The sequence below is a fragment of the Nuphar pumila genome, chromosome 1, assembly GCF_984573655.1.
Source record: "Nuphar pumila chromosome 1, dmNupPumi1.hap1.1, whole genome shotgun sequence".
In the NCBI taxonomy this organism is placed as follows: domain Eukaryota; kingdom Viridiplantae; phylum Streptophyta; class Magnoliopsida; order Nymphaeales; family Nymphaeaceae; genus Nuphar; species Nuphar pumila.
The window spans coordinates 34,812,228-34,884,316 of NC_143249.1; the positions used below are offsets into that span (position 1 = coordinate 34,812,228).

At 36.9% G+C, this 72,089-nt stretch overlaps 1 protein-coding gene across 1 annotated transcript; it reads left to right on the top strand.

Annotated features, from left to right (window-relative positions):
* The first annotated feature begins 28,072 nt into the window (after positions 1 to 28,072).
* Positions 28,073 to 44,099, top strand: LOC149848657 (serine/threonine-protein kinase Nek5-like). Its single transcript, XM_089996734.1, has 14 exons — positions 28,073 to 29,362; positions 29,460 to 29,526; positions 29,623 to 29,688; positions 31,252 to 31,298; positions 31,407 to 31,452; positions 31,591 to 31,671; positions 32,906 to 32,948; positions 33,050 to 33,099; positions 38,908 to 38,989; positions 39,097 to 39,146; positions 40,938 to 41,011; positions 41,464 to 41,515; positions 41,639 to 42,313; positions 42,446 to 44,099. Exons 1-14 carry the CDS (start codon positions 29,265 to 29,267, stop codon positions 43,958 to 43,960), a joined length of 2,946 nt encoding a protein of 981 aa, XP_089852860.1. The 5' UTR covers positions 28,073 to 29,264; the 3' UTR covers positions 43,961 to 44,099.
* Positions 44,100 to 72,089: the final 27,990 nt, after the last annotated feature.

Below are 72,089 nucleotides of genomic sequence, written 5' to 3' on the forward strand. Positions count from 1 at the left end.
AATATAGGAATATGCACAAATATCATGTTGTATGGGATGGCAAAAAGTATCCAAAAAGGCAAGAAACACATGTTACGTACAATGTTGACAACAGAACAGTTGAATGTACGTGCAAAATATTTGAATTCAAAGGTATTTTATGTCGTCATGCATTAAAGGCACTTAATCAAGAGAAGATACAAGAAATACCTGAGTCATATATAATGTGAAGATGGACGAGACAAGCAAAGATTGAATTGCTAGAGACAAATAAAATCAGTCCATCTAGTGTTGATGAGAAGTGTCAGATAGCCTCCCGTTACCAACAACTATGTAGGTCACTTATGCATGTTGTAGATTTAGCATCGAAAAGCGAAAAAGCCTATGTATGTATGAGAAACGTGTCAAGGGAATTACTTAAAAAAGTGCAGTTAATTTACCATAAGTCTGTTGCGGCCCATGAAGACCAATCTAAGAAAACATGATCGAACAATGTAGGTGAAAATCACGCTTTCCTTGACCCTTGTGAGAAGTTTTGCCGAAGCGTAAACATCATCTTCGACAAGTTAGGAGTAAACGTTATAGATTATGGTGGAAATATTCACCTAGTGAAGGGTATCAAAAGAAAACTTGTCTCTGATCGCAGCCATCAGAGGATAAAAGGTGCACTAGAATTGATTGGCAAGAAAATATCTAAGAAACAATCAAGCTCTTCGCATGAACAGGTATGTAATACAATATATTGCTTCCCATATAACTTGTATTACGTGCAACCTATCAATATCTTACTTGTGTAATTTCCAACATGCAACAATACCATACAGACATGCACTACAATGTTGGAACCTGCAATCCACCCGACCTGTTTGAGTGGAACAATGGCATGAGTACGACAAGTCTTTTGGTATGTAACAATTTTGGGAGGATGTTAGCATTTCTTGTTGAACTTAATGTAGTGTCTGATATTATTTTGTTTCATGACAGTCTCTGTTCAATTCAAAAGCGAGCAACACAACACAGAAATCGCGTGTGGATTTTTCAGCTTCAAAATAGTTGTAGCATTTAACTTTCTTATCTTACAAATCGTTGTAATGTTTAGCATTCTCTAATTCTTTGTTGTAGTTCTATAATTCTTTATTGTAAATCGATAATTCTTTGTTATAATTCTATAATGATTTGTTGTAAATAGATAATTTTGTGTTGTAATGTTATAATTTTTTTGTGTAATTCTATAATAGAAAACATACTACAAATATCATAAAAATTGACACTAGAAAACACAGAATATCTTACACATCGATATACAGCAATTGAGCATAATATATTACAAATCGATATGTGAAAATTCAATATAATAGCTTACAAATCAATATTAACAAATAAAACCATATCTCACAAATTGATACTCGAAAACACATAATATCTTACAAATCCCAAAAGGGATTAGCAATGTATGAGGTGTACAAAGGCTTGTAATGTTCACCCTTCATCAATAAAAATCCAATAAGCGATTAGAGACGTGTATTGTTCATAAATCGTTGTGATGCTCACCCTACGTGAATGAAAATTGCAAAAGGGATTAGTGATGTATGAAGTGAACAAAGGCTTGTAATGTTCGCCCTTCGTTGGCATAGACATAGCCCGTAAAAGCGATTAGAAAATATCATTGACATAGACATAGCCCGTAAAAGCAAATTGTGATAGCACGTAGCCTTCATACATCATTGTGTAAATCGTGATGGTACGTGTCATTCAATTAGACAAAGCTCATTGTCTAAAAGACAAACGTCATTGTGTAAATCACAATGGTATAACGATTTACACAATGACGTCTATGCCTGCCGCATCTGAATAAAAATCATACTGTGCATGAGTACAAATTATGGTAAAATTGCACAGTCAATGTTTGTGTAAATCATTTTAGACTTTTATCAATCATTATGTAAATCACGATAGGAACACAGCTCGTAAAAGCAAATCAGTGACATTTTCACGCTATAAAATGCTAAACGCTTGTTTGATTTTTATTTTCAAACGCGTATCATTATAACGATTTGTTTAGTGGTATTTGTGTGCTATACTTATACATAAATTGATGTTAACAAAAGCATCATATCTCACAAATCGACACTAGAAAACACATGTAATCTTACAAATCGATATACGACAATTCAACATAATATATTATAAATCGGTATACGACATTTCAGCATAATTTTTTATAAATCGATATACGACAATTCAACATAATATATTATAAATCGATATTAACAACCAAAACAATATCTCAGTAATCGACACTAGAAAACATATAATATCTTACAAATCTATATACGGCAATTCAGCATAATATATTACAAATCGATATTAACAAAACAATATCTCACAAAAACTAACATAATACCTTAAATTGTTGTAGAATTTACATTTTTGTGATTTGGGCACTTGAGGTGGCGATTTGCGTATTCAACACACATTTTCCAAGTTCATAATTTTGGTTTATGGATCAATGTGAATTTTGTACACATTCTTACAAAATTTGTTATAAATGTTTGTACACAAAAAATTTGGAAATTGAAAGTTGAACCAAAAATTGCTATCTCTCTCACTCAACAGTAGAACGTAACCCTCTTCACGTTATCCTTGAGAATAGGTAGACGTTTAAAATGACTTTCTCTTACTCTTAGGGTCTCGCGTCCTTCGTAGCTTTCTAGGTAATCTTGCAGTCTGGGTTTTTGTATCTTTCTCAACTAGAAAATCCTTCAATTCTTCGTATAGTTCTTTGTGGAATCCAGGTATATCATCCTGAAAAAAAAAAACTAGAAATGAGAACAATATAAAAATATAGTCATCAATAATATAGGTTAATAAAACATGTTTAATTGTACAACATACAATGGTGAATTCTGATGCTCGTCCATAGTATATTGTTTTAATATACTTCATTACAAAGACGCCACAATCGACACCATTATTTTGTAAAGGAGTATCATCTGCGACGTGAAGCCTCCACGGGCCAATGTCGACACCCAACATGTCTTTGAAAAATCCAACCTGTGGTTTATGCAAAAGCAAGTAAATTTTGTGCCACGGTACAAGATACGGTAATCTTAAAGATAGAAACTTACCAAATGCACAATGTCATGGTCTACACCAATGTCATAGTCTAAGAAGTTATATAGTCATATTTTTTGTTCTCGTACATCCAACACGTATAAGACCCAATGTTTTTCCGATTGCCACAATGTAGGAATCAATATCTGTAAATCGATTATAAAATATTTTAAAAAATGGATATGGAAATGCATATTGATACAATAAAAAATGATGTTAAGAATCAGCATATAAATTGATATTAAGAATCAAACCAATATCTTAAATCGATATTAGAAATCAACATAGAATCAAAACATCTTAAATCGCTATGAAAATTCCTATTGATTGCTTAAAAATAGATATTAAGAATCAACATAGAAATCAATATTAAGAATCAAAATAATATCTTAAATCGATATTAAGAATCAGCATAGAAATCAATATCAAGATTCAGAGCAATATCTTAAATCGATTTAGAAATTTGTATTGATATCTTAAAAATCGATATTGAGAATTAAAACAATATCCTAAATAAATATTAAGAATAAGCATAGAAATCGATATTAAGAATGAGAACAATATCTTAAATCGATATTTAGAATCAACATAGAAATCAATATTAAGAATCAAAATAATATCTTAAATCGATATTAATAATTTAAATATTATCTTAAAAATTGATGAGGAATAATCAACATAGAAATCGATATTAAGAATCAAAATAAGATCTTAAATATATTTAACATCTTACAAATCGATATGGTCACAAACCTTTTCACTTGAAAAAAAATCTGCCATTTGGTCATTGTCACCCCAGTATTGTATTTTGTCTAGAAATCTAGTCGCGTATGGCATTCGACGGACAACACTCTGTTGAAGAGAACAATAAAAACAGTAAGTTTAAAACATGAAGGTACATTAGTAAATAAAATGACAAAATAAACATATAAGATAACCGATATACCATAAAATAAGGGGTGACAACACAGATCAACATGGTTCTTCCCTTGCTTTGAATATACATGACGAAATTGTGTATAGTCTGTTTAGAACAAATGTGCATTTGTTAATATGCATACCCATGGCATACGTTAATATATAACTGATAGTGGTTTCATACGTACAAAATTATTGATAGTGTGTCCTACTGCAAATTCATCTTGCATCCGGTCGATATTCTCTTTGAGCACTTTGTTGAGTTTTCTGGCACCTTGTTTTGTAGATACTGCACTGAAATTAGCTGAATATTCAGTAAAATAGTTGCAGCATTATATTCAGTAAACAAACTGTAAACGACGTAAAAAATATGAAGCAGGTTGAGGTTGTAGAAATCGAAAGTACCCTTTTTTACGGACGTTCGACTGAATCATAGCATCCTTTTTCGACATCGATACAACTTGCACTTAGAAGGAGGTTAGAGGAAACGTCGGTTTTTCTGTTCGTTGCTCACGAAGCAAGTTATAGGAAAGGTTCTTTTTCTTCTTTAAATGAAATGTCGCATGTTCCATGCTATTAAAGGAAACATCTTGTGTGCCTTTCAGAACACGACGATTCATTTATTTATTATTCACATTGTTTCACATCCCGCCAATTTTCAAAAATCATGTAAAAATAATATTAACAAATAAATAAATTACATTGTATATTAATAAAACACATTTCATTTGTTAGTATCATCTACACAATGTTAGTGCGTGTAAATGAATGACACATAGCATAACATCAGTAGCGTGTCAAATCCTAAACCCTATACTAATGTTATGTGACGTTTCTTGCAACTAAAGGAATCACTATACATAATAAACTCAAAACTAGTAATCGCTATATGATTTAGCAAACGTAAGTATAAATCATGGTAATTGCATAATCGCTATATCTATTAATCGCTAAACTAAGTAATTACTATCACATGAAACACTATAAATAATAAACCTTAAACCAGTAATCGTTATACGATTTAGCAAACGTAAGTACAAATAATGGTATCTTCATAATCGTTATACTGAGTAATCAACACATTAAGTAATCGCTATCATAAAAAACGTTAAAAGTAATAAACCATAAGCTAGTAATCGCTATATGATTTAGCAAACGTAAGTACAAATCATGGTAACTTCCTAAACACTATACATATTAAGCGCTATACAAAGTAATTGCTATTACAGGAATCACGATACATAATAAATCCTAAGCCAGTAATCGTTATACGTAAGTACAAATCATGAAAGAGTTATATAATTACAAACCTAAGTTTATGTAGTCTTGTCAATTTTTCAGTGGCACTTCTGTGTTACACTTATTAAGGAAAGAATTATATAATTACAACAAAGAATGTTAGAATTACAACATAGAATTACTCGGATACACAAATCACATATGTTTATTCACTTGCGCTTGACGACTAGGATGGACATAGAACTTGTCTCTTTCTTGGACTTGGTGGAGTCTCTTTATTTGGTGGCCTCTTCATTCCCTTGATCTTATAAAACCCACTGGTACTCATCTCAACCAGCAACCCAATTTGTTTACTCAAATTCTGCACGTGCTTTTATAACTCCTTATTCTCACTCTCCAGCATCGCTAACCTTTGGTCAGACAATACCTTCTCCTTTAGAAGTTGTATTTGCTCCTTATCATGTACTGCAACAAATGAAATTCAGGTTGCTTCTCCTCAATCTGTCGATTTCCATGCATGGGTTGCCAATATTGTTTGAAATAGTTGAGGTCATATTGTCGTTCTTTATAATCATATGGTATGACACGAACACCTCCTTTGTTCCAACTATCCAATTGTTTCCTAAAGCGTTCATGCCAATTCACGTTTGTGGCCTCACCACTATTCATCTTCTTTTTCAATGCCACAGGCAATTTTGGTATCGACTATCACAGGCCAGCTTGTAGGAGTACTCGACTATCATGTTGCATCTCGGCTTCACATTTGCTAAAGAGCCAAATATCGCATACAAACAGTCTCACAGCCTCGACAACAACCTCATCGTCCTCGTCCTCGACCTCATCCTCCTCATCTCTATAAGATCTTCACATAACCTGTACAATCAAGTTTGTAGTTTAGATATAGACATAATTATTCATGAAAAATGTTGAATGCGATAATGATTTATACAAAAGAAGACAAAATGTTGAATGTGATTATTAGTTAAGAATGCCAAACATTACAACGAATTACTATAATGAAAGTTAGATGCAAATGCGATAACGATTTGTACTAAAAAATGAAATGCTGAATGCGATGATTACTTGAGAATGCTAAACATTACAATGATTTACGGTAATTAAAGTTAGATACAAATGTGATAATGATTTGTACTAAGGAAAACAAAATACTGAATGTGATGATTACTTGAGGATGTTAAACATTACAACGATTTAAGGTAATGAAAGTGTGATCATCGCAAAAATTTTCCTCTCGTAATATTCTCTCTCTTCCTTTTCCTCTTCCTCTTCCTTTCCTACCTCTATGTCCTCCTTTTTGAAGGGAGAAAATAGAAGACGGAAAGAGAAAAGAGAAGAAAAAAGAAAAGAAGAGAGAAGAGGAATTATTTTGCGGGTCTCACTTGACCTTAATTTTGAAAATATTTGAAATAACTCGGCTCCGTTTTTTAAATATTTGCGGAAAAACTGGGAGACGGGATCCGCTCGTCGATACGAGGTTCGACCGTTCCTGGCGCCTTTACTAGGGGTAATCGAACCAAGGGTCGAATTTTATGCCTTTTGTTTTTGCTAAGAATTTATCTAAGAAATTATTCTAAGTCTAAATGCACAAAGAATCTTGCTTGTGCGAAATGCAAAGATGTATGCTCTTTTTGAAAATGTTTTGAAGAATTCCCAAGTGTTTCTGAGATGAATTTGATAAAGTGAAGAAATGATTTTTAACTTAGAACTTAAGATTAAAGTTCTAAGCTTTTAGAATAATCAAGAGCTTGGGAAAATAAATTTGGATTTTGGAAAATGATTTTGAAGTTTTGAGATAAAAGAAGAAGAAAGGAATTTTCAAAGTCATAAATGGACTTTGAATCAGAATAGAAATGAAAATGGAATTGAATCAGAAGGAAAGATAGAATTGGGAAATCTGAATAAAATTGAGAAATGGAACTGATTTAAAAGTTGGAATTTCAAGATGAAATCCGAATCCAAGATCTGGATTCTGAATAGAGTTCAAAGTTGAATTTTGAATTTAGGATCTGAAATGGGAATTTGATTTTAAATCTGGAATGAAATGGAATTGGTTTTAAGAATTGGAATTAAAGTGGAATTTGGATTTGGAATTTTGAATGGAATTGGATTCAAGATTTGGAATCCAAGATGGTATTTAGATATGAAATCTGAGATCCAAGATAGGGTTGGACTCTGGATCCTAAAATGGAATTGGATCTGAAGTCTGAGAACCGAAGTAGAATTGGATCCTAAATGAAATTTGAATCTGTAATCTGAGATCCAAAGTAGAATTGGTTTTGGATCCTAAGGTGGATTTTGGAGCTGAAATCTGAGATCCAAGATGAGATTGGATTCTAGATCCTAGAATAGATTTTGGATCTGAAGTCTAAGATCCAATGTAGAATGGAGATCTAGATCCTAAGTGAAATTTGGATCTGAAGTCTGAGACCCAAAGTAGAGTTGGGTTCTGGAAGGGATTGGATTCAAGATTTGGAATCCAAGATGAAATGTGGATCTGGAGTCTAAGATCCAAAGTGGAATTGAATTCATACTTGGAAATCTGGATCCAAGTTGAGATTTTAACTTTGATTTTTAGAATTTCAAAATTGATTTGAGGATGAACTTCAAAGTCAAATGGGACTTTGAACTTGATTTTGGAATTTATAAAATGAATCAAGTTGGATTTAAACTTTGAAATTGATTTCAAAGTTTGGATTTGAAAAGTGAGGTAGAATTGAAATGGGAATTTGAAGAAGAGATGCTCACAATCACTTGGATTTTTAAAAGGAATTTTTGAAAAGTATGATGCAATTCTACCCTACATGATGAATGAATTTAGAGAATTTAAAATTGGTTTTTGAAAAGCTATTTCATTCTTTAAATGAATTAAGAATGAGATTGAAGATATAATATATCCCTGACTATGGTCATTGGATATATTATATAATAATCACATTTAAATTCAAGTGAAGAATAAAATACATTTTTGGTGCTTTTATAGAATTTAAAATGAAATTAACTCTCAATATACCCTGACTATGGCCATTGGTATATATTTTGAGTTAATTTTAAGTTAAATTCTGATAAAAGAAGAAAATATTTAAGGAAAATATTATGAATTTTGAAAATGGATCCAGTGTGGATCCAGTGTTATTTTGTAGAAGATAAAAATGTTAAGTTTTGTCCACACCCTGACTATGGCCATTGATGTGGATCATCAACTTAGTATCAATTATCTCTTACGAAATGGTGCACGTGCCATTCGTGTTTCACCATTGTGAGAATTTGAGAAATAAAGGAAGAAAAAAAAATGCATGAGAACAAGCAATTTATGATGTTTACAATGCTCATTCATTTTACCTAAAGCAGGAAATGTAAAGGATTCTCATTAATATCTAGCTTTTTACAATAAAAAAAAAATTAGACTGGGAAAGACAAGAGCCACCTCTTCCATATATCCCTGCAAAATGGACTTAGTGAAATGTACTGTATGAAAGAATGCTATCTTAGAAGTGAGATAGATAAGTTCATGGTTATATACGTGTGGTGAAAGAAATACATATATATATATATATATATATATATATATATATATATATATATATATATATATATATATTCTTATCTAGACATGAATGCTTATACCAGGAGATATATCAATGCTTAGAAAGGCTAAGGCTGGGATAAAATGGAATGCCCACACAGGACTAGACTGAAAATATACATGTTGAAATACCCATGTCGATGAATAATCCTAGAACCCAAATGTATCATAAGACAGGATATATGACAGGGTGGACTGGGCAACTATGATGGTGACAGCATAGGTACATGTGCATTGTGAAGGGAAGATATGGGAAAATGCAGGTGAGATATTAATGGTGGCATTCAGCAGGAAGGGGAATAGGTGTTAGGTGTAAACACAGGTTTAGGTGCAGCTAAAAAAAAACTGTATTAGACATTATTATGATAAGTAGTGGAATGAGGTAGTGTGTGTAGGTAATATGCTGTGAAAGAGGGGCTGGATGGAGGTAGATGTGGCAATGACAGGAGGCTATGCTGTGGGGTATGAAGTAATAGGAAACATGCAAAAGGCTGTAGGAAGTGCTGATGATGTGCAGGGTGTGTCGAACATACAAAGGATACGGGAAGTGCTGATGGTGATGCCAAATATCGTTGTAGATGTCACAGCAATAGAAGACATGGTCATGAATGCTAACAGCGATTTAAGGCATTTGCTATAATTGCTTACAGCAAGGCCAAACACTTGCTGTCAGAAGCTTCCTACAATAAGACCTTTGATGTAAATATTTAGATGGCTGAAGGGTATTGGGAAAGGTGAGATGGAAAGTGATATGGTTTTGCAGGAAAACACAGGTGGATGTTATTCTAACAACCATCATGATATGTTGGGATGGGTAAACAGTGAAATGCCACTGATGAAGATAGTACTGAATAAGGAGGTCTGGGCTCTAACGTGATGTTAAAATCACACCTGTAGATGGGGCATCAAAAGATCTCTTGGTGGGTTTTACAAAGTGATAGGTAATATACAAATAGTGTAGTAAAAAGTGATGATGAATGCTATGCATTAACAGGGACTTAACAGAGGTTGGTGATGATATATATACATGCTAAAAAAAATTGAAAGATAGCCTCAGTCTGGCTCTGAACCATGTTTTTGATAATCATGTCACCCTAACATTTGGCCAATCATTCCAGAACTGCTGTAATAATTATGATTTCCTGCGAAAGCAACAGTTATGTAAACAACAATAGGCATCAAAATATGGTGCATTGCTCAGCCTGAGCCGTATGCATGTACATAGTTGGATGGAGGTCAAAATGAATCCCTGCAATGGTGTAATTTATGTTGATTGTCAAAACTGGATGCCTAGCAGGGGATAAATCATACTTAATTGACATGAAAGATGCACAATAGTTGGTAAATGTAATTCATGCAAACATTACTCCATACATACAAGCCCTGAACTGCAAAGCTCTTCAGAAATGTGCATTGCCATGAGATGGATGCTATGAAATCCATCATTGATATCCAGCAGTTTTTAGAAAGACACCACTATTCACCACATATGTGCAAGGTGACTGTATTACATGAGATCAGAAATTAAGGATGAGCTAGCGATTAGAAATTGATGAGATTAACAAGAGATTATATATGATAAATGCTTAAGCCAAAAACAAGGGATCAAAATAATGTAACTAGGCAATTTAAGATCACACAGAAGAAAGAGGATAAAAGGGAACCATCAAAATAGATGAGGGTTTGATTGATAAGCCCAAAAAAAATGAAATCAAAATAAAATAATAAGTGGTTGAATGAATGAACTGTTGGATCAATGGTTTTAACACCATTGTTGTTCTAACTCATGAAGAACAGACACCTGCTGAAGTTCTGTTTTATTTGCAATGACAGCATTAACACAAGATATCCCTTTATCACCATCTGGTAAAAAAAAAAACGTTACATCGTAGTATGTCGGATCCAGCGAATTATTTGGGGGCTATCACAACTACTTAACGGTACCAGGTTCTGATGCTTCCAGCAGGAAATTTTTTTTTTTAAGCAGACTAAGGTGAAAAGGCCGGCAAAAAGAAAAGGGGACAGAGCTTTTCTGAGCAGGCTCTATACCACTTCTCGCTTGACAAAATCATTAAACACAGCTACCCAAAAAAAAATTCATCAAATTCTCTTGATCCAACATCATTCAATGGCTCTTCATTCATTGCAGCAACTGCGATTATCAGTCTCCAAGTATCCTTGTGTGATAAAAGAAAAGGAATCACCTCATCCCCCTTTTTTTTTTAAGGCAACTCTGCAAAGGCTGAAGATGTCGAATGCAGCTGGGGTAGAGAGGGTGGTATGATGAAGTAAAGAGGATCAAAAGATGTTACAAAATGGCGCATAAAGGAGAAGTTAACAAAGTCCATAGCAATCAACCAGATGTCATAATCTTTTATCATCACGAAATAGCAAATCGAGAGATTCAAGACCAGAAAAGGTGATTAGTGTGAAAATCAATTGCTGAAATATAATAAAAAAAAATTAAACATACTCTCGAAGTTTGGATAAAAGAAAAATGATGTTGGAGGTGATTCCTCCGTTGCTATTGCACATTGGTGGATCAACGTTGCCATAAGCAATTTTGACATCACCAAGAGGCTTTGAAATAGAGTCATAACGTCAAAAAAAAAGAGTAAACAAAAGGTGAAGATAAAACTAAAGTTTGAAATTCAGATGAACCAACGATGCCATTGCGAGGCATCATCGGATATCAGTATGAAAGAGAAGACATCAAAGTGAAAGAAAATCGAAAAATCTCCATAGATGCAGAACAGAGACAAACATCGAACACTAAAACATAGAATTATAGATAAAACAGAAGGGATCGAATTCTAAGCCAGCACTAATATTTCATGAAAATCAAGACAGATTCAGGGATGATAAAAGAGGACGATTCTTACCTGGTTTGCAGGGGTTTTGAGAAAAAAAAAAGGAATCCGGCTGAGAGATGTATTTTGATCTTGGATGGATGGATGCTCCAGCAGAAGGCCGATGGAGGTGGGCGATGGGTATCTTCTTCAGAAGAGATGTCGATCAGAAGACACGTTGAGCAGAAACCGAGTGAAGTTCATGGGTTATAATGGGTGCCCAGAAGAAACTTGGAGGAGTTGCTCAAAAGGATACCAGATCATCGACAATGGTGGTAGGTCTTGCTTCTCTCGCCCCCCTTGAGAGTTGTTGGAACCCCTTTCTTAAAGGGCCAATGGATGTTTCTAGCGGAGGTTCGTTGCGGATGTGGGGTGAAGAACAGGGGAGTCGGTTTTGAGATCGACGATGGAGAGAGGAGAAGAGGGAAGCGCGGGAGGATTCCGTTGTAACTTTTCCCTATTTCAAAAAAAAGGGTCCGCTTTTAGAAAGATTTTTGAAAAGTGGTTTAAAATGAGGTTTTTGGTAAAATAACTTCAAAAGCTTGAAAATCATTTGTTTTTCTTGTATCTTTTCTCAATTTTTTTTTGTTTTTTATGTTATTTTTCCATTTTTTGTAGTTTTAGAATAAAATCCTAAAATTTTATGAGAAATCAAAGGTTAAAACTAATTTTTTTGGTGTTTTTGTAAAATATTTACAAAAGGGAATTTTTCTGAGAATTTAAAAGCTATTTTGAGGAAATTTCTTCAGAAATGGGTTAGGATCCATATTTCGAGGAAATATGGATTTAAAGTGCTGGATTCGGATCCGGAATTAATTTCAAATATAGCTTTATGGAATTTAATTCAGAGAATCTGAAGAAATGACTTGATTTTCTCAAAAAACGGGGTTAGGGGCAAAAAGGGTCATTTTTACAAAACTTTGAAAAATTTGGGGTGTTCACAGAAAGTTAGATGCAAATGCGATAACGATTTATACTAAAGAAAACAAAATCATGATGATTACTTGAGAATGTTAAACATTACAACGATTTACGATAATAAAAATTAGATGCAAAGGCGATGATGATTTGTATTAAGGAAGATAAAACCCTAAAGCGATGATTACTTAAGAATGCTAAACATTACAACGATTTACGGTAATGAAAGTTAGATGCAAATACGATAAAGATTTATACTAAAGAAAATGAAATGTTGAATGCGATGATTACTTGATAATGCTAAATATTACAATGATTTACGGTAATGAAAGTTAGATGCAAATGCGATAACGATTTGTACTAAGAAAAACAAAATACTGAATGTGATGATTACTTGAGAATGTTAAACATTACAATGATTTACGGTAATGAAAGTTAGATGCAAATGCGATAACGATTTGTACTAAAGAAAATGAAATCATGATGATTACTTGAGAATGCTAAACATTACAATGATTTATGGTAATAAAAATTAGATGTAAAGGCAATGACGATTTGTATTAAGGACGACAAAATCCTAAAGCGATGATTACTTAAGAATGCTAAACATTACAACGATTTACGGTAATGAAAGTTAGATGCAAATGCGATAACGATTTGTACTAAAGAAAATGAAATGCCGAATGCGATGATTACTTGAGAAAGCTAAACATTACAATGATTTATGGTAATGAAGGTTAGATGCAAATACGATAACGATTTGTACTAAGAAAAATAAAATATTGAATGAGATGATTACTTGAGAATGCTAAACATTACAATGATTTACGGTAATGAAATATAGATGCAAAGGCGATGATGATTTGTACTAAGAAAGACAAAATCCTAAAGTGATGATTACTTAAGAATGCTAAACATTACAATGATTTACGCTAATGAAAGTTAGATGCAAATGTGATAACGATTTTTAATAAGGAAGACAAAATCCTAAAGTGGTGGTTACTTAAGAATGTTAAACCATATAACGTTTTACGCTAATGAAAGTTAGATGCAAAAGAGATAACGATTTGTACTAAGGAAGACAAAATCATAAATTGATTATTACTTAAGAATGCTAAACATTACAACGATTTTAAATCATTTACCTCATTTAATTACAGTCCATTTAAAATAAATTAAACATTTTTGCACTTGATATTTATTGAAGCCCACTCGCCGATCATGAGAAAACCATAAACCGTAGGGCCACATTGAGGACGCAAGGCGGCAATATGCTCCCAAGTTCAGACCTACAAAAACAATATATTAGTAAGACTACAACCTTCAACGAGCTTAGTCCACAAACACTAAATATGTAATAAACAAATACCTGAACAAATGGCCAAAACCCCTCGATGATTTTCGTACCCCTACTCGCACAGTAAAGTTGACTGTACAAGTGTGCGAGCATAGCAGCACCCCATGCCCAGTTGTCGACTTCATCTAAGTCTTTCAGGAACTGTAGCCACGAGTAACTTATTCTCGAACTAGAACAATAAAAAAATAAAGTAAGTCCAAAAAAATAAAGAAAGAAGTCGCGCAACTCTTGGTCAGCTGCTTCAGATGCACATGCAGCGGACCGACCTTCTCATTTATTACAGAAAAAATAAACTTTCATCGATGATAAATTGCCTCCACCAGAAATGCACTCACGTCATTCCTCCATCGACATTCCTAGAAGGGTCGTGCAATTGTCCCTTGGGTTATAGTTTGAATCCTGTGTTAGGACAACACTTCCATGTCACTTAAGACCCATAATTTGTGCCATATCTTCTAGGGTCATGATCATCTCAAAACCCTCAAATTAAAACGTGTTCGTCTTATTGTTCCACTTATTGACCATGTGGGTTCCAACAATTTTCAAAATAATGTTGGTCCAGAAGGCTGCCAAAGTGCATCTTTCGTAATCAGTACTTTTGATATTCACTCAGCTTTTTAAACCACGACAGAACTACAGGCTACTGACACCGCTCTCTCAACTTTTCACCTGTTGCTCTGCTTCTCTTCTAACTTGCCTATAACACAAAATATCAAATCACAGTTAATTGTTATATATAGTAATCGCTATCGCAGTAATCACTATACAAAGTAATTGCTATCGCAGTAATCGCTATACATAATAATCGCTATACAGAGTAATCACTATACATAATAATCACTATACATAGTAATCGCTATACATAATAATACCTACAACAGTACACCGCGACATACAGTAGTGATTAACGTACCTTGGTCATACTTTTCTCCTCTTCATCCTCTTTCTTTCTCTGTTTTTGTAATTCTTCCTTCCTTCCGTCCTTCGTGACCATCGTATGCTTTTTCTTTCTTTTTCCTTCTCTTCCTCATCCTCATTCTCCTTTCTTTGTCTTTCCTTCTCTTCCTCGTCGTCATTCTTTTTTCTTTGTCTTTCCTTCTCTTCCTCGTCCTCCTTCTCCTTCCTTTGTCTTTCCTTCTCTTTCTCGTTCACCTTATTCTTCCTTTGCCTTTCCTTTTCTTCCTCATCTTGATGCTTCTTCCTTTGCCTTTTATCTTCCATCTTCATCATTTGGCTTTCCTTCTCTTTCTCTTCCTTCTTCTTCAATTGTCATTCTCTCTCCTTATTTTTTTTTTTGCCTTTCCCTCTCCTCCTTATTCTTTTTTTGCCTTTCTCACTCCTCCGCCTCCTTCTTCATTTGCCTTATCCTCCTTTGTTTTTCAAAAAATTCCTACTTCATCAGTTCCATTTCTTCCTCCTTCTTCTTCAACTGTCTTTCCCTCTCCTCCTCCTCCTTCTGCTTTTTCATTTGTCTTTCATTCTCTTTCTCGTCCTCCTTCTCCTTCCTTTGCTTTTCCCTCTCCTCCTCCTCCTTCTCCTTCCTTTGCTTTTCCCTCTCCTCTTCCTTCTCCTTCTTTTGTCTTTGTTTCTCCTCCTTCTCCTTATTCTTCCTTTGCTTTTCCCTCTCCTCCTCCTTTTGCCTTCACTTCTCCTCCTCTTTATTCTTCCTTTGTTTTTTCCTCTCCTCTTTCTCCTCCTTTTGCCTTTACTTCTCTTCTTCCTTATCCTTATTATTCCTTTGCTTTTCCCTATCCTCCACCTCGTCCTTCCTTTGCCTTGGTTTCCTTTGCTTTTTTTATTATCCACCTCCTTCCTTTCATTTTGCTTGTCTTCATCATCCTTCTTCTTCTTTTTCATCATTGGATTATCATCTTCAATATCTGACGGATTAGGCTCTGATCTATACTTTACCAGCAATCGCTTCCTTTCTTTATCATTCTCAATCTTCATTATTTTGTAGTATGCTTCTACTTGCTCATACAAAGCATACTCTTGGATGATTACATCAAGAGTTTTTTCTGTTGACGATGAAGTGTTTCTTTTCTTAGAAATGTAAGCCATTGGAAACCTGCACAACACAAAAACTTACCGAGACGGCAAAGGGTGCTATGACGAAAGAAGACGAAGTGTTAGAATTTTTGTGCAACGTTTAGGAGAAAATATTACGAAGAACTCCTTTTATAGCCGAGGAGTTTAATGCTTATGGGACCCACCAAAGATTTTTTGTCGGTTCACATTTTTGGTGGTTCACGCCTTATAATAAAAGATTTTATAATGATGTCATTGTCAGCCACGAAGATCTGCCTTAATTTGTTGCAAAAATATTGTCATAGTATAATGCAATCGGATATTCAAATATCATACAAATCGATATGGAAATTACTGTTGATAGCTTTTTAATGCTTATGGAACCCGCCAAAGATTTTTTGTCAGTTCACGTTTTTGGCGATTCACGTCTTATAATAAAAGATTTTATAATGACATTGTTGTCGGCCACAAATATCTGCCTTTGTTACGAAAATATTGTCATAATATAATGCAATCAGATATTCAAATATCATACAAATCGATATGGAAATTACTCTTGATGACTTATAAATCGATATTAAGAATAAAACAATATCTTAAATCCATATTAAGAATCAGCATAGAAATCGATATTAAGATTCAGAACAATATCTTAAATCGATTTGAAAATTTGTATTCATATCTTAAACATCGATATTTAGAATCAAAACAATATCTTAAATCGATATTAATAATCAAAAAATATCTTAAATCGATATACAAAATCATGATAGAAATCAATATTACGAATCAAAACAATATCTTAAATCGATATTAAGAAAATTATGCTGAATTACCGTATTGATGATTAATATATTATGCGATATGTATATCGATGTGTAAAATATTAGGTATTTTCTAGTATCGATTTTTAAGATGTTATACCATGTATTGTCATATCGCGACCTACACAATGACGTCTATGTCTGCCACAACTGGATAAAAATCGCTATCGACATAAGTACAAATCGCGATACAATTGCATGAACAAATCGTTGTCTCATCTAGTCTTCAAATTTACACCTCGTTTAGGGTTTAGGGCTTAGGTATAATGTTTAGGATTTAGGTTTAGGGCTTAGTGTTAGTGTTTAGTAAGATATGACACAATTTGTAAATCCTTTTCTTTATCATTCTCAATCCTCATTATATAAATCATAAATCATTGTTGCTTTAAATGTATAAATTATAAATCATTAAATATATAAATCATTGTTGCTTTAAATGTATAAACGATTTGTATGTATAAAGACTATAAACTATCGTGATTTGCCTTTAAGAGCTTTGTCTAAGCGAATGATACGTTCCATCGCGATTTACAAAATGACTGATTCATAAATGGAGGAAAGAAAACTAAACAAAATGTGATTTGCTTTTACGAGCAATGTCTATGTGAACGGTATGTCCTACCACAATTTACACAATGACTGGCTCATAAAAGAAGGAAAAGAAAAACAATAAACAAATCGATATGATGTTTATACTTAGTAAACTACAATTCCTGACTTAGTAGCAAATCAATATCACTATACGATAATTGATATAACGATTTGCTTGATACTGATTGTCCTTTTGCGAATTAATTTTATGAGCTTTGTATATATGAACAACATGTCCTACCGCGATTTATACAATGACTAATTTATAAAAGACGGAAAGGAAAATACAATAAGCAAATCGACATGATATTTAGGCATAGTAAACTATAAATCGAGTTAACTTCAATGATACATTACAATCACATTCATTACAAAATATATAAGTGTTGCACATTCTTTGTTTCTCAAGCAAATATCCTCAGCTAAACATTCTTTGCTTTCAAAGTGTTGCACATTCTTTGTTTTTAGAGAACCTTCAATGTTATCACTCCTGGCACAGAGTTCATATTCCAGCTAGCAAGAGCTCTAGAGAGATATATATTCGATCGGCACATAGAATCGCTTTGCAATAAAAAATGCGCGCACTCTTGAGAATATGCTTCACAAACTTCAGCTCATGCACTCACCGCTAGAAGAAACCGATTATATGTGCACATTTGTCATGAAGTATATCAAATGTAGGCAGATATTTTTTCAACTACGAATTATGGTTTGTGAACAATGAAGGGTCTGACAGTAGGAATAGATCAAATAGATGAACATCATCACCCCCTGTCTATCATGCAGAATATTTGTGTTTGCTCCAGTATGGCGGCAATGATTGAAGATGATTATGTTCATTATATTCTGCGTAAGCTTCGATATACTTCACGACAAATACGTCATAGTCGTATGTGTCATGAATATATCGATCTATACACAGAAGATAACAACCATAATCATCATTAAAGATTATACAGATCTTTCTTCATGGTGTGAAACAACTACGTTATCAGCATCAAAACCCATCTATCAAGCACAGGTAAAAGGAACACAGAAGAACAAAGAAGAAAGAAAAATACAAGAGAGAAGAAGAAGAAGGCAAAAGAGAAAAAATAAGAAGAAGAAGTTGCGATGTCGCAGAAAAGAGGATAAATAGATTAGGGTTTTAGACATGGACAATGGGCCGGGTAGGGTTTTACATAGATTAAGGTTTTACACAGATCTATATTAGGGTTTTACATAGAATAGGGTTTTACACACGTGTGCATAAATTGACACAACATTTAGACTTAGTAAAGTACAAATCGATTTACAACTTGATAACTATTAAAAAGTTGCAAATTGTTATCACTGTTATATAGAAAAAGTGTTTTATCACGATCTGTACAACAACCGACATTAAGTTAAAGTTGCAAATCGTTATCACTATTTTATAGAAGAAGTGTTCTATCAAGATCTATACAGCAACAGACCTAAATCATAAATGATTTGTCCTATCACGATCTGTGTTTATGAGCTTTGTCTATGTGAATGATATCCTATAGCGATTTGATTTTATGAACATTATATATGTGAACGATATGTCGTATCACGATGTACCTAATGACTGATTCATAAAAGGCAGAAAGAAAATAGCTGTAAACAAATCGACACAATGTTTAGACTTACTAAAGAACAAATCGACACGTTGTTTAGGGTTTCGGGGTTCAAAGTTATGGTCTAGGTTTCAGGGTTTAAGGTTAAGGGTTTAGGGTTTAGCATTAGGATTTAGTAAGATATTAAGGGTTTAGGGTTTAGGGTTTAGGTTAAGGTATAGTAACAAATTGACACAACATTTAGACTTAGTAAAGTACAAATCGATTTACAACTTTATAACTATCACGATTTGCTTTTACGAACATTTTCTACGTGAATGATATGTCGTATAACAATTTACTTGATACTGATTAATAAAAGGCGAAAAGGAAAAATAATAAACAAATCAACACGATATTTAGACTTACTAAAGAACAAATCGACACGATGTTTAGGGTTTGGGGTTTAGGATCTAGGATTTTGGGTTTTGGGTTTTGGGTTTAGTGTTCAGGGTTTAGGGTTTAGGGTTTAGGGTTCAGGGTTTCGGGTTTCGGGTTTCGGGTTTCGGGTTTCGGGTTTAGGGTTTAAGATTTATGTTGTAGGGATTGGGGTTTAGGGTTTAGGGTTTAGGGGTTATGGTTCAAGGTTAGTGTTTAGGGTTTAGGGTTTAGGGTTTAGTAATATATTAAGGGTTTAGTGTTTGTCGTTAGGGTTTAGTAAGATATTTAGGGTTTAGTGTTAGGGTTTAGGTTTAGTGTTTAGATTTAGGGTTTACGATGAGGGTATAGGGTTTAGGTTTAGGGTTAGATATTTGTAGTACGTAATTGAAACCTGTGTGTGAGGAATAACAATTGTAGCAACATGAGATGGCCATTTGCGTGTTCAAACTGTTGCTCATTTAGGATTAATATAAATCGCTATTGCATCAAACGTATAAATAGTTCCTACTTTAAACGTACAAATCGTTGCTTCAAACTTACAAATCGATGTAGAAATCACACCCTTTATAAGTACATATTGTTGTAACGTTTGGGCTTCAACAGTAAACCTTGTTGTACGATTTAGCAAACTTACAAATCTTGGTAACTTTATATATCATAAATCGTTATTGCATTAAATGTATAAATCGTTGTTGCTTTAAATGTATACATCATAAATCATAAATCGTGTTGATTTGACTTTGTTACCAAAATGTGTCATTCATTTATAAAAGAAACATCATTTCACATCCCGCTCGCTGTTAAAAATCGATATGCCTTGTGAGACCTGTGTTTCGGTTTACGATTTATGAGATTTATGCAGTGACGTCTATATTGGCCACAACGATTTGCCTTTGTATAGAAAATATTGGAATAGTATAACGTAAATCGCGGTTGTAGTAATATACTATTGATTTGAGAGATATTGTTTTGTTTATTAATATCGATTTGTAAGTTATTATGCTTACGTTTATCGTATCGATTTGTAATATGAATAAACGATTATGTTGAATTGGTGTATCGATTTGTAGTATATTATGCGATATATACATCGATTTGTGTGTTCAAATCGTTGCTCATTTAGCGATTTCTATTAAAATTGTTGCACATTATTTGAAGTATGAATCGTTGTAAATAGGTATTGTATTTGCTAGTGTCAATTATTATGATATTTGTTGTATGAATCACGTCAAAACATGCTAATACTATAAATCGTTAGTTTTATTGGCATGGTAAATAATAACTCGAAGATCATTACAAATAACTGAATGGCATTGAATGATGAACAAAGTTTACAAAGTTTGTATACTAAGTTAATAAACTCCAATTTATTAAACTCCTCACAAGTGATACTTTATCATGCTTCCAACCACCTTATCATGCTTTGTCATGCTTCCAACCACCTTTCCTTTGGCAAAGTCAACCCATTCTTTGTAAAGATCTTCAATTATTTTTCTTCGATGAGTATGTACAACCATTACGAATGAGCTCATTTGCTTGCAAAGGATATGTGGGATCTGACCCTTGATACAGAGTTGTCAAAACTTCTGCATAAGAACATAGAGCTACCAGCTGCAGAGTATACTTTTGAATCTGCTCTTGTTGATCTAATATCTGATAGATCCTCAGTTGCACGACAAAAGGTGGTCCAACAACAGACGACGGTAAAAGGTGCTCCAGCAATAGACGACAACAAAGGGTGCTCCCGCTGCAACAGACAACAGAAAAGGGTGCTTCTCTGGAGGTGTAAGGGTGATCTGGAACAGAGAGGGCGACATATTTTGAGGTTGAGACTCTTCAAGCAGAGGTGTTTACTGCTTAGGGCGAAAACAAAAGGTTATCCTCCATTTTCTGGCTAGAGGACATTTTGGTACATTACTCAAACATCGTTTCATGGCGCCAATGGTGGGAAAGGATACTTAAGTCTTTACAAACGCACCAGACTTCGATGCTAAGTGGTGCAGACACACAAGGGGAAACGAGCCCCACGTGCTTACATACGTGGCGCTCATTCAGACCCGAGAACACGCACATGCATGTTTTGAGGGAGAACATATAACCTGCTTCTATGAAAATTGTATTCCCCTAAAAAAAGGATGAAATTTGTATTGGATACAAGTGAAGATCAAGGAATTCCTAGATCTTAGAACTTTCTAATAGTAGCAACAACCAAAATATGCCTATATATCAACCTGATACATATGTTGAATTTCTTTCTCCTTATAGTAACAAGAGAGTTCTATTATTGGATCTTGACTCGATATGCATAATCTGGCAGTCACCTTCCATGTAAGATTTTGCAAGATAACTTGGCCAGTTTCATCAAACTTCAACATTCATTGTTTTGGAGATGGGATGAAAACATGACCAAGTTCATGATTCTCAAGTCTTTTGTGTTGAAACATGTCCAAGTTCATGAACTCCAAATTTTTTTTTTTTTGCTTGAAATATGACTGTTTATGGTCTTCGTCATCAGATTTACGTGGTGCCCAAACGCACCCTCATAGTGCTATGAAGTCGTTGTCGTGATGAAGACTTGTCTCTTAACATGCCCTGATAGCAACACACTAATGAGTCCCCTTCACGATCTGTTTGGTAGATCAAGCGTCACCATCTCTTTGAAATGAAATTTCAATGATCTACATTCACTAATGTACGTTTAAAGTGTGAGGGTGGAGCTGAATCCTACTTGAGTTAGTAACAAGGACCATGGTCTCACAAGTAGGGCTGGTAAATGAGCCAAACAAGGCGAGCTTGAAGTGTTTAAACTTGACTCATTCTTGTAGCATAGCCAAGCTGAGTTCGAGCCATAATGAGCCCAAGCTAAATAAGTCGAACTTGGGCTGGCTTTTTTTAAAGGAGAAAATGCATTGTTTTAGATCTGAAAGTAATAAGACTTCAAAAAAGTGCATTGATTTGGAGCTGGAAACAATAATATTTTATCTCAAAACCTATTGCTTGCAAACCAAATGCTTCAATCATTTGGTCTATACTATACTATAGAACATAAAATACATCTGCACTATACTTATTATTACTTAATAAGCTGATACAAGCGGGACCAAACATTTTATTTCTAAAGCTATTGCCTGAAAACCAAATACTTCAATCATTTGTTCTATACTATATATTATATATACCACAAAATATATCTAACATATATTTATTATTGCTTAATGAGTCTACACAAGTTTATCCAAACACTTATTATTCATGTTCAGCTTGTTGAGCCTATTTTATGAGTTCGAACGAACCATTTATGATCGAGCTAGCGACGAGAAGTTCGGCATGGTACCCCCAGCTACTTCAAGTGTCAAACAGTACATGGTGTTATGTCTTGTACTGGCATTTTACATGAACGTCCACCGTTTTACCTGATCCGCCCTCGTGTAAAAGGCATGCAAAGGATGTAGCTGAGGGAAAAACACGAAACACTTCGTCAGATAACTCGTATTATCACCCACGCAACAAAAAGACAACTCATGAAGTCAGTGGACCAACTTGGTGGGTCCAGGTCAATTGACCCGAACTATTAGAACAGTAAACTTTGGGTATGACTAACGGTACAATTAGATGCAGATGATCCAATTAGAAATGCTTGCCAAAATCCAGGGTGTGTATGCCAATGATTATCATAGTAGATACCATCAATAATATTAAAATACTGTAGATTGGACACATATGGTACAAATATCGGGGCCCACTTGCTAACATAATGGATATTATTAGGTCGGTTGTATTGGCCTACAAGTCCAATCTCATTTTGTCATCTTTCCAAAAGGCTATCTTGGCATTCATATCATTTGAACATGAAGCTTTATGTTCTTGCTAAGAAGAATTAATTGGTAAGACAAATGTGAGAACCAGTTTTAAATGCAATACTAATGGCATTTACTGCTTGAGCTGGAGCACATGCTTAGAACATATACCATGGCAGTTGAACGGGGTGGGGGGAACGGGTCCTCGCTCCGTCTTGTCTCATCTGGACCGAGGATGGAGGACATGAAACGGAGATGAAAGCGGGGATGGAGGTTAAAATCAAAACCTGTGCAGGGATGGACTTCTTACGCTTTCCCCCGCCCTGCCCCATCCCCGATCCTTCTTTGGAGATGGCAGTGGACCGAGAGGAAACGGGGTTTCGCCCCGCCTCGCCCTGTTTGGACTTAAGATGGAGGACATGAAACGGGAATGGATGCAGGGATGAAGATTAAAATCAAAACCCGTGTGGAGATGGAGGGTAGGATTTTGAGACAGGGTGGGGGGTGGAGACTCGGTCCCCTGACCCCCACCCCGGTCCACTGTCATCCCTACATATCATAGACCAACTTGACTTGGACCAATCAGACACCTTTAAGCATGGACTTAGCGTGCTGGTTGGCTCAGTGAGAATTCAATTAGCCTATTAAGTTACAAACCATGGTTGCCTCTTACCAAGAAGGCAGAGCTCTCATAAGTAACAAAAATAGAGAATTTTCTCTATATCTCTATTTTATCTCAATGTCACAAATCTTAGTACCACAATTTTCTCATTTAAGAGGAAATATATAACAATTAATAGGTTAAAAACCTTGTCTTTAGAAAATCTCAAAAAAAAACTGTTACCATACCTAATATTTTAAAATTACTAAAAAAAGTCACAAATTTATCAAGATTTTACCGCTTAATGATATCAAAATATCATTGATACTGGTTACCACGTTTTATGACACTTTAGTTGATGACTAGTAACAATATAGAGACTCTCAAAAGACTAGTAACATTAGAAAGAATAATTCATGCCCCTAATGCCCTGAGATATACAAAAACAAAAAAATCTTAGCAAATCAATTTAATTCAGACATTTTCAAAACCACACCATTGAACAAAATAGACCCGAACTCGACCCAACCGACTAGCCCGATTCCGGACCTAGTTGGTTAGGTTTTATGTGGACTCGATCGAGCCGAGTCAGGGTCGTTTCCGTGTCCTGGTCTCTTGAAGAGAAGTGGGACATGCGTGGGGCTGAAACCTTTAATAATTAATAAATGTTGGCACATGGGCGGGGGGCAGCGGAAGTGGAAGGCTCTGGTTGTATGTGCCTTCATTGGTGTTATGCGGAGGGGCAGATGCTCCTCTCGACGCGCACCACATGGCCTGCCGCTCCAGCCTCTGACACATGCTTTGACTCCACGCCAACTTGTATGGCACAATATTTCACAATCCCCAAACTGTTATCCCGAGATGGATCTTCTCTAGGGTTGTCAACCGGCTTGGTTTACCAGGACCCGATCCGAACCAAACCCTATAAGGTTTGGGTATGGTAATAAGTGAGAAAACCAGGGACTGGATACAAAGGTCCGATTAATACATGAACCCGGATATAATTTGTGAAATTCTATACCAGACCCAGACCCAACCCGAGTTTCGATTAAGTTTCAATGTAAAAATGATAAAAAATATGGTTTTACTGGGTTTGGTTCATGTAGTTTTTATCTAGTCCGAGTATGATTTTTTCTTATATTGAACCCAATTAGACCTGAAACCAGACCGATACCATACCCAAAAATCTGATCCAAGTCTGGTTCCATTGGGGTCCAAACCAAACCCGACCCCTTGACACCCTTAATCTTCTACCGTTGCCCGTCAAAACTCCTTAAAAGCTCAGCCCGTTTTAAGCCTCTTCTTGCTGCCACTACTGTTGGGAAACGGATCGGGTAACCTGACGGATCAAACTGACAGGTGGATTTGGGTCAGGGCTTTAACCCTTGACCTCTTAGTCACGAAACCGAAATTTGACCCGTTTAATAATAGATCAAGTTCGACATTGGTCTTGGCCTACTGAGTCGATCCAGTGGGACTTGAGCAAAATCGGTGGTGGCTTGTATGTCAAAGATAAATGGTCCTGCCCGCAAGGGCTCCGCTCATCTGGCAGGGGTGACTTGTGAATGTCAAAAAGTTGATGGGAGATGCAAGTTTGAAACCCATGGATGCCATACCTTTAGACAATGTTTAAGCTGGGGTACTCTCCCGTGGGCAAGGAGAGAGCATCAAGGGTTTTACTGATTGGAGGTCAACCGATATGCCGTTGGTGATGAGGGTTTTTTTTTTCATGATTTAAAAACTCGCCGGGTTGACCAGTGACTTGGTTGACTCGGCCTGGATCGCCAAGTCATCGAGTCAAAAACCAAGTATAACTCGGCTTTAACAAAACTCGGCTGAGTCATAGGGAGTCAGCCGAGTCACGGGCAAGTCATGCACATATATACATATATAATATATTTTTTATCTAATTAATATAATATATGAAATATATTATGTATATTATATATAAAAAAATGATTATACATGTATTAATAAAATATTATATATATTATAAAAAAATATTATATTATGTATAATATATTGGTAAAATATTATAAAATATAGATAATATATATATTTTTTATACAAAATAAAAGTTAACATGACCCAGCTGAGTCACCAAGTTGACCTGGCTGAGTCACGGGTCACTCAAGAATGAGCCGAGTGATGAGTCACCGGGTTTTAAAACATTGGTTTTTTCCTTGGAGTATAAAAAAAAAAAGATAAATGGGTCCAAGTTGGCTATGTCGAATGCCTGCACTTACTCTATGATACGAGCACCAATGGATTGGATTTGATCAAATCTCGTATCCAACATCATTGCATTATCTTGGATCTGGATCTTAAAATAGAACCAAAAAGTGTTTCGGAATTGGATTAACACTGATACAAATCTTGATGTCTAGATTTTCTGGCTGGGGAAAACCTCATGATAAATTAAACTTTTTCTAGAAGATCTTGAAAAATATCATCTGATACAAAATAATTAAAATAAATATTTAAAATTTATTAGATGTACTTTTTATGGAATTAATTGTGTGATCTTTAGGTGATAATTTGAAAATATTTCAGGATTATATTAGTGTCTACAAATATCGACAACAATTTATATGGTCCGGCTCTTCATGAAATTGCATATAGATTTGGATTGGTACTTTTTTTTAATATGTACTTGGGTCCAAATTAAATCTGATCCATTTGAACAATTTGCACAATGTAAACTACCTGTTTTCAACCTATTGCTACTATATCTAATAGTACAATATAAAATTCATATTTGGTTTCAAATCTACTTCATTGGACCTATTTCCACTTTGGATTTAATGTCAAACTTACAGATTAATCTTCTTATGATAACTTCGGATAAACCAAGATTGGCCCAAATCCCAACCATTTGACCCCTGTGAACAACTGCAAGCGTAAGAACCACATTGGCTGTATGTTTTCCTAGACGGCGACTGATCTCTTCAGACCAACCATATTTATGGGAACCTTTAATTCGGATCTGGTAAGGCTAAAAAACCTTATATAAAGATCCAAAACTGGATGGAGCATTTTTGCAATGTAATACTGGATCTACTAAAGTAAGCATTTGATAAGATTTTGGTTCTGGTAAGGATTGGATCCGAACTGTGAACAAGATCACTTTTTATAACTTTAAAAACCGTGTTACTTAACCCGAACCCTGTAGTGTTTGATCCGGAACGGGGGACTTTGAAATGGGAGTCAGCGGTCAGCGTGCCACAATCATAGACTTTAGACCCAATGGGTTCCCTGTCAGGTCCACGTGATGGGTCTATGCTGACGTGGCCACATACTCATTTTTATCGCATTACCATCAAAGATGCCCTCCTTAAACTACCGGTCAAAGGACACGTCACGAGAAAAAAAGAAAATTGACAATAATACCCTTAATTTAGGAACACGAGTTACCCCCGACAGGAATGCAAATGGGTCAGACTCGGGTCAGATGTAGGCATTATTGGGTCTAATCTAATTGGTTTCGGAGTCTGTTTGTCTCAGTTTGGGATTTGAATGCAAATCTGCATGGAGCATATCCGATCCGTTTACATGGTTAATTTCGTAATTTGTGAAATAAGGGCCCATGATATCTTTCAACGACGCTCACGTCCGTCTTTGACATTAAGGCACCTTTAAAAGCGAGAAAGTGTAGGAAAATAAAATAAAATAAAACATTTCTACTGATTTTCTCACTCTTTCAAACAAGATAGATTTTTTTGAAAAAGTACATTTTTTGACATGAAACATTCTAAATGGAGCCCCGCCCCCACCTAGTCTGGTTTGGACCAAGGATGAAGGACATGAAATAAGAATGGAGGTAAAAATCAAAACTCATGTGAGGATGGAGGCGGGGATGGACTGACCTTATCCTGTCCTGCCCCATCCCGATCCCCACCTTATCCTGTCCTGCCCCATCCCCAATCCTTCTTTATAGAGAGAAAATGGTGCCCTGCCCTGCCTCACCCATTTAGACTGGGAATGAAAGACAAAAAATGAGAATGGAGGCAAAGATGAAGGTTAAAATCCAAACTCGGATTTTGAGACAGGACGATCCGCGGCCATCCTTATATGGGAAAGGTGAATATTTCTTACCAAAAAAAAATATTATTTTTACACTCCCTACCACTCATTTCACCACGTCTCACCATCACCACCACCACCTTCCACCTCTCTCATTTTTTATTTTGTTTTTCTCATACTACACAAACATGCTAATAAACTTTAATTTAAAAAACTTTTCATATCAAAAACTCACCTAGGCAAAACATTTTTTCCTACAGTTTTTCTCACTTCCAAACAGGCTAAATGAAAACGTGGAAAGGTAGTGTCCTCATGACACCGCACTGGTGAGAGTGCCCAGAGAGAGAGAGACGAGCGGGAACTGTCCAAACAGAGAGAGAAAGAGAGCGGAATTGAAGGGTACGTCCGAGAGAAACGAGCTGGAAGTGTCGGCGTGGGAGGCAGCAATCAGCACAAAGACTCTTCTCGAATGACGTCAAAATCACTCCCTCCTCTTCCACCTCTACTTCTCCACCTAACCAGGAGTTAACCAACCCCTCCTCCCTCCTCTTCTCTCTGGCTCAATCCATTCTTTACTCGCTTCTCAATTGACGACCAGAAGCCAAGCTCAGATCTCTCTCTCTCTCTCTCTCTCTCTCTCTCTCTCTCCACGGTAACAAATTGCTCTGGGAAGAAAGGGATCGGAGGAGTGCGAAGGGATTGATTGCGTTTCTTCGCAGTCTTCCCGCGGTAACGAGCTTGCAAAGTTTGCGTTTAGGGAGGGGATTCATTGATTCCGGGCGTTCTGGATCGGGGATTTGCGTTATCGCGGTGACGAGTTTGCGTCTGGTATGGAATTGATCGGTTCCAGGTGATCGCTATGGGAGTTCGAGTTTTTTAGCGGGGGAGTTTGAAGAGTTTTGGGAATTTCCGACGGAGCCTGCGTTTTTGGGGGAGGGTTCACCACTCGTGTAGTTTCTGTCGTGTAGTTGATGTTTTATTGCGGGTCTCGGAGGGAATGTGTTTCCCGTGTGGAGATTTGGTCGATCCCGACGTTTCAGGGCGAACGAAGGCAGACTTAGGAGGGGGGATGTTCTCTCTTTCGGTGTTTAGAAGAAAGTGACTGCTTTCGGGGTGGAATCTGGAGTTGAATTGAGGATTTTGTGGTGGGATTGGGGGTTTGGAGCAAAATCGGCGTTTCTCTTGCGGATTAGAACAGTTTCAGTAGAGTTCTTGTTCATTTTGAGAATTTTGAACACTTCTTTTGGTGTTTTAGCGTATAATTGGATCGAATATACTGCCTTCAGATAGATGTTGCATTCGTGCAATTCTAAAGGAAGTCTGTTTTTTCTCTTTGAGAATCCAAAGAGTTCCTGCAATCTCATCACGATTTCTATAGGAAATTCATCCTCTACTTAAATTCTGGGTCTGCTATTGATTGGCATCATGGAATCGAGAATGGATCAGTATGAGATAATGGAACAGATAGGCAGGGGAGCATTTGGAGCAGCAATCCTTGTGAATCACAGAGCAGAGAAGAAGAAGTCGGTGTTTGCATTTTGATCTCTTGCTCGTTTCATTTGATTTCTACTTCTTCCTCCTCTTAAGTTTATAAGTTGTTTTCTGAATTTTGAATTTCAGGTATGTTTTAAAGAAGATTCGTCTAGCACGGCAAACTGATCGGTGCCGGAGGTCAGCTCATCAGGAAGTAAGGCATAATAATATAAGGCACGTTTACTGTTGAGTCTTCATAATCGCTATTATTTTTATTCCTTTATTGTGGTTGTCATTTGTTTGTTGATAGATGGCTCTCATTGCACGTATTCAACATCCCTATATTGTGGAATTCAAAGAAGCGTGGGTAGAGAAGGTATAAAAATCTTGTGGAACTCCAAGTAGATCAGGGCCTTTTATAATGCAATATCTTGTTGCCGTGTATGTGCACATTGTGTTTGAGCATCATAGTTTAGAGTAACTTTGTGGATGATATCAATTAACTAATGGACATAACTGATGCCTGTAATTTCTTGGTCATCTTATGAAAACTAATTAGTATGTGCTTCCTTTCATCATTGAGATTCATTGCCTCGAATGACTTCCCCACTTTCTGAATTTATTAGTAGCTCCATGTGTCCCAATGGAGTGTTACTTTCGAAATGTAAGGACTTTACTAAACTGAGGACCTGGTAAATATCGACTCTAAACAAGCTATATGGTGGCATCTTTCCTAGATAATGTGTGGCGAGGGCCAAATGCAATGAGTTACAGGTGAGATGGAACTTGCTGAAAGGTGAGATGCATACTAGAGTGGAACTTGTAGTCATTATGAGTGATTGACATGATCAAAAGCTTGAAGTACAGAGAAGCCAATATAGTTCTGGAAGTTGAAATAGCTTTAGCGAAGGTGAAAGAGAATAAGGCATTCTTGATTGGTGTATCAATTGAGTTGTAGATTTCATGAACAAAAAAGAAGTTTGCTGGTTAACTTGATTATTAAATAGGATGTTGACTAAAAAAATGCATCATGAATGGGATCCTCTAAGATCCTCTCCATTAGATATGGAAGCACTAAAATCATGACAACTATTTGTGTTGAACTTGTAACCTTTGGTAAAGAAAAATAAAGCAACAGATATGAAGAGAATTAAACGCATTGTGTGAAAACTGTTAAAAGGTACTTTTTCAATTAAATAATAGAATATAACAATTAAATTTAGAATGAAACCTGAAAATACTAACATAAAACCATCATATTGTGTCTGTGCAATAACTAGGTACTACTAGAAAACAATCTAGGCAATTAGCAGCTAGTTGGTCTCATAATTACCTTGAAATTAGTCAACAGAAGCAGGGTTGACTAGGTTCCAAGAGGTTTCCAGGCAACTAAGAAACTACTGAGCTTGCTTTTATCAATATATGGCAATGCTTAGTTGCAGTAATCGTAGGTGAGACATTGCAGTATAAGAATAGGTCCCGTGATGTATGATTGTGGATGATATAATGCTCTCATAATATCAAGGAAGCAAATAAGAACTTGAAAGGAAGCCCTAATAAATGTTTGAGAAAATGTAACGGTAAAAGCATGCTATGCACATATAGTACCAGAACTATGTGATATTATTTACAAGCCATGTGTACCATTTATCTATGGTGTCCTGATCTGGGATAGGGATTAGGGACACTGAGATGGCTTGTCTCATTCAACTATTCTTGGGAATTCTAATTTGCGTAGACTGTAGAGAGGAGGGAGCAGATATTCAAATAACATCATAAGTGTAATAAAATTTGAATTGTTGGGAATAGACAACATTTCTTTTCTTAGCTTCATAGCTGTGGTACTGCTCTTTTCTACTTTACAATTACTTTTTCTTTTTCTTGTGCATCTATTTCAGCTTTCTATGGGAAGCTTATGTGAGCTTTTGCATGGATGTAGGGTTGTTATGTCTGCATTATTACAGGATATTGTGAAGGCGGAGACATGTGAGTGCAACTTCCAACCAGCAATGGTTCACTACCACCACAGGAAATGATTATCTTAATTTGAAATCATAAATTATTGTTAGTGATGTAATCTTCTTTTGCCTTTAGGGCCGAGTTGATGAAGAGATCAAATGGGGCACTGTTCCCAGAGGAGGTATGCTCATCTTGATTTATCCAGATGATATTGTAAATGAGATTGTCATTTATGCTTAATGCGTTCCCTTATTTCTTGCCAATGTCCATCCTTAATTTCAATTAGTGATGCTGATGATCTTTTGTCAATACTGGTCAGAAATTGTGCAAATGGTTCACACAACTATTATTGGCTGTGGAGTACTTGCATTCAAATTTTGTTATGCATCGAGATCTCAAGGTTGGTAGCTGGGAATCAAGACTCATAAGTTTGATAGTATTTAGTGCACTCCATCATATTTAGAAAGTGGCAGATCTATGCATGAGTCATCGATGAGATTTTTTTTGTGTGTGTACAGTCCATTAATGAGATTTGTTTGGTAACATAATAACATATTTTTGGGATGCCATCAGGGGGGACCATTCTATAGGCATGCATTTTCTCTAGAAAAAGCACAATATGATTTAATAATAAAGAAAAATAAAGGAATTGGAAAATATTCTTACTTTTTTTTGGATTTATAACCCGAAGAAACCGCACCCGACATGAAGACCTGGTCGCGCTGGCTCAGCCTGCCATACCTACGGTCGTAGTGATGGCAGCATAAAACTCAGGACCCCTGCCCTCGGGGCCTATGCTACGCGTTGTCTTGCACAGAGGGGCGATGCCCATGGGAATCGAACCTTGACTGCCCATCTAGCAGCCAAGGCCCCACCCCACTACACCAACCACTTGGGGCAAGTATTCTTGCTTTTACTTTTAACTTTGTGAATATATTGTGAAATCACATGGGACTCATAAATTTGACGGGAACAAGATCTTTCAAATGTTAACTTTAAAACTTTGGGATCTCCGGAAAAGGTCTTGAATTTCTTGTGCATAGAAGCTGGAGAGATTTTCATTAGCCATGCCAGATAGGCAGGGCGTGCACATTGACACAAATATGGACATGGCACGTACGTGGAACATGAATGCAGGTTTTTATGAAGATTAGGACATGGGCATGTGTATAAGTTTTTTATTTATTAGAAATTTACAGACATTGTAAATTAACTACTTATAGTTTATTCTAATGTCTTTTTTACATATGTGACACTTTCATCGTTCATGTGAATGACATTCTATCAATGGGGTCAAAAGTTTTTGCTCAAAATTTGTACAATTCATTTTTTAAGAATTTAAGTTTCGAAAATTAAATAGTTTTCAGGTATTAGACTTGGCTTTGACCATGCCCAGCTCCTGTCATAGCATTCCAGTTGTTATTTTGACTCACCCAGGATGCATGAGGTGAGAAAACATGTTTCTGTGACAGAAATCATAAGAAATTCAAAATCAGAGTTATTTATTATAATATTTGATGCATGGACATGTTTTCTCAAAGCCGCACTAGAAATTTATGCACAGTACATGTTAGAAAAATTCATCTATTACATGTATGAACATTTGGTTGATTTTGGTTATCCCTGGCTTGTAGTGCTCAAATATATTCCTCACTAAGGATCAGGATGTTCGCCTTGGTAAGTGCTTCCATAACAACTCTTCCATAGCTGCATTTTTTTTCCAACCTGATATTTTCAATAGAGTGAACATCCTGATTCTAACTTCAGGTCATGTGCAGGTGACTTTGGACTTGCTAAAACTTTGAAGGCTGATGATTTGGCTTCTTCTGTATGTCAGACTTCCTCTTAACCACGATTTCTTGTGTTAATGTCAGATTAGCAGAATGTAGTCTGTATCCTTTCTTTTTGTTTCTTTTATTTTCTAATGAAGCAACATATTGTTATTTAATTTACGTTTTTATGATTTATATGTGATTCGTACATCAACTGCTGATAATAATAATAACATTATTATTATTATTATTATTACTGTTATTGTTTTTAGAGCAAGATGCATGAATTCTCTCAAATCATTGAGCATAGCAAAATAACATCTTGCTTGTCATTTTGCATCACTTGGTTATTATTATTAATAAGGGTGAAAGATGTCAAGAATGTAGATATCTTATTGAAGATTTTGTTCATCAGATGTCGGAAGGTTGTTCTCTTAGTATTGGGATTGACACATCACTCTCTGTTAGTGTGTGTATATAAAAATTAATATATCAAAAATATAAAACAGGAGTCTGCTTTTTGTTGGTGTCTTGTACAAAAACATTAACAAGGTGGCAAAATATCAATAAAACCAAATAATTTAAGAAAATTTTGCTGAATTGTAATATTTTCTGATATTCTGAGAATACTGGTGTTTTCAAAATCTCATGATAATCAAACATATGTGATTGGTACTAATGAAGGTATGAAACTATTGAGTAAAAATCACCTTTATGTTTTTTATTATTTTGTAGGACAGACCCTAGGGATGTGATCTACAAGGTTGGTTTAGTAGGAAATGGATTTTGAATCATGTGATTTTGACATATAAGCAGATTTTTCAAGGGCTTCAAAAATCTAAGGCCCACAATGTACAAAAGTTTCATGGCTCAAAAAATCATATTTTTACATAGAAAAAACATGATCCAAGTTATGACAGTAAAAAAACCATGTTGAACACATTTATGGGGTCAGATTGAGGTGATACAGCTATGTCACAGGGATTCGGCTAGCAGAGTGCTGCACCCGCGTCGACGCGACTCGATGCGGGTGCGGGTGCGGCACCGGGTGCGGTCAACCCGATCCTGGGTGCGTTGACCGCACCCAGGATCATTAAAGTCCATTCTTTTTTTTGGATTTTATTTTTTTAAAAAATTTGCCTAAATGGGCTTCGAAATTTCTTTAAAAAAAAATTATGCTGACAGTCTGTCAGCTGCTGACAGCAACTGTTCTGTCAGTTGCTGACAGCAGCTGACAGCTGCAAAATTTGAAAAAAAACCCCGCATATTCCCCCGACCCCCTTTATATATATATATATGTATATATATATTACATTTTTGCCCCTGTCGCACCCCCGCACCCGAGTTTTTTGGAAGTGCCGAATCCCCGCACCTGCACCCGCACCCATGTGACATAGTGATACAGCTATTATTTTCATCTCAATAGTTTTGTACCTTCATTACTACCAAATATAAACCTAAGTCATATATATATACAACAACAACTACGCCTTCATCCCAAAACAATTGGGGTCGGCGATATGAACCAAAAAAGAAAATCATTCTGGGTCTTCCACATGAATCCTTCTCCTCCAATCATTTCTATCCAATGCCATGTCCTCGGTGAGGTTCAAAGCATTCATATCATTTCCTATCATCTCCATCCATGTCTTCCTAGGCCTACCCCGACCTCTTTTAACTAATATATTTTCCCATTTCTCTGTCCTTCTTACTGGAGCATCATTAGGCCTTTGCCGAATATGTCTAAACCACCGTAAATGATTCTCTCTCATCTTATTTTCAATGGGTGCAACGCCTACCTTCTTACGTATCTCTTCATTCCGAATCTTATATTTTATTGTATTTCCACACATCCATCTAAGCATATGCATCTCAGCTACACTCATTTTTTGAATATGATGTCTCTTGGCAGCCCAACATTCCATACCATATATTAAAGTGGGCCTAATAGTCGTCCTATAAAACTTTCCCTTCAACCGCAATGGCATTCTACGATCGCACAACACTCTAGTTGCACTTTTCCATTTCATCCACCCAACCTTTATCCTATGATTTACATCTCCATCAATTTCTCCATACTTTTGAATGATAGATCCCAAATATTTGAAATAATCATCCACCGGTATTTCTTGCTCACCAAGCTTCACTACACTCCCATCACTACTTTGTTGCTTACTAAACCGACATTTCATATATTCTGTCTTACTCTTACTCAACTTAAAACCTCTTGCTTCCAATGTCTGTCTCCATAATTCTAACTTAGCGTTAACCCCAGCTCTAGACTCATCAATCAAAACAATATCATCAGCAAACAACATACACCATGACACATTTTCTTGAATTGATCTCGTAAGCTCATCCATCACTATAGCAAATAGGAAAGGGCTTAAAGCAGATCCTTGATGTAATTATAGGAAAATTGGTTGTCACCCCTCCACAAGTGCGGACATTGGTTACTACTCCTTCATACATATCTTTAATTATACTAATGTACTTGAGAGAAACACCTTTCTTCATCATTGTCCACCAGAGAACGTCCCTAGGTACTCTATCGTATGCATTCTCCAAATCAATAAAAACCATATGCAAATCTTTGTTCCTCTCTCTATTTCTCTCAATAATTTGTCTAAGAAGATGTATAGCTTCCCTAGTTGATCTTCTAGGCATAAAACCAAATTGATTCTCCGATATCATGACAACCTTCCTCAACCTAGACTCAATCACCCTCACCCAAAGTTCCATAGTATGACTCATGAGTTTTATACCACGATAGTTTGTGCAATCTTGTATATCATTCTTATTCTTACATAGAGGCACCAAAGTACTCTTCCTCCACTCATTAGGCTTTTTTTTTTGTCCGCCAAATCTTGTTAAAAAGATTTGTCAACCATTCTAAACCTTTCTCTTTTAATCATTTGCAAGCCTCGATTGGTATACCATCTGGGCCAACTACCCTTATTGATTTCATTTTCTTCAAAGCCTCTGCAATTTCTTTCTTTTGAATATTGCGCATGAAGTCACGATTCATCTCATGAAAAGGAATGGAGAAGTCTCCAAGATCCTGAGCATGACTTCCATTAAAAAGCTTATCAAAATAATATTTTCATCTCTCCTTAATCTCCTCATCTTTTACTAAAACCCTTTGTGTTTCATTTTTGATACATCTAACCATACCCAGATCCCTCGATTTTCTATCTCTCATCTTTGCAAGCCTATAAATATCCTTCTCACCCTCTTTGGTATCCAACTTGTCATAAACCTCCTTATATACCTTATCCCTCGCGTTTCGAACTACTTTTTTAGCTTCTTTCTTTGCTATCATATACTTCTCCAAATTCTCATTATCACGACTCTTACTTAGATTTCTATAACACTCTCTTTTAACTTTAATAGCTAATTTGACATCCTCGTTCCACCATGATGTATCCTTACCTAGCGATGCACCGCCTTTAGACTCACCCAATACCTCCTTAGCCACATTTCTCATGTCGCCCCCTATCTTACTCCACATTGATTCTGAATCATCTTTGAGACACCAATCAGCTTCCTTAACTACCTGCTCTACAAACATTCCTTGTTTAGCTCCTTTCAGTGCCCACCACTTAATTCTAGGATCTATCCTATGTTTATCCCTTTTGCGGCATTGTCTAATTCTAAGATCTAAAATTAAGACTTTATGTTTTGTAGCTACACTTTCTCCCAGTATAACCTTATAATTGATGCAACAACCCCTCTCTCTCTTTCTAAGTAGGAAAAAATCTATCTGACTCGTATTAACCCTATTTTTAAATGTTACTAGGTGAGACTCCCTCTTCCTAAACCAAGTGTTTGCTAAGATCATATCATAGGACAAACCAAAATCTAAAATCCTTTCTCCACTTTCGTTTCTTTCTCCTATACCATAGCCTCCATGGATACTCTCAAATCTATCTCTACTAATTTTTGCATGTCCATTAAGGTCACCGTCGATGAAAAGCTTTTCTCCATAAGATATCCCTTGTACTACTCCATCTAAATCTTCCCAAAATTGACGCTTAATGGAATCATTTAAATCTACTTGAGGTGCATAAACTAGAATTACCGGAAGCGCCTAGGCAAAAGGGGAAGCGCGCTTCCCCGAAGCGCGAAACGTCGTGCTTCCGAAGCGTGAGGGGAAGCGTCCCCCTTTTTTGGGAAGCGTGCTTTCCTTTTATGGGAAGCGCGCTTCCCCCACGCTTCCCCCACACTTCCCCCTCGCTTCCCCATTTTTTCACTTTTTCGCTTCTGGTTCGCTTCCTAGGTCGCTTCCGGTTCGCTTCCGAGACGGTTCAGAGTTTTCTTCTAAGTGGTCCCACGCTTCCTCACTTCATAAATTTTTGAAAGTGCCTCGCTTCCCTCTCCCGCTTCCCGTATCGCTTCCCGCTCCCGCTTCCTCGACTGGTAACTCTGGCATAAACACTAATAATATTAATAATATCCGTACCTAATACTAATTTAATAAGTAAAATCCTATCACCCTTCCTACGGACCTCAACTACATTATCTATAAACTCACGACTCATAACAATCCCTACTCCATTCCTATTCCTATTTATTCCTGTATACCAAATCTTATATTCCCAATGTTCTATCACTTTTGCTTTCTCACCTACCCATTTGGTCTCTTGTAGACATAAAATGTCAATCTTTCTCCTACACATAACATCTACTAACTTACCAGTTAAAGACCCTATGTTCCAAGTGGCTAACCTAATTTTATGGTCTTGGACTAATTTCTTTACCCCCACTCGTCCAACAAAGTGAGGGAACCCTTGCCTATTTGACACCACACCCGGGCACCGGTGTGACGCGTCGCTTCTGGGCAACGACCTAGCAACCCTTGCCCATTTATCACTGCCTCTGGGCCTATAGAGTACAGTGCGTCGCTCAGTAGGGAACGTCCCAACGAAATTCTCATATTGGTTCATATTCATAGGGTATGACTAAGTTTTTATGTTGACTGTCACTGGCCTACCGCAACTCTCCTCCTTTATCCGGGCTTGGGACCGGCAGTGTACAACTAAACAGTTATACACAGGCGGAGTTAAGCCATATATATATGTGTGTGTGTGTGTGTGTGTGCAGTGGCGTAGCTAGGATTCATGCGAGGGGGGGGGGGGGCGGGGGGCAAACAAGGGTGTAGCAAGAAAAAAAATTGGTGTGATAGTCGGGGGTACGGGGCAGCGCCCCCCAAAAAATTTTTTTTGAGATAAAATAAAAAATGGCTGCAATTATTAATAAAAATCTATTTTATATGGACAAATCAAACTATTTGCTGCAGTCAGGGCTGGGCTAAGACTGGGCTTAAAAAAATGGATAAAAATCTATTTCATATGGAATCAGGGCTGGGCTAGGACTGGGCTTTAAAAAAAAAAAAATTAACTGTTTCGGGAGGCAGGACTGGGCTACAGCCCAGGCCTGCCCCCCCCCCCCCCAGCTACGCCTCTGTGTGTGTGTGTGTAGACTCTCTTTATTGACTCCATATTCTTTTTTTATAGGTTATGAAGGTAAGTTAATGAATCAGCTTTTCTGCACAGGGGCATATAACCAATTCTTCAAACATTAACTGCTTTAGTAGCTGAACTAAAACATTTCGTTACTTTTTCTTTTCATTATGCATCTCATAGAACTTTGCTCTCTATTGAATGGATAATTATTTTGATCTATCAAGTTTTGGTTTTGAGGCCCATGACAATGTTTACACAACTGTGGCGAACTTTTTAAACCTAGACTAACGTTTTGAAAACCTACAAATATTGTATATTCATCTCAATTTGGAAACAGGAAAGTGCTGAGAGGAAAAGCTAGTATAACGGTCTTCTTTTCTCTTCGCATGATTGCTGCAGGTAGTGGGCACTCCTAATTACATGTGTCCTGAGCTTTTGGCTGATATTCCATATGGTTTCAAGTCTGATATTTGGTCCCTAGGTGCTCTCTCTCTCTCTCTCTCTCTCTCTCTCTCTCTCTCTCTCTCTCTCCACATTGCATGATGTTTATCATACAGAACTTTATTTTCATTTCTTATGCTTTCACAGGCTGCTGTATGTATGAGATTGCGGCACATCGCCCAGCATTTAAAGCTTTTGTAAGACTTATTTTCCTTGATTGCATTCTATGGCCTGTTTTTAAACTTTTAAACGTGCTCATGGCCAGTATCTTTCTACAACTGCCCTTGATTGTCCCATGGGCATCACCCCTTGCGCAAGCCAAAGCATGGCGACTCTCTGGGGGCAAGGGGTAAGCCCACAGAGTTTTACATTGCCAGGTCAGCGACTGTAAGTTCGGCAGGCAGAGCCAGCGCGGCTAGGTCCCTGATCCTCGGGGTGATTTCTCCGTAAAATATAAAAGAAAAAAACTATACCTTAATGTCTTAGCAAACATGTTAACTACAAAATGACAGAAAGGTAGAGCAGATTGCTGATCATGTTTCTTTCTGTTTATATCTTATGCTGCTGATTACTGAAAGCTATTTGGTGTTCTTTTTATTACAATTTGCCTCTTGAACAGCATCCTGTGTTTGTTTTTTCATGGAAATTAACCTTCTGTTTTTTCCAGGAAATTAACCTTCTTTTCTTGATGTAAATTTTTACTGAGGGTTGATAAATTATTTGACTACTTCTGCCTCTGTATATTTGTTTTGTTTTCTTCTGGCAATATCTTGTCTTGTAATGTTGTACACGTTATATACCTTGCTCCGGGGATTTGATGATTGATGAGAAAGAATATCCCAAAAAGTCTTTCCTTATTTTAGGACATAGAAATGGAACTGCATGCCATGGTTCTCTAATCTCTACTTAATATCACTTGTCATTCTAACCACGCTGTGTGGGTGTGTGCGTGTGTGCCTGAGAGAGAGAGAGAGAGAGAGAGAGAGAGAGAGAGAGAATAATGCCGGGAAGCTTTTTAAAAGAAACTCAAGTCATGCTATAAAATCTTGTCATCACTTGAATTTGTTTTCCCTAATAACTCTTTTAAGTGTAATGTGTCAATGTCCATCTCAAAAAATAGTCTTGTATGCTCAGGTTTGGAGATCATGTTTTGGGCACCTAATTCTAAATGAGGAAAATAGAGGGATTTATCTAGTAGCTTAGTATTCTTTCAAGGCAGTCTTTTCCCTTTTGAATATTATTAGTTGTGTGCTTGGATATTATTAGAGGGATTTATCTAGTAGCCCAAAATCTTGTCATATTCTCTCCACATACCATGGGGGATTGTGTATTTGGCTTTGAGTTTCTTCACACCATTGATTTCCTCGTGAAAATGATCCATGAACTTTGGTGATCACTGCTTATCCAAGTACAGCATATGTTCCAACGCCTAGGCTGTACATTAAAGCAAGAAGGCAACCAAATCCTAGTTGGCTAATATGAGCCTTTCTCCATACTAGATAATGGATATTCATGCATTGAGCAAGTCAGCTTGCTCTAAGAAATACCATGAAATTCCTGGGTTCTTCATCTCAAAATAGTTGATTAAGCTTTAGATTGAAGTGATGTACACCTTGGCATTTCAATGAACGGTTGCTACTCCTCTGATACAGATCCTTCATTACGACCTTCGAGGGAAATTTAGGTTATAGTTTGCATGCAAGTCAGCCCTGTACGTTTGCAGAAGATTTTTCTCTTTTTCATAAATAGAATGGTTTTTTCAAGAGTGTTTAGGTTGCTTGTTATTTTTGCTAAGTACTTATGCTAAATGCTCTCTATTGATGCTTATTTCTCAATTCAATATCATATTCTCTTCTGAATATTATTATTAGTTGTTTGCTTGGATATAGTATACAAGTGCAGTGACGTCATGTTAATGTTTTTCTAGCTCCTATTCTTGCCCTGGATCTTACAAGTGTATCTGATTCTCGGTCTTGCATCTGATTTAGGATATGGCTGGGCTTATAAGCAAAATAAATCGGTCTTCAATTGGTCCACTGCCTGCATGTTATTCTTCTTCCTTGTAAGTATGTGTGTAATTATGGTTTTTTCTGTTTTCCTCTCCTCTTTATTTCTGTTTCTAGCATGATTTCTGTAGTTAAGACTTCTAACTTTACTTGCCTTCTCCACTTTATGTTTTTACTACAAATAACTTTTTATTTTTGACTAACAATATTGTAAGGTGCTTCCAAACAGTGCACGGTTGATGGAGAATCCCTGTCTAGAGACAACTTTCAGAAAATATAACTTGTGAAATTAATTTTATAAAATACCTTTTCTCTTAAGCTACATCATCCTCATCAAAATTAGCTAGAGAACCTTCTCACTGATTGTTCCATACATCAACACTTAGTACGGCTGCACATCTATTTACTGATTCCCATGCCACGAGTTGCTTGAATCCTTGATAATTTTTTATCTTATAGATCATATTTTATTTCTTCAAGAGGAATCACAGAGTGCCATAAAATGCAGGAGAACACTAATCAAGAGTATGCTGAGAAAGAATCCGGAGCATCGGCCTAGTGTAAGATCTTGCCTGAAAATGCTTTGCCAAAGTGCCTTTTTTTATTAATTTTAATAAGAGCCTTTCCAAAGTTTTACCCCAATTCTTCTTCACCTTCTTATGATAAGTTCCTAAAATTTTCAGGCATCTGAAATCTTGAGTCATCCTTACTTGCAACCATATGTTGATCAATACCGTGTCCCTACCCATCCTGTAGCAGCTGCTTCACCTGAGAAGCCCATCTATAATACACACCATAATCGTGGCATGGTTGAAAGCCAAAACAGTAGCATGTCTAGCAGCGACAGGGAGAGTGTGCATTCTAGTGTGAAAAGCAGTCAACATATTGGGCTTGATGATCACAAGGCTAGTGAGACAGCAGTAGGCTCAACTGATGATATCTTGTATTGTGCTAGTAGCTGCACTTGTTCACCAACAGAAACAACTCGTTTGTCAAACGAAGGGTGTCTTACAAGCATGAAGAGTACGGAAGAAAAGAAAAATGTAAATAATGCTCTTTGTGATGATCAGAAACCTAAAGTAGTTGTCAAGCCACAAAAAAGTGTCAAGACTATATTCATGGCCTTAAAAGAGGGGGCCAAAGCTAGGGAAAACAGCTCACCTGTGAGAAGCACTCGTTCCAAAACAGGTGGTGTACCTAGCCAGAAGACTAACACCGAGGCATCGCCTCCAGTTTGCAAGCCTTCTGTTGCAATGTCTTCCTCTCCAAAACCTAGCAATGATATTGCTGTTGCTGCACCCAAAACGAACGTTGATCCAGCGAAGAAGGCACTGACGACACAACCATTAAAGCATGTGGTGAGATGTTGACATGTTTTTTTCTCTTTATTTAGTTTTAAGCTGGCCTCAATAGTCCATAATAATTTTCCTCAGTAAAACAGCTTTTAAGGGAAAAATCTCATCTTTCATGTTGTGTTCTTTACTTTACAGTTACCTGCATTTGAGGCTTCACCTAAGAGTAAAGCTAGAGTTGAAGGAGGACCAACATCTGGTCCCCTAAAGCCTGTTGCAGAAGATGCACTTTCTGGAAAGCCGAAACTTCGACCTGCAGCACCCAGTCTAGCAAGAAGAACATCATGTCCTGCACAGATGAAACCTACAGAACTTGGCATGTATCAAGCTACCAGTGATCTCAACCAGGAGTTGAAAACAGCTCCAATGGAGTCATGCAAAGAAACACAAACAGATATTTCAAGCTCAGAATCGTCATCTAACACTGTTCAGGATTTTGAAATCTCTGTTGATGTTTCCTCTGTCAGTAGACAGAATGGCGCCATGAGAGGGAATGAGCAGCACCTTCTACAGAAGATGCCGAGTCAGAGTGATCGCCCATCACATACGGAAAGTTCAGGGTCGTATATAAGTGTTGGAATACAAACATCTAATAGCAGCTTGAAATTACCTTCTCAGCCAGTGATGCATGGTCCTGAACTTTGTACTGAGAAGAAAATGAGAAATCCATGCTGTGCGCCCTCCATTCCTGATTGTCAAGATCATGTTCTGAGCTCCACACCCTCTGTTCCTGACTGTCATGATCACATTCTGAGCTCCAAAATCACAGAACCTGACCCATCTGCATGTTCTACTTCATGTATAGCTGTTGCCAGGTCTGAAAACCAGTCCATCGAAATCACTGCACACATGGATAGTGCTTTCTTATCCAAGACCAGAGAACCACAAGCAAATGGGGATCTTCAAAATAATGCTACTATTGATGATGAGGTGGAGTCAAGTCCACACCTTTTCCCCCCTAGTGTTCAACAATATGGTGCTCAGAAAAAAGAACCTTCTGCAATCAGATCTAGCGAACCAGACGTGAAAACTGAACCTGTAGTCAATTTTGTTTCAACGCCAACTGGGGATGACAAATTCACAGTCGCAGAGCTCCGTTCCTCTATTCCTGAGACTGCTTCTTGCTCAATTGCAGCTACACCAAAGACCCTGCATCCTGAGCATGAATGCAAAGTTTCTGAGAAGCCGTTAGCACATCTCCCTCCAGCATTTGATGATGTCATACATGTGATAAGGCATAGCAGCTTTCGAGTAGGAAGCGAGCAACCAGTACTGGAAACAGTGGAAGTGGGTGTGCAGAACATGGGTGTGGGGAAACTCCTGAATGTGGTGAGGGAGGATGTGCAAGCTAAAGCTGCAAAACCGAGCTTGGTGGAGAACATCGGCGACAAAGCTGAGAAGGATGAGAGTGCAGACAAGGATGAGAGTCCGGCAAAGGAGGCACTGGATGTGAAGTCATACAGGCAGAGAGCAGATGCACTTGAAGGGCTACTGGAGCTTTCCGCAGATCTGCTACAGCAGAAGCGTTTGGATGAGCTTGCGGTGGTGCTGAGACCATTTGGCAAGGACAAGGTCTCCCCAAGGGAGACTGCAATATGGTTGGCAAAGAGCCTGAAGGGGATGAATGAGGGAAATTCGGGACGTGCTACTTGAATTAATGGGGGAACCCAGAACGCTTTTTTTTCACAGTTTTCTTTGTTTTCGCTCTCGTTCTTTTGTGCAGTTCGATCTTATTTGTTCTGTGAACAGAAGTGTACCGATGTTCATATCATTTTCAATTCTTTGATTCAAATCAGAAGCCCAAGCTTTTGTTTCCCGTTTGTCAGTTCTCAAAATCAACTATTGCTGATGTTGTACACTGCGGACAAGTTCTCAAAACATGCAATATTCCCACATCAATGCATTATTTTGGATCTGGATCTTAAACTAGAACCAAAATGTGTTTTGGAATTGGATTAACACTGATACAAGTCTTGATGTCGAGTTTTTCTGTCTGGGGAAAGCATCATGATAAATTAAACTTTAGTGCCAGTTTTATCAATTGACGCAATTTAGTGCCAGTGAAAGTCTTTCTTTCACTGGCGTGAGTCTGTGCCACTGAAAATGTCGCTGGATCAAATTTTTTGCGAGTGAAAATATTTTCACTGGTGCATATGCGTGCCAGTGAAAAGAATTTTACTGGCGCAAATATGTGCTAGTGAAAGTCTTATCACTGGTGCAAAATTATGCCAATGAAAATATTATCACTGGCGGGCAAACCTGCACCAGTGAAAAGTGTATCATTGGTGCACTGTTGAGCCAGTAAAAATCTCACTATCAAATTTAAATTTCGCGAGTGAAAGATTTACTGGTGGGACCTTTACTGGCATAGCTCCTGACACGTGGATTGCGCTAGTAAAGGCTTTCACGTAAAACTCTGTTTTCTTGTAGTGACTTCTATATGTGGATAACATGATTATCATATGAGATGATGAACATGGAGTTAGTTATATCAAAGAAGTCTTTAAGGCAAACTTTGATATAACAGATCTTAATTTTCTTCATTATTTTCTTAAAATTGAAGTTGCATATTCACCTCATGGGTATTTTTATCACATACTAAATATACAGTCACACAGATGAAAAAGGAGTTGATATGTCAGAGGTCATCAATGCAAAAATGAAAAAAAATGATGGAGAACCTTTGAAAGATCCAACTATATACTAACAAATGAGCTCTAACCTAACTTTATATTACTTATCCTGAAATTACTCATGTTATTCATTATGCTAGTCAATTTCATCATTCTCACTACAATATACATATGTATTATAATGAAGATACTTAGATATGTTAGGAATACTATTAATCACGGTTTATTTTTATCATCTTCTTTTCTATTAAAAGTTATTGCATATTTTGACTTTGATTGAGACAGAGATGTGAATGGTCGATGCTCAACCATCAAGTTTTGTGTTTTTGTAGATGACTTCTTAATATTATGAAAGTGCAAGAAACAACAAAATGTGTTTATATCATCTACAAAAGTCAATTACCATGTCATGGCCCGTACAACTTCTGAGGTAGTGTGGTTGAGACAATTGTTAGAAAACCTATGTGTCCATTATTATGTTGTGGCAACAAAAATGTCATCTATATTGCAGACAATCATACATTCTATGAGTAAACCAAAATCATCGAAATGGATTTGCACTCTGTTAAAGAAGAATTCTTAAAGAAAATTATTATATTGTCATATGTACCATCTGAGTATCAATTAGCAGACTTCTTCACCAAGGCACTTTTTTCTCCAAGATTTCACTTTCTCTTTGGCAAACTCTCAGTTGTCACACCATGAGTTTTGAAGGGGGTGTTAGAATATGTTCATGTTTTTTATGTAACACACACACACACACACACATATATATATATATATATATATATATATATATATATATATATATATATATATATATATATATATATATATATATATATATATATACATACATACATGTTTTTCTATTTTGTAATAGAAAATACCCTTTAAGGGCATTTTGGTATGTTTACTATGTAATAGAGTTTATCCTTTAGGGACAAAACAATCTTTTTATACTATGTACATGTAATAGGCTTTGCCCTTTAGTGACAAATCTAACCTTTTTTGTCTTTTAGTTAATATCCAGTTGAGAATTTTCAACAACTATATTCAATTTTGTCTTTTAGTTAATAGAACTGTTAGGAATCTCTAACAACTATATTAAGTTTCATCTTTTAGTCAATATAGTTGTTGAGAATCTCCAACAACTATACTTTTAGTTGTTGGGGCCTTTCACAACAACTATATGAGTCCTCTTGGCCCATTTGTTTGTATATAAATATGGTCCTCTTGTCCCATTAGATGTTATTTATTTCCTAATGCATGTTTTGTGCATTCCTCCATCAAATATATATTTATTTATTATATGTGCTCTCTTGGCCCTTAGTGGCTCTTGTGATTAAACTCATTTTAGATTGTGTTTTGCCTCTTGTGTGTAGGGATGCATAATGAGTGATGCATCTTTTTTAATAGAGTATTTTTTAGATATATTTTTAGTAAAAATATTTGTGCAAACCGTACATCAAATCATAAAAACCGGTTCACACTAGTGGTGGAGTCCGGATCGATCTCAGAGAACGGGAAAAATACTTTGTATTCCACAAATAACTAAGCTACTCTTTATTGCCAAATAAAATAAAAATAATTAATTAATCTAAACAAGAAAGTGTGGCCCTCTGCAGAGGGCTTAAAAAAATAAAAATAATAATAAGTGACTTATTACAAACCCAAATTAATTGAAATAAAATAAAATCCTAAGTTAAAAAAATAAAAATAAAAAAGCCTTCAGTGCTCTGTGCTCTAGTCCCTTATTCGATAGTTGTTGTGATCTTTCTACTTCTCATTTAATGATCCTTGAGGGCTCCCTGAGGGGCCTTTTGAGGGGACCTTAGAAGGCTCTTCGAGGGCTCATTTTAGGGCTCACCGCACGTCTAAATGCTTTCCTGTAAAAAGAAAAATATAAAACACAAAAATAAAAAAAACTGTGAGAAAATCAAAGGTTAGTATGATAAAAAATCACAAAAATACTAAACAAGCTATGAAATAATACTACACTACAGGACAAGATAACATAACTAACTCTATAGCTAACATGAACTGACATGTCACAAGTGGAATGACATTCGTTCTGAGCACTTGTTCCCGACGGTCCACGATTTCAATAGGTTTTTCTTCCACCGTCATATCTTCTTAAACGTCGATGTCTTTATATTGGATGACGTGGGAAGGGTCTGAATGTATTTCCTAAGCATTGACACATGGAATACATTATGTATACTACGGTGACAATGCTACTTGATAGGCAGTCTCTCCGATCCGGTTCAAAACTTCGAAGGGACCAACAAATCTGGGGCTGAGCTTTTCCTTCTTTCCAAAACAGAACACACTTTTGGTTGGGGAGACCTTGACAAAAACCTTGTCTCCAACTGAAAAAGTGAGCTCCCTATGTCGTTGATCTGCATATAAATGATATTTTTTTATGCATATGAATATTATATTGAAAGGATGCATGATTTGAGCCCAAGTTGTGACTCATGACCTTATAAATGGTTAAATTGAATAGATTGTATGATAGAGCCCAAAGTGGTGGTTGATAACCTATGTATGGTTAATTGAAATCGTATGTGCTTGTGCCCTTAAGAGGCTATTGAATCTGCAATCATTTAAAGTCTATTTAAGCATATATGTTAAGAGAAATAATTATAAAGAATGTGAATGTTAATTCTTTTATAACTTACAATGAGAGAGTAAGCAGTATACTAGGCTCCATAGGGTTTTGTTAAGAACAAAAGGTTATTTCCCCATCCCAAGAGATAGGAGATAGCTACCACTAATACCGTGGGATGGTAGTAAGATTTGTTTTAGCTAAAATAGAAATTCTGATATATCAGTTTGAGGGTGGTGGGGTCTCTCTTTCGACTAGATTGTCCCTCACCTAGAACACAGATTAGATATGCAAGGCCAGGGTAATAAGATATAAATTGATTGAATGTACCCCCTGGTTCATGCCTCCAATTCAGTTATTGTTTGTGTTGTACCCTAGAGTATTGAAAGAGAAATGAAAGTGAGATTGTTATTTATAAACATGACATGCATCATTTAAATAAGAAAAATATAAAGAAAAGAATTATAAATTAACCATGACTTGGTGGACATTTCGATTGCATTGGTAAGTCATGCATGAATTGAGTGCTCATGAACAAATGAAATCGTTGCATATGAATTGTTGTTAATTTGGTTATGCATTGTAAATAACTTATGAATGCTACCTGTATGAAAAGAATATTGTTTCATGTATGCGTATGTCTATGCACATATGCTTGTCTTTGTATTCATACTGAGGGTTGTTTTGACCTCCTACTAAAACATTTTAAGTACTGAGTAGCTAAGCTAGAGCAATTGCAGAAAGTCGGAGCGGGTTAAAAGAGCCAATCCATTTCTCTTTCTTGGGCACTAATTTTTTTGGGACGTATTTCATTTATTATTTTGACAACATTTATTGAAATAATATTGATTTTGGTTATGGATATTAAATTATTTCAAATAAGAATGTGATCCACCTTAAATTTAGTAATAGTGCTATCAATTGATTATTCTGTAACCCACCTAAGGTTTTACCCAAAGGTTTTCACTGATGTAAAAAGAAAAATCATGTGTTTTCGGGTTTAAACTCTTGCGGCATTATGACGACGTCCTCGTCGGTCCTGATGTGCTTCTTTGTGATGCCCTCTACCAAAAAGAGGGCATGCAACTTCCTCCTCCACTCTAGCAGGTGGGCGTTTTTTTGGGTGCCTTTCAGGGAGGCTTCAAACTCAATGAGAGCGAGGGTGATGGTTGGGGTGAGGCCAATGATCTTCATCAGATCACTAGGATTGTGTTAAATGATTTTTTTTTGGTAAGAAGTATTCCTATAAAAAATTGTACTTTTTAGAAAATCTCTCTCAAGAAAAAATTGTCTCTCGTTTGAAACTGTAAAAAAAATCTTATATTTTTTCTTCCTACCTTCACTTTTCCTACATCTTTCTCACTTCCAAATATGAGTGGACTTTCTCAAGCTTTTTAATAAAAGGGGTGCTTAATCTGAACTATTTTTCAAGTACTTGCAAGCTTGATGAATTGAAAACTGAAAATGTATATCTTATCCGAGAGCTACTCTTATTTTACCTAAGAAAGGGAGCCACAGGTGGACCCCTGTGGCAAGGATTGGGAAACAAGACGAGCCAGTTCTGACTAGGTTTGTGTTCGGTGTGTGAATAACTTGTTTGAACTTATGAAGTAGGCTTGGCAAGCCCAACACAAACAATGGGTGTTCAGCTCAACTCAACTCTTATAGGCTAATTAACTAGTAATACATATATTTTATGTACACTTTTATATCATAGAAGATGGTTGAAGTGTTTGGCTTGCAAGCATAAGCTTAGAGTTCAAATTCTATTACTTGAAGTTTTGAAACAATATATTTATTTTGCAAAAAAGAATATTCAATAAAGTCTGTACATATAATCTAGTTGGAATCTCATGATCCAAGCTTTTTTGACTGAATCTAACCTTGTGGATGTGTTCAACATGGTCGATCTTTGGATCATGCTTTTTTTAAGATAAAATATATTGTTTTGAGTTTGAAAATTTTGATGCATTTACAACCATCAGTTTTTGCATCATCAGGAAAACTTGCACATAGGTCGGATCCTGGAAATTAAAACATGGTTCCTACTAAAAACATGTATATCCATGCATAGGGTTATTTTGGCTAAAAAAACGATGTTGGCTAAGTCGTTTGCACATACAAATGATTGTAGCAAACTTTAATTCCTTTTAAATCAGCCAGTTTTAACTTTAGCTTAATAGGTTTAGAGTCCATTTTATCAATCTTAATTTTGATTTTTTTTTTTAAATATCCAACTCATGCTTGACTCATTTAACTCAACTTGCCACAAGAAAGAGACAAGTCGTTTCCACTTGTTTACCGGCCCTACTTGTGGCACCTTCCTTGGAAAGGAGAATCGCATGCTACAAGTTGCACAAGGGGTTGCATGTAAACGTCTGATGTAATGTTCAACCCATTGATCACCTGCTAACTGGAGGCTTGCTGGATTTTTCTCAAGTCCCATTATGTTTTTGTACAAAAAGGAGCTCACCAGAACTCAGGGATGTCAACAAATCGGATATATCCATATCCAACCCGATTTTGAATCTGATTAGTTGGATTCGGTTAAGATTACTAATCGGATTTGGATTTGGCACAAGGATTCCAGTGAGCATATTCTGAGCTGAGAAGGGCCAGCCAGGTTTCCAGCGAGTTGCATGATCCTTGGGTAACTTGGTATTTACCCACTTATTGGGTGGGGCTCACAGAATCACATTAAGTTGTTGGACCGGTTCCAGTTTGTTGGCAAAACGTGGGGAGCATTGGATTATCTCCCGATTCTGGACTGGGCTTGCGATCCAATTGATGACCCGACCCAAAATACAGTGGGCCCTTTGGCACTGTGTGAATCACCAACACATCAAACAGTCCTTACCGTCCCAATTAATGATCTATGGGTGGATTTGGGACTGGTTTTGATTTTGGACAAGAACTCTAGGACATTGGTGCAGCAAGCCTTCACTATGGGAAATCTCGAACCAAACAATGCTAACTGAGGTGATGCAGCCTATCAAAGTTAGGCTTGGGTGGTCAAGCAAAGAGGAACATTGTTGGCGAGTTGAAACTCCAAAATCATCAAATATCCATTGAAGAGCAAGGCCAATATGGTGTCTTAGGGGTGATCGGTGTGCGGGAGATTAGAATTTGCTGGAACCCGCGGGGTTTAGGCAGCAAGCCCTAAAAACAACTCCTTGCCAATTTTATCAAGCAGGGAAACTTTGATATGTTGCCATCTCGGAAACAAAGCTCGTTACTATAGAACCAGACTGCATGAAAAAGATTTGGCCAAACTGCCAGTATATTTTTTCTCCCTTGAATGGATGGGCAAGCGTCTTATTAGTGGCTAGGGATGGCAGTGGACTGGGGTGGGGGCGGAGGACAAGGTCTCCACCCCGGCCCGTCTCAAAATCCGCACCTCCATCCCCGCACGGGTTTTGATTTTAACCTCCATCCCTGCGTCTATTCCCGTTCCGTGTCCTCCATTCCTGGTCCAAACGGGGCGAGGCAAGGCGGGGTCCCATTTTCCCTCAATCTATTGCCATCTCTAAAGAAGGATTGGGGACAGGGCAAGGCGGGGATCGAGGACGAGGACAAGGTGGGACAGGGAAAAAACGTACGCCCATCCCCGCCTCCATGCCTACACAGATTTTGATTTAAACCTCCATCCCTATTTCTTGTCCTCCGTCCCCGGTCCAAACGGGGCGAGGCAGGGCAGGGCAGGGCCCCGTTTCCCCCCGATCCACTGCCATTCCTATTAGTGGCTTGGCACGAGGCGAGGTGCTTCACCAAGGTACATTTTCCATTACGATTAAATTCTCCCATCTAAATCTTGGCCATTTTTAAATTTCTTCGGTATATGGCCCCACTACTCGTACTATGAAAAAAAAATTATAGTGAGAATTTGAAGAAGTAGGGAGTAGGAAATTATGTCCTTAGCGTTTGGGTGGGGATTTCAATTATATTTCCCACTTGGGAGATTCAAGCCAACCATAGTCCCTCACCAAGAGCATGTGTGATTTCATAAGTTTTATTCATGATTGTGGTCTCGTGGAGGTGCACTGGAAAGGAGTGTTGGACATTTTGAGTTTGGGTCCAACCCATATGTGACCCGGTTTGACACTACAAGTAGTGGGCCCATAACCCAATGTTGGTGTATATCGTAAAACCGAATCAGATAATTGTGTACCTGTAGATGTCATGTAAACGACGTGCGGGTGCTCGACGTTCTCCTCAGCCGGTCGACGCCCATGATGAGCCCAGGCCTTAGGTCGACGGTGAGCAGTACCTTGAACCCAGTAAATACCAGAATGTGGGCACTGTATGGGGTTAAGGAGCTGATTGCTCTCATCATACGTACAGTCCCCCTCTCCCTTTTACAAGGGAAGCAATAGGCAGTTACATGAATGTGGTCTCTCCACATTCACGTAACCTCCACCCACTTAAAGCTATTAACTCCCCACTATTAGCCAGTAGGCCATTGTTTTGTAACACCCCAATCTGGGACTTCGAGAGTCCAAGTTCGGTTGGTATTACTTCACAGAGGGAAAGAGTACATAGTTCACACAGAGAACCATGACAAAATTTTTACTCACATCTAAAATTACTTATAATATTCCTTAACTCAAATGCTAATATTGTGCTCTAGTTGCAATCAAGTCTCAAGGTGCTCTGACTGTAGAATCTAGTCATTACATAAGCATATTCATATTAATGCACAAAACCTCTTATATTCTAACAAAATTACCAAAATACTCCTCCTGAATTCACTCGTGAGACCTTAATTTTTGTGTTCTCATAACTTCCTAAAAACTCTGTCAGAATCGTGACGTGAACTTCGAGTCTCTATCCGAAACAATCAAATCAGATACTCTATAAAGTCTGACAATCTCTTTGATGAACAATTGGGCCAACTGGTCACAAGAGTGAGTTGTCTTACATGCCAAAAAGTAAGCTGACTTAGTTAGCCTGTCTACGATCACCCATACCGAATCCATCTCATTATTGGTTCTTGAAAGTCCTAAGATGAAGTCTATAGTGATATCTGCCCATTTCCATTCAGGTATAGGGAGTGGTTGAAGTAATTCACTGGGTCGTTGGTGTTCAATCTTCACTTGCTGGCACACCAGACACTTGCTTACAAACTCAGCAATATCCTTCTTCATTTCACTTCACCAAAATGTATCTTTCAAATTTTGATACATTTTGGTGCTGGCAGGGTGGATGGCATATCTCGAGTGGTGTGTCTTGCCCAATAACTGATGCCTAAACTGATTATCTTTAGGAATGCACACTCTATTGCAAAATTTGAGAAGTCCTTGATCATCAACGTTGAAGTCTGACTCCTCATTTTTCAAAATCTTTTGCCTCACTTGGGCCAACTCTGGATCTAAGGGTTGTTTTACCTCAATTTGCTCCCACAAATCAGACCTCAATATGGTTTGCACAAATAATAATCGACCTAGTAAGCATTGAGCTTCTGCTTTCTGATGCGCGATCGAAGAAAATAAATCTCAATTTGTGAGTCTGGCTAATGCTCCTGACTTTTTGCTAAGAGCATCAATGACTATATTTGCTTTTCCCGGATGATACTTCAGCTCAAAATCATAATCTTTTAAAAATTTCAGCCATATCCTCTACCTCAATTTCAAGTCGCTTTATGAAAACAAATATTTGAGGCTTTGGTGGTTGGTAAAAACTTCAAATTGTTTGCCATATAAGTAGTGTCTCCATATCTTGAGGGCAAAAACAACCGCTGCTAGCTCTAAGTCATGCGTCAGATAGTTGATTTCATGAGTTTTGAGTTGGCAAGATGCATAAGCTATCACTTTACCGTGCTGCATCAGAACGCAACCCAATCCTTTATGAGAGACATCGCTATAAATAATGAAACCTCTTGATCCAGAAGGTAAGAACAACACTTGAACAATGGTCAAACATTTTTTTATCTTCTAAAAACTTTACTCACATTTGCCATTCCACTTAAACTTTACGTCTTTCTTAGTGAGCTTTGTCATTAGAGCTACCAACAAAGAAAACCCTTTCACAAATCGCAGGTGGTATCCAGCCAATCCCAAGAAACTACGAATCTCGGTAGGATTCTTAGGTCTAGACCAATTGGTGACTGCTTCAATCTTCATATGGTCTACTATGATTTTGTCTTTATAAATAACATGTCCAAGGAAGGACACTTGTTCAAACCAAAAGGCACACTTAGAGAATTTGGCGTAGAGTTGATGTTCTCATAGTGTCTGCAGGGGTATCCTTAGGTATTCTTCATGCTGCTCTCTCGTGGTGAAATAAATTAGGATGTTATCAACAAATACCACCATAAACTTATTTAAATATGGTTTGAAAACTCTATTCATCATATCCATAAAGGTTGTTGGTGCATTAGTCAGACCAAAAGGCATGACCAAAAATTCATAATGGCCATATCTTGATCTAAAAGTCGTCTTAGCCACATCTTTTTTCTTAATCTTCAGTTGATGATAATTCGATCTTAGATCCAACTTTAAGAAACATGCAGCTCCTTGAAGTTGATCGGATAAATCATTAATCTGCGATAATGAATATTTATTCTTGATGGTCATTGCATTTAGTTGCCAATAATCTATATACATTCGCAGTGATCCATCCTTATTCTTGACAAACAGAATTGGATCACCCCAAGGAGATACTGACGGTCGAATAAAACCTTTCTCTAATAATTTCTGCAATTGCTCCTTGAGTTCCTTAAGTTTCGCAGGTCCCATCTGAAGAGTAGCTTAGTTATTTGCTGAATACAAAGTATTTTTCTCGCTCCCTGAGATCAACCCAGACTCCATCACTACTGTGAACCAGTTTTTATGATTTGATGTACGGTTTGCACAAATATTTTTACTAAAAATATATCTCAAAAATACTCTGTTGAAAAAGATACATCAAATTTTTGGCACCATTGTCGAAGAATGGTGATTAAAATATGAGTATTCACTTTATTGCCATTGTGTGTTCTCGTTTACGTAGGCTGCTAGTTTCTTTTCTGTTCTTTGCTTAGGATTGCTAGTTTCTTTTTTTGTTTAATTGTTTAGGATTGCTAGTTTCTTTCAGTACCTAGGATCTAGAACCACGTATTTGCAAACCTAAGATACTACCTTACCTTTCTTGCATGACCCACCTATTAGGCTTCTCCTAAGAGGTGACTGCGCACGATTGATACCGTGCTCTTAGTTTATTTTCGAAAGTTATCTGTTGGGTGCAAGTGCGTAGTGTTGTGTTTATTGCTTTTTAGTTTTCTTTTTCTTTACCTGCTTTGTGGTTTGCGGTGGTTTTGCCGCTCTGCACGTTAGGTAGATAGAAAACCAATTCCTTAGGACGATTTCTGCACCGGTCTACCCTCAGGTGAATGCAAGAGCGACACTCGCTTGACCCCGAGCTTGCTGAGTTAGTTGAGGACCTCGAGTCCTTTATTAGGAGAGCCCGTCGATCTGGCTCTATGGTAGAGGATCAACAATTGACCCATCCTCTGAGGGAGTACTTTATTCCCAATGTTTACACTCCCGCCTCCTGCATCACGAGACCTGATGTAGGAGCCAATCATTTTGAAATCAAGGCCAATGTCATTCAAATGCTACCCTCTTTATATGGCCTTAGCAACGAAGACCCCTACTGCCATCTCGATGAATTTCTCGAGATATGCTCTACAGTGCGAATCAAAAATTTTGGGGATGACACATTAAGGTTAACATTGTTTTCTTTCTCCCTCAAAGATAAAGTCAAGCACTGACTGGAGGCTCTAGATACAGTTCATATTACCACTTGAGAACACATGTAAAAGAGAGTTCCTCAAGAAATACTTCTTGATTGGTAAGACAAACCAATATCAAAAAGTCATCACCAACTTTTCACAAATTAAGGGAGAAATGTTTCATGAGATGTGAAAGAGGATAAAAGATCTTCTCTGAAAGTGTCCCTACCACCAGGTGCCCCGTTGTTAACTGGTGCAATATTTTTATGACAAGCTGATCGAGAAGAACCATCAAATGGTTGATGGTGCCTGTGAGGGCACTTTCATGCTGAAGAGTGAGGATCAGGCATGAGCCATGTTTGAGTCCTTGAGTGAGAATTCGATGCACCACGCTTCAACCTCACGATCTTAGAGGGCTACATCTACCCCTGTTGGAGCCAAGAAGGTTGATATCTTCAAATTATGGACAAACCTTGAGTTGCATAACAAGGCCGACCTGCTGACCCAGAAATTAGATCAGCTGTTGTCGAATCCCTCCCCAACCATGCAGGTGTGTGCACTGTGTGTTAGCTCAACACAACATGTCTTTGACTGTCCCGTGGTGCCAAGGTTTCACCAAGCCTGTACCAAACCCATTTTCCAACACCTATAATCTGGGTTGGCGTAACCATCCCAATTTTTGGTGGAGAAATCCATAAGTTCAACCCCTCATCTCTTCCCAGAACCAACCCAGAAAAGGCGATTATGCCCCTGATTTTTTGAGATCTAGCTACCCCTATCTCAGCCTTCCTATAGTCAGCCTCCGCCCCAGAAGCCTACTTCTAGCCAGTCCTTCGAGGACAAGATGTTGCAGGCCTTCTCGAACCTGAAGATGAACTTGAGTTCCCACATGCAGTCCATTACGAAACTTGAAATGCAGATGTGACAGCTCATCGAGGTGCTTAGCAGGTGAAGCAAGGGGGCATTACCTAGCCAGCCATTGGTTAACCCTAGGAGTAAGGAGTCGATGCATGGTCTGCACATGACAGATGTCCATCAAGAGCATACTCAAGCAGTTATAACCCTTCGGAGCAAGAAACAATATAGAGCGAGGGAGGCTATAGAAGAAAGCAAGAAATCTAGTGAAAAGCAGTCAGTCCCTACTGACATACCTCAGAAAAGCGAGAAAGCTTTTCTATCTGAGCCTTCCAAGTCCTATATCCCCAAAGCCCCCTTTTCTGAGGTGTTAAAGAGACCGAAGTCATTCGGCAAGTAGAAAGTGAACATGCAGAAGATGCTTGAGATATTCAAGCACGTTCAGATAAACCTCTTCTTGCTAGATGCTATCCAGCAAGTCCCTGCATACGCAAATGCAAAGTTCCTGAAGGAGCTTTGTACACAGAAAATGAAGTTGATGTCTCATGTGCTGAAGAAGATCTACCTTACTAAGTAGGTGAGTGCGGTGCTACAACACCAAACCCCACCTAAGCTCAAGAACCCAGTGACTCTCATTATTTTGTGTGTCATAGGAGATATCAATATTGAGCGTGCCTTGCTTGACCTTGGGGCAAATGTGAATATCATGCCGGGTTTTTTTATGACAAATTTAGACTAAAGGAGATGAAGTCGACACCTATGACTCTGCAGGTGGCAGATAGATCGATCAAGGTCCCGTGAGGGATTCTTAAAGATGTTCTGATCAAGGTGGAAGACTTCTACTTCCTTGTTGACTTTATCGTCTTGGATATGGAGGGAGTAGATGATATGAGACAGACCCCCATCATTTTAGGTCACCCCTTTCTGGCCACCGCCAATGCATGTATTAATTATTGCACAGGCGCAATGGATGTTTCATTCGGCAATAGAAAGATGAGGCTGAACATTTTCCACGCTGCGATGAGCCCTGCGGGCGACGAGGCTTCCTTCGAGGTCAATCTCATTCAGAACCTCGTAGAAGTAGAGCATGTTTGGACGTTAAGTGATCCACCTCAGGAGGAGGTTGATGAATCACTCAAGGGAAAGAGCCTTGGATTGATTGATAAACAGTTCGGTGAGTTGAATTAGACCTGACACTTTGACCCACTCCTTAAGTTGGCAGAGAAGCCTACCCGATCTTCCATTGAGAGTCCGCCCGAACTTGAGTTAAAGCCCTTACTAGCTTTGCTTATGTATGCCTTTTTAGGCAAGGATCAAACTCTCCCCGTCATCATTTATACAGACCTGACTGACACTCAGAAGTGTCAGCTTTTGGAGGTTCTGCATGCGCATAAAGAGGTAATTAGATGGTCGGTCATGAATCTGAAGGGGATAGACCCCTTGCTCTGGTTTACAGACATCATCAACTATCTGGTGATCGATCAGTTCTCTGCGCATTGGGCCAAGAATGAGCGAGATCATTTTCTGGTGCAGGTGAAACATTATTTTCGGGAAGATCCAGAGTTGTTTCGATTATGTCTCAATCACGTGATTCGACGGTACATCTCTGAGGAGGAGTACGATTCTATTCTATCTTTTTGTCATTCCCTGGTCTGTGGAGGCCATTTTTCCAGTCGAAAGATCGCTGCGAAGGTCCTTCAATCTGAATTTTGGTGGCCGACACTGTATCAAGATGCTTATGACTTTTGTAGGAGATGCTTACGCTGTCAGCAGACAAGGTGCATTTTCAAATGTGATATGATGTCCCTCTTTCCCATTCTTGTCATAGAGATTTTTTATGTTTGGTGCATTGATTTCATGGGTCCCTTCCAGCCATCGTTCAGTTTTGTTTACATTTTAGTGGCGGTCGATTATGTGTCTAAGTAGGTCAAGGTCGTGGCCACCCAGACCAATGATCATAAGGAGGTGCTTTGATTTATCAAGAACATTATCTTTAGTCAGTTCGGTATTCTGAGAGCGATGATTAGTGATGAAGGTACACACTTCCAGAATGTGCAGATTGCTTCCTTACTCAAGAAGTATTTTGTGCACCATCGGATTGCCACACCATACCATCCACAGATGAGTGGCCAGGTCGAGATCTCTAATAGGGAGATCAAGCAGATTCTTGAAAAGACAATCCAGCTAGACCGAAAGGACGAGTCTCAACACCTTGATGATGCATTATGGGCTTATAGGACTGCTTTCAAGACTCTGATTGGCATGTCCCCTTACCGTTTGGGTTTTGAAAAGCCATGCCATTTTCCTGTTGAGTTGGAGCATAGAGCATATTGGGCTATCAAAAAGTTTAATTTTGATATAGCTCAAGCTGACGCAAATAGGAGATTGCAGATGAGTGAGCTTGAGGAGTTGCGAAACGATGTGTATGAGAGTGTCAACATCTACAAGGCTCGAACCAAGCATTTTCATGACAAGCATATTGTGCGGAAATAGTTCGAGCCCGAGCAAAAGGTTTGACTTTATAATTCGCAACTCCATCTCTTTCTAGGGAAGATAAAGTCTAGATGGGATGGCTCGTTCTTAGTCCAGAGAGTTTTTCCGCATGGTGCTATTGAGATTTTGGAGCCACGAACGGGCAACATCTGAAGCCCTATATTTCGGATGCCATAGTTAGTCAGAACATTGAGGTCATTGACTTCATTGATGAGTGAGGCAGTGCACAACATTTGTATGTTGTATTTTTAGGGTTAGATTTTTTGGTTCTTTCATAGTTTTCTTAGGATGTGTTTGGTTATGTAATTGTTCATTAGCATGAATTTTAGATAATGTATGCATTGCATTTGGTGTATTTTTATGAGTTGTAAACATTAAGACATGTAGAATCTCTGCAGAGCCAATACAGCGCAACATCATGTAACATTCTACAGTGCGAATGAGGTGACTTCTACTACTTTCCTCTTATTTCTTTTGTTTCTCATGTGCATTCAAATAGTTTCATGCAAGCATGGGGGGGGTGCCACTAAGGACAATATCATTCAAGCATGGGGGAGGCTGTAGTTTTCACACCCAAATCTTTTTTTATCCTTGTACTTGCACGTTGATGAAAACTCATAAAAATTGGGTTTTTAAGAAATTAGTTTGACCTTATATGAATGTTTTACATAATCCAATATTTTTAGAGAATTTTTAAGCTTCAAGGAAAATTTTTTCTGACACTGATTTAAAAACACATGGTTATTTATGTGGATTTCAAAGAAATGACGATAGATGCATGCTAACATTTATTTGGAATCACAAGTATGAATATCATAATTTATTTTTGAAAACTAAGCAAATGAACAATATTGAAAAGAATAGCTCAAAAAGTGAAAAAGAGCATACATTTAGTTGTTTAATATCTTCGTATTCCCCAATAGCTGGGCTCAGACACAAGTTAAAGTGTTTGAGTACCATGTCAAAAAGGATAACGAAGGAAGTCACTTCTTTGTCTAAGTTAATATCTATGGCCTATTTTGTTCAAGCAAGTAGAGTTTGAGGGGCGTTTACACCTAGTGCCCTAAAGCCATCTGGTTTGGGAGTCACTGGCCTGAAAGCCCGTTACATGGACTTTATAAAGAGCTTAATAGATGTTGACATTACACATGACAAGAAGCAAGCTATATGTAAACTATGAGAATAGAAGGTCTAGTGACTCGAACAATTAAGTATGAGGGATACCTTGTATCTGGTGCCCTAAGGTCGTCTGACCTGGGAGTCATTGACCCAAAGCTCATTACATGAGTCACAAAAACTGAAAATTTGATATAGTGCTCAACAAAAAAAAAAGTGGAAAATTTGAAAATTTGAAACAAAAAAGAGCATAAAAGAAAAAGTTCACTGCTTAGGAATAATTTTTGAGAAACCTGTGCGGAAAACATGTGAGTGAGGATAAATAAATAATAACATGTATATATTTGATTTTCTGAGAATAAAGCATAAATGATTATGATATATAGAAAAGTAAAAGAAAAAGAAAAAGTTTTACTCTGTGGTGGTAGGTAAAAGACTCTAATTATGTTTTGAAAGTATAATGAGATGAAATATTTGTGAAAACAAATTCTTTGATTGCCTAATGATTCTTGAATTAAAATATTTATGCATACATGACAGAGATGTTTGTAGGTAACATCACTGCAAACCCTCACAAGACATTACTCATCCACTGGGGTAACTCAGAGGTTTAAAGGGCGTGTTGCATACGCTAAATGCAACCGTGATTCCTACGAAAGTGAGTTAGGTTTTTGTCTTGGTTAGTTGCTATTTTTGCTTTTTGCTTCAGTTTGCTCGAGGACTAACAAACGATAAGCATGAGAGAATTTGACCATGCATATATCTTTGCATTTTATTCATACTAGTTTATGCATGATCCGTTAAAAAATTGCATTGAAAACCCATTTTTATCATTATTTTTAAGAAACTTCATTGAAATAGAAAATATCATAAAATCACACATTTCAAAGCTTGTCCTACATTTTTCAGTGTTTAATTTTGTTTAGGACTTTTTAATTAGTGTTCTAATTAGCTTAAAAGTGTTTAAGTAGTATTTTATTTGGCTTAAAAAAGATCTTTTTGTGAAACACATTTTTTTTAGAAGCACTATTTTAAAAATTATGAAAATTAAGAAGAGTTTTCTGAAAAAATCATGTAAACCTAATTTTATTAATATAAATACCCCTTTTCCAACCAGATCACACATTTTTTCTCCTTTGGATCTTGCACCCCCCTTCTCTCTCCTCTATACCTCTTCTTCCTCTTCTTTTTTCCTTTTCTCTTCTCAAGCCGGTTCTCTTCTCTCTTTCTTCTTCTTCTTTCTTCTAAACCTCATAGTCGTTGGTTCTTCTCATCTTCATCATTAAAGAGAGAGCGGAATTTGTATGATTGCGATGGAAAAGCCACCTTCTTCTTATTAACCCTTCTGTCAGAGGTAAGCCACAAGGTATATTTCTTCTTCCCTTTCTCTGTAGTTTTTAGGATCGTGGCATGCATTGTTTTTTGAATTTTTCTCATCATCATTGCATGAAGTATCATCTGATTTTTTTTATATTCTTTGTTTTGCATATTAGATTATAACTTATACATCAAAAAGAATATATATATATATATATATATATATATATATATTAGTTCTATTAATTTGTATTCGATTCTCATGAGCTAGTTCTGTTTAGCATAGAATAGTATAATATTCCTTTGTGTTCGATTTATCAGAGTAGCGTGTCATCGTAGTAGTGCATGGTAAGTGTAGGTATTAGGGTTTTGTTGTGCTTAGGAATACAACAGGCTAACTACGCTTTACAATATCACATGCATGAAGGGAAGAGTGGACCTGTCACCATTGACAGATTCAATTCTTATGTAAGGTAGTCGGGAGTTAGCCTGATCGAATCCGATCATATCGGTTGCAAGCAACCAAGCATTTGATTTCCATCGTGACGACTCTGGCAGCATCATATAAAGAATATTGCAGACGCAAATCGAGTCATCTTCATGCAGCTTGATTAGCAAGATACAACAGATCGATATGTTCGAGTATTATACACATCAACGCGATCATGCATGATAGATCGTTAATCGTCTAATTAGTTTGAACACTGCATGAAGCAAGTCACATATTTTATGTGACTGGCAGAGCACATGTTCTTAATGATCACACAGATTATTCCTCACGTTAGATAAAAATTGCTTTCAAGAGAATCTGGAACATACGGATTAGCAGAGCATGACTTGCAAATCATGACTGCTATAAACACGATTGTGCTACATCTTGTGGTTAGTCCTGATCGTTAATTCGGTTTCCGTTTATTGTTGATTCATTATTTAGTTGAGTAGTTTAGAATACCTTCTTTTCATACTTCATTAGTTATAGTAATTGCATTAGTTATTTGATTCAATATTAGACCAATTAGCCATTCTATTTTAGTTTAATTCATCAGTAGTTTTGTGCTAGCTTAGTTGTGTTAGATTCACGATATTTGTTTTGGTAAGTAGCTTGCTAGTTTATTTTTAACTCGTTAGTCAATTAGTTTAGTTGTTTCTTGTTATTTGTTCTTAGTTAATTCCATAAATTGTTTCTTATTCATTAGTTAGTTTGTTATGCTAATTTGTCCATATCATTCATTCAGACATGCATTTACACATTTCAATAGTATGCAGTACATATCATTCATTATTTGCATATTGTTAATATCATGCATGCACAATTTCATCATCATACAAGACATATAATCAATGTCATGCATTGCATAATTCAATATCAAGCAATAACACATTATGCATTTGCATATCTTCAGTTCTAACAACATATATAATATTGTATCATACTTACATGTGCATTCTAATCTCAAAACAAATCCCTCATAGGACCACTGAGCACTTACCATCGATTTCATAAGCTAATTTAGTCCATACAATTTGTTACCAGGGTGGTTCACTCGAATCTCAGGATTAATTGCCCTTACCTGAGCTTAAACCATCAATAAAACACCCTCTGGTGTCAAGGAGTCGATTCTTCTCAGAGCAAGGATGGACTCCTAAGGTACATGGGTCTATTCGAGTCACCAAGGGTCGACTCACACTCTGTGAGGGTCGACTCTTTTGAAGAGAGGGTTGACTCTTTTTAACTAAGGGTCGACACTTCAAAACAGTGAGTCGACTCTTTTGTTCCAGAATCGCGGTTAAACACAGTTAATGTTGTATTCAATGTTTCAAAACTGAATTTAATAGTAAAACACACATCAAACACACTTTATACAATAAATTCAACTCAAATCGTGCTGAAAATCGATTTGTTTCATTCTCTAACATGCATTCAAACAACAGTCATAGAATTCAAGAAACTAAATAAAGAAAACTTGTTCAAATAATGTATCTCAGTTCATACTTGCAGAAACTGAACATTGTATATATGAAAGAACTCGTAGACAGTTCTTTACAACAAAGCAATGAATATGAAGTCTCTATATTCAAGAACCAAAAATTTAAAGTTGTCTTTACTGGATAAAAGTCCCATAGTTCAAACTCTTAACATGCAGTCAAAGCAAAAGATCCACTATTTTCTAAGAACATAATTGAGTAAAATCCAGTAGAAATTATGAAACAGTATATACGTATAAAGATCGCCAAACTGCATCTAAACACTTACAAATCAGTTCAAGAATCATGTTCCACATACAGATGTTCACGAATCAATTCAAACTTCAAGAATCAGTATGTTCTAAATATAAAAGAAAACACAATGTTTTGTTTATCCGAAAACAGATTGGTTTAGGAAACAAATCAATTTATAATAAACTTCTCAAACCGGATCAGACCACAAAACTTTCTCTAATCAGTTTGGAATAAACATCCATAAACAAATTTAAGACTTAATGATCATATTTATTTAGTGACACATTCACTGTTTTTATAAAACACATAACAACCCTTTTTAAGAACATAGAAATCTGGTTTCTTTCTTATAAAATCATAGAACGCATATTGAGTATGAAGGATCTATTGATCAAGCACGCCTACATCTATATACACATGCTTGGTCTAGATATCCTACCTTCGAATCGCGAAAAGAACCATTATTCTTTCCTTCTTGTACAGAATCCGCAGCTTTACAAACTCTACGTCCCTGCTACAACTCCAATGGCAACAATCAACCTCTTAGGACATGAGAGAGGAGAGGAAAAAGGAAAGAGAAGCTCTAGAACCTTAATGCTCACACATGGAAGAGAGAAGAGATGGGAAAAGAAAGAGAGTGCGTGAGAGAAAGAAGCCTCAGTTGAAAGATGCACGAGGAAGAGAAACGTGAGAGGGGTTTATGTAATCTCTCTCTCTCCTAATACGAAGGGGCTCCTACCATATGGGAGTCTCCTTCCCAAACATTTTTTTTCTTTCCTAATCTTCCTCTCTTATTTTCTTTTATTTTATAAACTTTACATTTCATCTTAATTAACATTGGTTATAATATATATACATTTATCCAAGAGAGGTGGGGACAACGTCCTATCCGCTTGAGCTTACATGCACAGACTTTGATCCAATAGATCTCACAATACTCGAATCCAATTAGTTATAACTGGATCCCCCAAAAGCATAACACAAAATCCATAATTAGATCCTAATTGAAATATTCATTAAATTCCATCATAACTAATTATTTAAACAGGCATACACTTAATTCATTAATGAATTTAACTGGTTATTTATGAGCAAATATCGATAAAAATCACAGATGTTACATCCTATCCCCTTAAAAAAATGTTCATGAAATTCAATTACAGTTACATACCAAATAATTCTGGATACATTGTTTTCATCTCTTCCTTTCATTTCCAAGTACATTTCTCGATCCCATGGTGTTGCCAATGCACTTTCACTAAAGAAATCATCTTTTTTTGCAACACTTGTTCTCATCGGTCAAGAACCTCCATAGAATGCTCCTCGATCATGAGATCTTTTTGTACCTCAAGATCCTTATACTGAATGATGTGAGTCAGGTCATGCACATACTTTCTCAGCACCAAAATATGAAATATATTATAAATGCTCCCAAACTGGAGAGGAAGTGTCAATTTGTACACTGCTCCCCTGATCTTTTCAAGAATCTCAAAGGGACCATCATACCTAGGGATGAGCTTGCCCTTCTTGCCAAAACAAAAAATACTCTTTGTCAGTGAAACCTTGATGAACACATGGTCCCCAACTACAAAATCAAGTTCATGTTGCTTCGGATCTACATTCTTTTGACGACTCTATGCAGTTAGAAGCATTTTCTGAATCATTTGTATTTGATTAATGTAATGTTGTAGCACTATTGGTTATTCAATAGATCGATCACTGACCTCACTCCAACAAACAGGAGATCTACATGGTCGACCATACAATGCCTCATACGAAGTCATACCGATGCTAGAATGGTAACTATTGTTATAGTTAAACTCTGCTAACTTCAGGTGCTTACTTCAATCATCCTTTTAATCTAGTGCACAAGCACACAACATATCTGCAAGTGTTTAGATCATCATCTCTCACTATCCATCTGTCTGGGGGTAAAAGGTAGTGCTAAACTTGTGCTTCGTCCCCAAGGCTTTCTATAACCGCCCTTAGAACTTTGACTTGAAACTCGGATATTTGTCTAAAATGATCGAGACAGATACTTTGTGTAACATGACAATCTCATCAATGTAGAATTTTGCAAGACTCTCTAAGGTCTGATTCACCTTGGTCGGCAGGAAGTGTGTCAACTTCGTAAGGCGATCCATAATCACCCAAATAGCATTTCATGGATGCCTCATCTTCGGCAAACCTACTACAAAGTCCATGGTAATGTCTTCTCATTTTCACTAGGTTATATCAATATATTTCATTATTTCTCCAGGTCTCTTATGTTTGATCTTAACATGTTGACAAACCAAACACTTTGAAATATACCCAGTAATCTCACGTTTTATTCCATTCCACCAAAAGTTCTATTGCAAGTCTTTGTACATCTTAGTACTACCATAGTGGATGGTAAATTTGGATCTATGTGCATCATCAACCAAGTCTTTCCTTAATTGTGAATCCTCTAGTACCATAATCACTAACTGTACCATACGTTGCCATCTTCTTCTAAATGTAAAGTTGACTAATCTTGTTGGAAAGTTGCTATCATCTTAGAAAAATTGGGATCATTCATCTGTTGAGATATGATCCAATTCATGATCTCTGTATGAATGGCTATGCTAGCTATCTCAATTTTTGCCTAAATCAGAACCAAAAGGTTTTCAAGCAATAAGATCCTTCAAAAGCTTCCATTGGCTGCTTATAACACAAGATAAGCTCCCTCCTTTTTACTCAAGACATTTGCAACAATGTTGAATTTTCTCGGGTGGTAAGACATTGAGAAGTCATAGTCCTTCAAAAATTTTAACCATCTCTGTTGTCTCATATTCAGATCCTTTTGAGAGAAAATATACATTAGGCTCTTATGGTTGGAGAATACCTCAAACTGCTCTTCTACAGGTAATGTCGCAGTATCTTGAGAGCAAAAACCATTGTTGCTAGTTCTAAATCGTGCGTAGGGTAGTTACGCTCCTGCACCTTCAACTGATGAAAAGCGTACGCAATCACTTTTTCATGTTTCATAACCACACATCCAAGGCATATTCTTGAAGCATCACTATAAACAATAAATCCTCCATGGCCTCATGAAAGTGTAAGTATTGGGGCTGAAGTAAGCTTCTTCTTCAACTCCTTGAAACTTTTCTCACACAGTTGAGTCCAAACAAATTTGACTCATTTGCATAGCAATTAGGTCATAAGAGTAGCTATCTTCGAGAAATCCTGAATAAATCATTGATAATATCCTGCAAGTCTTAGGAAGCTGTGAATGTCTAAAACATTTCTTGGTTGCTTCTAATCTAGAACTACTTCTACCTATCAATATATCTTAAATCTTTTCATTAATATTTGAATCAAATATTAAAATAAGAGTTTCAGTTAAAATCATCGACAAAATCATTACCTATGGATACTCAATCCTTTGAGATCACATGTCCCAAAAACATCACCTGCTCTAACCAAAATTTACACTTGGAAAATTTGGCATACAACTTGTGATGCCTAAGTGTTTCAAAATAATCGGCAAGTGATCTCTATGATCTTCCCTTTCTGAATACATCAGGATGTCATCAATAAAAACAATCACAAAAAGATCTAGAAAATGTTGAAATATCATATTTGTAAGATCCATAAAAGTTGTTAGTGCATTGGTTAACCCAAAAGACATTACCAAAAACTCGTAGTGGCGATAACGCATTCTCAACACCATCTTCTGAACATTAGACTATTTGATCTTCAATTGATGGTAGTCGGATCTGAGATTTATCTTGGAGAAAACCTTTGCATCATGAAGTTGATCAAACAAGTCATCAATATATGGAAGAGGGTACTTATTCTTAATAGTCACCTAATTCAATATATGATAGTCAATGCACAAATGCATTGATCCATCCTTCTTGACAAAGAGTATAGGTGTACCCCACGGTGATACACTGGGTCAAATAAATCTTATGTCCATAAGTTCTTGCAGCTACTTTAATTCTTCTAACTTTGCGGGTGTCATCTGATAAGAAGCCTTATAGATTGAGGTTATGCTAGCATAAACTCTATCATAAAATCAATCTCTCACACAGAAAGTAATCTAGGTAGATTATCAGAAAACACATTCGCGAAATCTCTCACAAGGATTAAGTCCTCCATAGGGGTCATGCTGGGTTTCACCAAGAAAACACTAGCTAAAAAGCCCCATGCCCCTTATTGACATAACACTGAGCCTTTAGTGATGAAATCATCCTTCCTTTATTTGTTGACTTACTAGCCTTATACTTAAGAATAGGTTGGTCAGGATGAATAAAACATATCCATCTCTCGTAACAACACATACAAGCATAGTGCTTGTGTAGTCAGTCCATACCCATAATTACATCATACACAACCATGTCTAACACAATCAGGTTGGCAGAAAGGTTCTGCCTCACAATAATAACTTCTACCTCAGACAAATAGGTTCGAGTAATAGTTCTATCATTTGATATTGTGATTACTTCCAAAATATAATCCATAGTAATAGGTAACAAATCCAACATACTAGCAAAACATGTAGAAACTATTGTTGTTGTTTGATACTGGCTAAAGTATTATTTGTTAAGCTACAACATACTAACAAACAGTTCTATCATTTGATGTTATAGAAGGTACCATCAATGTTATTTGATATTGGCTAATCAGGACCTTTGTTTTCAACCCATCTCGAAGCCCATTGATATACTTCTTTGTGAGGGCTTCCTTTGTCATATAATGTTGTGGGCAATACTTCTTCAAATGCCTGAACTTGTAGTATGCCACATTCATGCCTCAATATTTGAGATCAAAGAATTCCTATATCTTGTGATCTCTTGCATAACGTGGAAAATAGGTGTCAAGAAACACCTCTGAGAATTGTGCCCAAGTAAGTGCCCTTAACTCTTTCGGCATATATTGTACTCCCCATACGGTCTCCCACCAGCTCTTGGTGCCTTCCTTTAAACGATAAGCACCATAAGTGACTGTGAACACCCCAAATTTTTCAAAATTTTGTAAAAATGACCCTTTTGCCCCTGACCTCCGTCCTCTGAATAATCGGGTAAATCCTTAACCAAAAAAAAAATTCATTCATCCCTTGGATTCGTTAGAATTCGGACCCAAAGTCTTAGCTCTGACCCAGCTTTGATCTGAATCGGATCAAAACCCCTCTTTGAGAAAAATTTCAAAAATAAAAACCTGAATTCTCAGAAAATTCTCTTTTGTAAATATTTTACAAAAACACAAAAAAAATTGGTTTATCGTAAAACTTTAGGATTCTATTCTAAAAACGCCAAAAAAAAAATAGAAAAACCAAGAGAAAATACAAAATATATATATATATATAGAAAAAAGAAAAGAACAAAGAAATCAAAGAAGAAAATACAAAAAAAAATGAAAAGCACCCTTTTGAAAAATCGAAATTTGTTAAGGATCCCTCTTTATGAAAAATCTTGAAAATGAGAGGGCCCCTTTTGCAAAATCTTTTTTTTTATTAGGGTTTGGGAACCCTTCGTAAAAATCGGAAAAGGGAGACGGCGCCTCTCTCTCCCTCTACCTCTCTCTCTCTCGTTCGCTTGATCCGGAACTTCTCCATCGATCGATCGATCGCCCTTCATCTTCAACTGTCTCCCCCTTCTCGAATCACCTCCTTCTTCCTCCTTAAAAGAGGATTCAAGAAACCCTAAACCGGGCCGTCTTCTACCCCTCCATCTTCTCCTCCTTCAGCTGACAAATCTTGCGGTAACCAGGTAAGATGCTTATCCTCTTTCCTATTTCTTCAGCGTTTTCTCTATTCCTCTGATTTTTCGCCGCCTTTTCTCTTCCCATATTTTATTTCGACTTCAATGGATTTTTCAGTTGTATTCCACTAATGCACTCTGGATCATGCCGAGTTACTCATAGCAACTTTAACATGATCCCGTGCAACAGCAACGGAACCACCACGTTCCAACATTTTTTTTTCCCTACGTTTAGTTTATTTTCCCTTTCCTTTTTTTCTTTCTTTTTTTTTCACGTTTGATTTCTCTTCTAAATGGTAGATTTCATTTCTTTGATTTCCCTTTCGAGGGCAAACTGAACAAGAAGAAGCCGATGGGGGACTAGAGATGATCTCCAGTATTTCCCCTTTTGATTATTTCGCAGCATGTGATTCTTAAATTCTAGCAGCGTCAGGGAGGCATTTACTCATCATTCGCTTTATTCCATTCTGTTTCGATCATTCTTGTATTGCATGTTATCATAACAGCAAATACATATATCACCACGAAAACCCTCAGCTAATACCTTCATCGCATTAATCTGCGAGCATTTTCATTTACATTCCTGAAATCTGATAAGAGGCCATTTGATGTTTCTATAGATTTTTCCTATTTATTTCATTTATTTCCCTTGAAATCTCAAAATTGTTGTTTATTGTTTTAAAATCCCTTCTCATTTTCTTGTTGATTTCTGATTTCCTGTTTATTTCTTGTTGGCATTATAACTCAAGATTCTCTCCAATTTGGTTTTACTTTTTCAATTGATTCACGATTTTCACCTGATTTCCCATTGACATCTGCTTCCATTTCATCTTTTTAATTATGAATCATTATCTGCTCCAGTTTTAGACCGCTATTTAAGTTTCAATTTTGATATTGTTGCCCATCTACCCTCATCTTTAGCTGTGTTCTTAATTCTAGCACTCGTATTGATAGGTCTTTGATCATCTCAATCCTCTATTACCTTTTTTTTTTTTACATATACTGTTATTCTGTTTGCTGGAGACAATTGTATATATATATATATACTTTTACATAGTTCCTTGTTCTATGATGGAAATCTTATCCTCGTGGATTCATGCACCCTCTGTTTTAGAAGCCTGCTCTATTGTGTCATACTTTCTTTTCATTTCACTTCTGTGGATTGTTGCACCTTCTGTAAATGCATCATTGGTTTGGTATTAGCTTCATCTATTTACATCCCTGCCACCAGAGGCTTGTAAGGGCATAGATGTGAAATGTCGGGAGTTTCTTTTTTTTTATGGGTTTTGATGATGAACTAAGAAGATGGTACTGTGAGAGCCTTTCAGATTATCAACTATAACATTTAATGATACAACTCCAGCAAGCAGCCTGGTACCTGGGATTCCTATCAGAACTACAGGGGTCTTGCGACTTTCCGTATCAGTCCATTCATACCTCCTGCTGACCTCCTTCGTGATTCGGGTGCAACGATAGTAAATGGCGACCTTAGCAAGCCAGGGACAATACCAATCACATTGGTAAGAATTTATTGTGCAATCGGCAGACCAGCAGAAACAAGGTGAACTGTATGCATAATTCAAATCTTTTAAGTTTAGTTTTGTTAATTTGCCTCAATAATTAGACCCACTGCTATAACATTAGGAAGATCTTATGTCGCACATGATGGCTCGTTGTTGGCTGCAGTTACCTCCTGCGGATTTGCCTCCGAAAACCTCTGTCACAGTAACTTTTCTGCAGTTTCATTTTGGCTAATCCGTGGGAACGCAATTGATCTTGGTTATCTGTTAAAATCTGGGCTCATTCCAGAACAGTCGAACCTTTTGAGTTGAACCATTTTTTTTAGAAGCAATCATTTTGAGGAGTTTGCAAATAACAGAAGATGGTTTTTCATGATAAAGTTATAGATTTTACCAGAATAAAGAAGTGTCAAGATTCTAAGGGTGCTGTATATTCTGTTGCGCTGTTGGGAACGTCATCATGTAAGGATTCTTTGGCAAAAAAAATAATAATAATAATAGTTTTCATTTACCATCGACAGGCTCATTTTTGAAAGAAGGCAAAAAGGTGGATTCTCTTGGGGCAGTCTCTGGGAAGGACGTCAAAGGATTCTTATCAAAACACCTTCCTCAGCATGCTTTCACTTTTGCTATGTTATTAATTACCTCGGCATCTCACCATCTCCACTGCTACAACCAAGCACCTAAGGTAAGTTTTCTGCAAAAATGTATTTTTTTTTATTATTTGCCAAAATTTATGTTGTGAATGCATTCTTCAAGGCATACTCAGTCAGCATTCACCTTCCTGCTGCAATCTCAGCACAGCATCAACCTGCACTTCCCTACAACAGTCTACTCAATCTTAGTGAGAACGATCTTACAATAGGATGAAATATTGAATCTTCTCTAGAAAATGATGGTTATTCAAACAACTCTCCAACACCTGAATATGTACAATAAGAACAACTATTATATTGGCAAAGGAACAAGCTCACGATGGCTTATTCTACTGTTGGTATACTTAATTATATTACTTCTGAAGTTCTGCTGAAAAAGGGAAAGATCGTATGTCACAGCTCTGTATGGTAGCAACGAATTTTGATCAATTGCAAGTACATCAATCAAACACATGAGTTGTGATAAGCTAAAAAATTGAATGGCTGAATATCAATTGTCTGAATATCGCCAGAAACTCAGAAGTTTTTGCCGAATCTTACTGTGTGCTGTTAGGGATTTCATGTTTTCATTTTTTTTGTTGTTTTATAAACCCCGTCAGAAGCTTGGATTCACTGTATCTGATGATCTTTGTTTGGATATGGATTATTGATTTGAATATCTGTTATTTTTTTGGGAACCATAATGATCTGTTATTTTCAAAAGGGGAATCAGTAGCAAGTTACAGCATCTACTGTAAATACCCAGCATAACCGTGTGAGCAAGGCTTGAAGTTAAATTACCAATTTATTGTTACGGATGCTGCACAGGATGAATGGTTTGTAACTGTGAATGTGTGAAGACAATTAATGAACCAGCTGAGTATTAAATGCCAGTGCAAAGTGGTTTGCCCCTTTACAACCAGTCTGAATAGTAGCGGTCAGTATGTA

Coding starts and splice junctions, on each gene's coding strand:
- LOC149848657 (XM_089996734.1), top strand. CDS start 29,265: ATGGAATCGAGAATGGATCAGTATGAGATAATGGAACAGATAGGCAGG. Junction 29,689..31,251: donor AAGAAGCGTGGGTAGAGAAG/GTATAAAAATCT, acceptor GCATGGATGTAG/GGTTGTTATGTCTGCATTAT. Junction 41,012..41,463: donor GCATGTTATTCTTCTTCCTT/GTAAGTATGTGT, acceptor CATAAAATGCAG/GAGAACACTAATCAAGAGTA.